The sequence below is a fragment of the Tinamus guttatus genome, unplaced genomic scaffold, assembly GCF_059628265.1.
Source record: "Tinamus guttatus ecotype Peru unplaced genomic scaffold, ASM5962826v1 Tinamus_guttatus_pri_ptg000659l, whole genome shotgun sequence".
Lineage (NCBI taxonomy): Eukaryota > Metazoa > Chordata > Aves > Tinamiformes > Tinamidae > Tinamus > Tinamus guttatus.
This window is the reverse complement of record NW_028289193.1, coordinates 3,088,305-3,160,393: the sequence shown is the minus strand read 5'-3', so window position 1 is coordinate 3,160,393 and position 72,089 is coordinate 3,088,305.

Below are 72,089 nucleotides of genomic sequence, written 5' to 3'. Positions count from 1 at the left end.
CTGCATTCTCAAAGAACAATCTAAGCTTCAAGTTAGATTTGTTATGAATGTCACCACTGATGTATATTGACAGGTCTGTTCTAGCCTATGCTACATGATAGGAATTGGATTGGATTGGCTGATGTTTACTCCTGATATTAAGAAAGATCCTATTTTTCATCTCCCTTCATTTTCTGAAACAAAAGGAAAATAGTAAAATCTTACAAAATATATACAATATTGCCTTCTGTTAGAACCGAGGTATTCCACATAATATTTTGAAGAAAACTCTACACATGAATAAATCCATACCAGCAGTTTTTAAACTTCTCCTTTTCCTAATGCTATCAAAATACTGAAGACAGAGAACATAAGGAAAAAGGAAAAGTTTACCTGAAATATTGCTCTTACTGCTCCCCAGTTCATATAGAGATGAACTAAACAAAAGAATTCCCTGAGGTGAAATAGGAAGAGGCTGGAAGGATGTCCACTTATAGGCATTCCTGGAGGCAGAATATTAGACTGTATGGAGCACTAGTATGGCCATTCTTGTGTTCTTAGGGTGTAGTATTTTTAAGGTCTAGTGAAATGAAAATGCAATTCCACCTCCAGCAGCCTATCTATCTAGAACACTACTTTTTTTCCAAATATAGAGCTTCTTTACTGCTTTATATGATATTAGTAATGGGATACTTGGTCTTCAAGCACAAGAAATATATTTACTTAAGGAAAAAAAATGGATTTGGGATGAAGAGACAGTGGTCAAAAACTACAAAGAAAATCTCACACTTGCATTTATGAATAATAAATCATCTAACAGTTTTTATCACATTATGTTATGTAACTTATATTTTTTGACTTATAACACTGCCTTTATGTGAGTTTCCATAGTCATTTCATGTACAGGTCTACAAAACCTGCTATAGGATTTTCTACCTTTTTTTTTATGATCATAGCTCTATGTTTTTAATTAGGGAAGTCATATGCTTTGCATTACTTGGTTTGTAAGAATAATAGTTGCTTCCATATTCCCATTAAGCTCTAAAAGATTATCTAATTTATTTACAGGGTAATTTCATTCTATGTCCCTATAAAGAAGTAGAACTCTTTATCTATTTCTCTTTTAAAGGAGATCTTTTTTACCATAAAAGGAAAACAAAAAGACATTTCAAGCTGGATATTTAAGATAGTTCTAATTATCTCTGCTTGTCACAGTGAAAAGCATTACTGTTAAAATTTAGCAATGTCCTAAGCTATAAATGATCCCTACCAAATACCAAGAAGTAATGTTTTTCTCTTTAAAATGACAGTTTTCAAATTATTCTGCCTACTCTGGCTGTAATGGAAAATGGTTTACCATAGGAAATGGTTGACAGTGATCAAGAAAACAGACTTTTTGATGAACTATACAGCAGTCAACACATCACTGGCTGGCAAAACTTCTGTCTAGAGCTGTTCAGATCCTCCCACGCCATCCTTGAGCATTCAAAGTATTGAATTGTCACAACACATTGATGAAATCTGCTGGGATGGATGACAAGGGAGCATAGCTGGTTGGGTTGGCGTACAGACAAATGCATCTAGGATGCTGAACATCTTGTTGGCTGGAGTCCTGTGACGTGAGGTAAGTGGAGTCCCCAAATTTGTTCTGAGTGGAGGTGTCTTGCATGTTCAATAGATGCTTTAATGTGCCAGCACTTTTCACTGTAGACACCAGTGGTTAATAAAATGTTTATGAAGCATTGCATATTGCTAAAGAAAATAAACTAAAAGACCTCTGACCCTGAGGCCAGCAATAAAGGCACATCTTATATACACACAGCTCGCATCTCTTACCCTGCAGAACAGGATGGTCCCACACACATTGCTCACTAGAATGATTCCTGACCTGTGCTATCTCCAGCAATGTCAGCCTTTCTTTGGGAGGCTGTTTCTTGGTCAAGGGAATAGTTATAACAAGGGAAAGTTATAACAGCCGATAATTACCAACAGTGAAACAGCAGGAACAATCATACAGGCCTATGCATAGGCCTGCACATTGGCTGTCTTTATTTTACTAACAGATAGAATACAAGTGCAGTCAGCATAGGAAGAAAATTTATTTTAAAGGGAAATGTAGAGTTTTTATGCTAGTTCTGTATTAACATAACCTTGGCTGCTAGGATAAGAAGGACTGCCACCACAGAGAGGATGCCATGATCTTGCCTTGCTTGTTCTAAGGGTTGCAAAGTTACAGCTTATATCAGTTAGGACTCAATGTTATGTGGCTCGACAATCAAGGGAACTATCCATTTTATCTACAAAATTATTCCAGGGCCTATATCCACATGCAATATTGTCAGTAATAATGTCCCCTTGGCAACCTATCACATATTACCTTATGCATTCCTGCAAAACTGAAAACCTTGGGAAATGATCTGCTAACAGATGAAGGTTAATGAGGAATATTGTTTTATAGTAATTTAGATATAAAAAGGACATAGACTTTAGAGTCTATAAAAATGCATACAGCATACAAAAATCTGATATTTCTTTGTAAACGGAACATTTCACAAGTATTTTGGCTAAAGGGTTTTGCAAAGGCTGATTTAGATTTAATCGTGGCATAAGAACGAAACATAACCTCTGATCTTGAGTTTTCTTGCTGAACAAACTCTTTTTAAATATTCCATTTTGTTTCATGCAAAAGGGAGGAAAAAGCAGCAGTTACCTCTTCACAATAGTAGCAGAATAATATTCAGGAAGATCTTTTAAAAAATGAAAATATACCAAAGAGTATTTCAATAAAATTATTAGCTTCTCTTTAATTAACCCCTTTGTAGTGTAAGTGGTAAAACAAGCATTTCTCTTTAATGCAGAGTCAGAGCTTTAGAACAGAGATTGGCCCATAAAAATTTTAATGAAAATATAAGCTTGCTCAATGTCCTCAGGAATCTTAAAATTCTCAGAACAAATTAGCATTTAGGAATCTTAGCAGTGGGTATTTCATGCTGTTCTTGTCAATTTGTATGCAATTTCCAAGACCACTAGGGCCATAATAATCATCTCTGCTAGGACAGTGATTTTCACCCTCCTTGAGCATTCTTCCTTTCACTGAAGGCCTCTTCAGATGTAGCACTTATACCATATGGACAGGCAATAAACGATAAAAAAAATGCTTTTAGAAATACTGGAACATGGATGTCTCTTAGCAGATCTAGTATCAGAATGAAATTCTAGTGAAAGAGTAAAGAAATAAAAAATAAAAAATGATTTAGTAGCATCAATGACCTTTAGCCAATGTGACCTTTAGCCAATGTCAGTTAATGGCAGTAAAGCCCAAATGTGACTCCAACTGATGAAGACAAGTACGGCCATCCAGTACAAAAATCTTTGATGCTCTGACCTGACTAATGTTTTGCCTATTAATTCCATGCAATACAGATACAGTCAGTCTAAAATGAGTAGGAGCCACCCCGATGCTGGAAGATTTGGCTGATGTGATTAGGAGACTGTTATGCAACATCTATGAAATTCATGATGCTTGGAAAAATCCCTAATAATTAGAAAAAAGTTAATGCTACTAATCCTTTTTTTAAGAAAGGCCAGAAAGAGGTTTGTAGAATTATAGGTCAATCAGCATCATGGCAGTTCCTGGAAGACCGTGGAACAGGTTTTCATAAAGTTATGAGGAACAGTCAACATGCATTCACTAAGGAAAAATACTGTTCTATTGCATTCTGTAATGCCATGACTATAGAAGCACACAGAGGGAAAAAAGTGGATGCAATATATTTTGACATTAAAAAAATGTTTTTAACACCACCTCCAGACCATAGTACTACCAAGTACTCCTGAGATGGAGTAACTACATTTACCAATACAGGGGTGCAAATAGTACACTGTCACTTGGATATCAAAAGTGCTTTAGCTGCCTACATGCTAAATCCAAGTAGGTTTCTCCACTATCATTTTATTTGTCGCAAGACTTTATGTAACTATCTTCCTGATTTTATATATCAAATCTGAGCAATTTGCCTTGAGCATGAAACTCAGCTCATCAATTTAGAAAGACTTCCCCAAGAGCCGAAAAAACTAAAAAACTACTACAGAAAATCAAATCATATTCATCCTAATTGCCTTGTCTGTTTGTGTTTACCCACTCCCACACTCCTTTGTGCATTTCTTTCATCAGCATTTTGTTGTAATTCAGTCCTCATGGATAGGATTTTTCTTCTGAGGTCAGGCAACCCTTCACACTGTTTTCTGATTATTTCCCCAAACCTACCACTATTTGTAAGACAGGACATACTGGCTTACCTTTTTAAATCTGAATGTATTACCCAATATATTAATGATGTCTCTCTGACATTGCTCACTGGATCTGAAATTCAAAACTCTCTTAAGCTATATTTATATTTATATTTAAAAATATATAGAAAACTACTGGAACTACTGGTGATGGTCAGTGAAATGAAGTCGTCTTCTATCTCAACGTGGTTGTGCACCATAGACAAGTTGTGCACACACATAGAAAAGGTGATGAAGATCCTGGGTGCCACTGTGAAAAAAAGAGATTTTTTTTTTTTTGGACACACTGTGGAATGCATCAGTGAAGGAGGACGTATCACAGCACAGCACGCTGGGCTGCAGAAACAGTCCTGGCACCAGCTACTTGTCTGCAGAGCACTGGCACAGCAATGTGATCAGAGATTAGGTTCAGTACATGAAGTGCAGGAGAGTCAGCATGGACATGGTGCTGACTGCAGGTCAGCATCGCAGCTGCCAGGTTAGGCCAAGTCAGAGTCATTAGTAAGTGGGCAAGAAGAGACTATTCTTCTTTTATTCGTTTACTCTGAAGGCATTTGCCTACCTGCTAGAGATGAAAGACTCACGCTTTCTACCATGTATTAATATTACAGGTATTAGAAGTTTCTTTCATGATTTATGAGCAGCAGATGTTATTAAATGGAAACACTACAAGAAATGCTACAGATTTCTTAAAATAACCTATTTGCTCATTTCACTTTCATGTCAGTCACTGGTTCTTAAAAACTAACTGCAGTATATGCAGAGGGTGTGCTCTTTGGAGACCTGATAAGAATGAAGTGATGTTGAAAGGAAAAATTAAAACATTCTGAAAGTCATTTACTTCCAAAAGAATACAGGAAGAATTTCATTTTTGGCAAATGATGCAAAGAAGATCTGCTACTTTTTACATATTTTATCTCTGGGTTAACTATACCACAATTTTCACACGCTTCTAAGAGGTCACTGCATAGCAATAAAGAGGGAGGAAAAGCAGGCCTGCCTTGTATTGTGAAGCAAATACTTCACAGCATTTGGAGGAGTGATTGGTGGAGTGAGGACTTTTTAAACTTTAATCTTTGCATATTAAAGCCTGCAGACTAGCCAGATCCTTAATAGCCAGGTGCTACTCATCTGTACTCTTCATCCTACTGTTATCAAGGCTAAAAAGCAGGAGATACTTGCAGCCTGCAAACTTAAAATAGCTCAGAAGTGTTGGTCAAGATATACTTGCTCTGAAGGTACATAAAGTGCTCTTTGTCAACTTTACTCCAGTGTTAACTGACATACTGCATGCAGGGCTTGACAGTCCTGTTAAAACTTAGTGTAAAAGTAAGTAAAAGACTGAGAAATTGGCTGCTAACTGTATGGGCCGCTTCAGCCTTTATAACAAAAAAACAAGGTTTCCAAAGGTGCCAGATCACACCTCTTCATGACAGAGGCAAAACTGATAAATTCATAGTTCCCATTCATATTCATTATTCATTTACTCTTTGCTGGTGACAGATCTGGAATGATGAGAACAGGGATAACAAATACAATTGGATTGCAGTTGTGGAAATAAAGATGTTCCCTGGATAATCTCTGAACTTCTGAAAAAAATGTCATTGTGCACAGACTGAGAAATTGTTTTCTCTACAGTTCTTGAGCAAAGTATTAGAAAGTATTTCTTAAAAATCAGTCTGAGTTTTGCCATTGTTTTTAATATAAATAACGTTAGGTCCTATCAAGCAGAACCTTTCACAGCAGTGACTAAATAGAGGTTTCATATTGAAAAAGTCTGGGTGTTCCAACCTCTCACATAATGACACCCAAGAGTGTGAATGTCCAAAAACACGCAGGAAGAATGACAGCCTGTTGGGCTACATGAGTCTGGATTGTTCACTAGAAGATATTATAGTTTTTACCAGTCTACATTTGCCCTTAGATATACTGCAGAATGTCATGTACGTTGGGAACAAATCAATTGGGACATACATCACAGGGATATGATTTACTAGTAAAGCAACAGCAGTATCCTGTTCTGAGCAGCAGGCCTAGTCAAAACCACGTGTTTCTTCTAAATCATTTTATTCTATAATCATCTGAGCTATCTTACACTGAGGATGAAAATCAGCCCAAATTTCAGATTTTTTTTTAATTAGTATTTGTATTGCTTTGAGCTGTATTATTTCAGGTAACTCATGTCAGATACTGCACAACGTAACATGACATGATAAAAAGTAGCATTCCTGAACATGAGGAAAGCTGAATGTTATTTTAGACATCAGGAATTTACTTGGGTAGTAAATTTTATACTTGATCCTTATTCAGGAACAAATAGACTACAGAAAAAAAGCGACTGAGACTACAAAATCTTATAATCAAATTAAGGATGGAGTTACCACGCATATTTCTATTGTAAAGGCATTTTGAATGTACCTGCAATATCTATAGTTGCCAAAAATACAATGAATTCAAAATAAAATATCTTCACGCCCAAAAGAAAATACAAGCAACAGTACTAAACAATATAAAAGGATTCCTGAATGTATAGTTTGGTAAGTAATGACAGGAGGTGGGAGGAAAGAGATAAAATCATCTGCAAGAATTGGAAGGGGGTAAGAGTCAAAGACGATGCAATTGTTTTGTGTGGTCAAAGAGGTTACCCTGAAACTGAGTCCAGGGAGTATCCGGTGGCTTTCTGGATGTGTTTCCTAAAGCAAGCCCTGTTCAACTACTATATACTCCTGAGGAAAGTGGGGGAAGCCCCTTAATACTCAAGTCATTTAACCCGAGATTGTTAACTGCAGGGAACAGTTCAAGACTGGCAGGGGAGGGTAACGCGTGACCTAATCCCGGGTTTTCCATCTCCAGTTACTTTAACTCTGTGACTGGACGTTTCAGGGGATTCGAAACAAGATCTCCATCTCTCACATCTAAGGCACTGGAGATTTATGTGGGGTTTGTTTACCATTGCTCTGACACTAAGGTGTTATTTCAGAAGAGGTGTAACCAGAGGTGAGCTCAGGTCAGAATACCACAAAAGTCCTGTTAGGAGGCAGCAAAGGGAATGGGCACATATGCACATAGCCCAGGATCAGCTTTAAAATATTAGCTAAGCTTTGGCGCATGGGGCAGGCCTGGGGACTTCTGAAATTGATTACAAGTTATGGCCTGCTTCCTGTTTCCATTGAAGTCAAAAGCATAACTCCCATCGATCTCATGGGAACACATCTTATACTTTCCCACTCCACAACGCTAACATTTTAGTGGATTCAAACCTTTTTGTTAAAAAAAAATCACACTCATACTGACAGTTTAGACACTCCATTTCTTGCAGCTTGATATAACTTGAAATATCCCAGATGTGAAACACTCTGCAAATGAGATTTATAAAGGAAACAAAATCTTAACCTTAATGTTGACAACTTTTGCAGCACCACTAATATCAATAAAGAGGAAGAAAAGTTATTTTTTGCAGCTCCGTGGGGACAGAACCATTCAGCTACTCCCATCTGAAAAAATAACTCCCACTAGGACTTCAAAAGACACTGGTCACAACCTCACATATATGAGGATTCATTAGAGCTTCTCAGTAGTTCACTCTGAGCTATTTTTATGCAAAGCTGGGAGTTCAGAGGTCACAGTGTACATCACACAACAGTGTTGGGACACTTTCATAAGCGTAGGTATCGTCAAAGAGTTATGTCATGTCATGTTCCATGAATCTGCAAGCATATGTAGAGACAGCTATGTGACCTTCTCATTAAAGAGCTTTATAAAAGCCTTGTTCTGGGGCCTTTTTATTTTCCAGGCGTCTCCCACCTCAACCCCAGTGTTTCTTTCAGATTTCATTTCATTAAATTCCCGGGACAAATTAAAACTTTCTCAGGACAAAAAGAACTTACTATGCTTTTTCTTGCACTGAAGAAAGACACTGAACTAACAAAAAGCCAAAGTCCGTCTTCAGCTGGCATTCATTTGACAACAGTTGTGTCCTGAGCCAACTATCTTATGTGCCAAGCTAAAGTCTTTATAACTGGCTTTCGTATTTTATTCTTGACTCTCTTGCCACCATTTGGAATTCCCATTTGGAAAAGTGCATTTATTTTCATGCATTTGATGTTTTTTGACAGTGATATCCCAACCATATTCCAAAGTGACACATCCCTCTGCCCTTACATCTAATCAAACAGAGGGGCCTACCCTGACAGAAGTCACTCTCTCGCATTATGGCTTTGTGTTGTTGTACAGTAAAAATTCTCTTTGGACCCTAATAGAAGAGACTGCTGAGAAGACACATAAACCCATATGTAATAAAGCCTCTAAGCCCGTAGGGAGGGCAGGAGGGGTCCCTTATCCTTCTCCCACCTTTCTGAAGTGGCCCCTCTTTCCACATGCCTTGTGGCATTCAGAATGTCACAAGTTATGCTCAGTTGACAGTTCTTCCATTTGCCAAACCTCTTTTCTTCCTGTAAGAGTCCTATTGTCTCCAAAAAATCAGCTTTCTCCAATCTTTGTGGTAAAGAAAATCTTACTTTGCAGTATTACCCCACATTTAGTTAATGGTTCTGGAAATAATCATCATGCCTAAACAAGAAAGAAACCTACCCTCTTGGATGTGGTCCTGTGCCACGTGCTCTAGGTGACCCCATGTGCGCAGGGGGGTTGGACTAGATGATCTCTAAGAGGTCCCTTCCAACCTTAATGATTCTATGATTCTATGATTCTATGATAATCATCAGAAGCCAGTGAAAATTGAAGGCACATTACAAAAATAGGCCTTTGCTGATATGTACACAGCTTTGCCTGTAGGAATCAGGCTTTATCAGGCAAATGGCAGGGAATAATCAGCTGGAGGCCAGTCTGAAAAATTCTATCCACAAAGGAAAAATAAAAAAAAGAGCCTTTTTTTTCCCCCAAAAAACTCTTCAGGAGTTATATAACCAGTTCTTCCATTACATTGTGGAACAGACATCGCATTGGGTTGTCCTGACATTTGGACAACTCCTTTATATTGGTTAGTTAATTATAGACATCCACACTAGAAGAGGAGGAAAACAGTGATTAAAGATGGTTAAATATTTTGGAAAAAAAACAATTTTTGAAACAGATTATTTTCAGAAATATATCGATTTCAACAACATTTTCTCATATCCAAAGCTTTCTGTCTGTTCCAACTAAGAAACAGGAGAACAATCAGGAAGAACAGGAGAAAGGATTAATCCTCCCAAACATTTATTTGGTTGAGGTTCTGGTTGTGCATACATTGTGGATTCAAACACTCAAAGATAAAATCAGTCTAATTTTGATCCAAAACATAATATTTCTTCATCATTTTAGTTTGCAAAAGTGTTTTGGATTTGTTCCAAAATAGAATCAAACAAAAATTTCAAACTCATTGTGTTATCCTCTAGACAGCGTTGTATGTAATAGGCATCCACTATTTTTATGATTATGATGTTACTCATATCACGTCTTCTTTACTCTGTATAAAAATCTGTTGTTTTGACTTTACTAGATAAGTGTACTTCCAGGCTAGAAGACGAGGAGAAATGTGAAACAGCCATCATTGCCATAGTCAACTAATTCTCATAGGGACTTTGTAGGCAGGACTCCAAATATTTGAAGGTACACATGGAGCTACAAGCCCTAAAAAGACACTGCTTCCCATCATTATCTTCTCTCATGAAAGCATGTTGTTTTTACACTGCCTCTCTCTGAAGTGCTAACCTGATCTGAGTGAGCTGCGTTGACGTGATTTGCTTATAGGGGTTCATTCATTGTCCCTGCAGTCAGTAAGATATAGTTTGCTGTGGCAGCTCTAAGTGGTAGCAACTGGGTAACTGTCTCAATCAGTTCCTACTCCACACTTGATTTTGACAAATGTGTTAAGGCAGCAATATTTCCACTACTTCCCATTGCTCTTTTCCCTCCTATCCTTCACTATTTTGTATTAAAGTATTAATTGGCAGCTCCAACCCCCTGGCATGACACTCCCAGGTCATCCTACACCTTTCAACTGTTCCTTTCCTCACCTTCTTGTCTTCAGGTCTTCTACCCCTTTGGAAACACCAGTAGTGAAAAACATCAAATTCGGGGCATGCAGACACCAGGGGATGAATCTTTCTATAGAGAAACCGAAAATAATAGAGGCAATGGTTGTTTTGGAAACACAAGCCGTACAGATGCCTCAGCCTGTCACTATAGGAGATGCCAGAGATCATTAACTTGGACTCAAGTGAATGTGACGCTGATCTCCAGCCAGAAAGGAAGGCAAATTTAAATGGAGTAAAACAACGTGACAAATACTTAGAGGAAAAATGCGTATGAGAGAATGGCTACAAATGGTTAGAGTTAAGGGGAAAAAAAAAAAAAAAAACAACAACTTGATAAGCTTGATTCTCAGCTATTTAAAGACCAGCAAATGATATGAAGGTAGTATGTTAGAATTAAATTTCAGTAAAGTATTTGTTTTTGTAGGTCACAAAATCTAGCTTTGTCTAAGCCGATCTGAATTATTAAAGATATAAATGTAGATTTAGAATTGGCTTAAAGATCAAATAAAAGATGATAATAAAGAACAAATATCACACTGGTAGAGACATCTAGTGAGACTGGCAGCTGGCCTCTCTGAACTTCTCCATCTGGAAGCTGCAGGATAGAGGAAAGGGCTTATATTTTGAGACAGCATTGAATTGGAAGAGACATTAACACTAGTTGGAAAATGAAGAACTAGTGGAAGTAAATATTTATTTGCATAACTATAATATTGTAAATCTCAGAGGGAAAAAAAAAAGACTGTAATTATATGAGCTAAAGGTGAAGGAAGAAACCTAGGAAAGTTATTGTGAGATGTAAGCATTTACTGGCAGCAAAAGAGATATAATCCTACACTGCACTGTGCAGTATTACTAAAACTGAATGAATGGACAAATGAATGGACAAATGAATGAATGAATGAATGAATGAACGAACTTTGTCTGACACCTGTAAAAAGGTACCAAAGTCAACATAGGCCTTCTGTAGGCAGTTGAGGTTTCCTGAAATGTTACGGCATGCTACAAATTAGAGGTTGTTGAAAGGAGAAATGTAGACACGATCGACATAAAATATTAGGCCTTAATGTTTTTATCTTGGAAAAGCAGAAACAAGGGATGAGCCATGATAACAGTTTACAAATGATGATATTTGTAAGATAACACACATTGAAAAAGGAAATGTTTAGGGAGTCAAAAGATGAACCTACCAGTGAAGGATTTAGGATGGCCATATGAAAGCCCTCTCGCAGGGAGCTATATTGCTCCACAAAGGAACCAAAGATTTTTTGAATAGGAGTCTTGAACATGACTGAATAAAACACTGAGAGTAGAAAATGGAGGCTGTAAGAGGTTATGCACCTCTGCGTGCATAACTAGGTGATAAGCTATATTTACACATTCTTGAGCATGTCAAAGGCTGCTTTGGTTTCAGTCCAAACCAGAGAACCTCACTTGGTGTTCTTGCTTATGGCTGCTTCTTCCATCTCCTCTCCCCTGATCTCTATCCATGACAAAAATAAAAGTAAAAATAAAAAGCGTTAGTATTTCTAGTCCAGAAAGTACTGTGATTGCTACAAGGTCTAAGCCCTTGCATAATATCTGCTATGTGAATTTCTGTTCAACCTTAGGCGTTTGCACAGCAGAAAATGGGTCTGCACAAAGTCCTTGCTACAGACCGGGCTCTATATTGGCCGGGGCACCTTGACTTGAACAAGCAGACGGCTGCATCTTTTGGGGTTCACATAATTCTGGGATTATTTTAAATGTGAGTCTTTCACCCTTTTCATGTCAGGAAGAAAAATGTGGAGATATCTGTAGATCATTTTATTCATCTGAATGTTTTTCATATGACAGTCAACTGAATAGCTCTGTGAACTTTATGCAAGTTCACATTTTTCACAAAGTATGCTTTATGGGATTGACAGCAAAAGGAGAATTTAGAAGCTGAATCATAAGTTGTGCTTGTTTTCTCCATCAATTGACTTTAGTGTGACATGTGCCATGTCATTTGATATACTTAATATCATTGCTGATATCTGCTCTGACTAAATGTAGGAAGAGAAGCTAGCGTCCTGTTATAAAAAGTTCATGCTTACAAAGAGTTCCTGCATAGCATTTTAATCTTTTGAACAAAAGCGACTTCATTTTAAAATACTTTAATTCTAAATTTTGTTAAACTTATTTTTAAATGATTATATCTCAAATACTTGGTACATAAAAAAAATGATTTCTAACTTACTATAGGCGAGTATAATCAATCACCCAAGCCATGTACATTCAGAAATGACTGTGGTTTTGCAGTGAGATGTTGGAAACCTTTACATTTTCTAAAACAATATTTATTTTTAATATCCTCAACAACATTTAGTTCAAGTGGTAGAAATAAAGTGCCTGGGATATATATAGTAGGAAGAATTGAATTTCAGGCATAGGTGGCTGGAGAAGGCAAATGAAAATAGCAGAGTGGAATTAAGTGCTGAGAGCTGCAGTAATGTGAGGTTTTAGACATTTCCTTCTGTAGATGCATCTTGTATAGTTTACAGAACCCCTGCACTGGGGTACATGGCCTTGTTTTCAGGCCCATGCTCTCAGGCCCGTGTCCTAATCCCGAGTAAAGGTGATGTCAGGCATATATCAGCCTGCTCCTTTTTTTCTGGCATGCTGGTTTCCACAAGCACCCCCTCCGCACAATGAAGACATGAATCCCAGCACAGTCAGGCTTAGGATGAGATCAAAAAACAATTAAAATGACTGATGGACCAGCGGGGAAGGAATTAAAACATATTCAGTTTAATTTGTCTCACCATTGACAAAGAGCCACATCCAAACATTCATGACTCTGGCTCATATCATGGACATCTTTGAAGGACCTGAAAGATAAAAATGAATAAACATAAAAACAGTTGTTTCAACCTGCAAAAGAGTAATCTTCCACTCTTTCATATTTAGAGGACTGTCCATCTGGGAGGAAGAGGTAAGGAAGGACATTTACATCCAGGCTTCATCTGCTGCTTTTTACATTGCCCATTCTGCTGAGCCTGAACAGGCACAGCCTGATTGATAGAGGGATTGTCCATCCATTTGAGTAGCCTCTGCCTTTTTAATGCACCTTCTGGAGATTCTTTGTATTGCTCAACAGAAATGATCTAATCCATCTTGAATATGGCTTGAGTCTGGAAAGTGGCTTCTGTTATTTCTGCTGACTTCTTATTCTGAAACAAGACCTCAGTTGCTTCTTGACATCGGCTCTAAATGAAGGGCAGCTATTTTGCCACCACCTCCTTCAGATTCCTGTGTAGTGGCAATAGAGAATAGTCATCCTACACATGTCTTCCCAAAATTCTGGTAAAACATACGCAGCAGCAGAGAGAAACTTAAATACTTTTCACACCTGATGTTAATAAAAATACTACATGTTGAAAATCCCTTCAATTTCAAGGCATTTCAAAACAAGGGTTCAAATTCTCCCCTGTGCAGATAAATCAGTCTGAAATGCCTTGTGTCTCAATGCACCCGACCTTACAATGGGAGGAGTGTTTACTTCACTACTGAATAAATCCAGAAGTATTTGACAAGTGTGAGTATAACATGAACCATGGAATATCCTGGCATAGAAGATTTATGATTTTTATTAAATACCACCCAGCCTACTGTCAGCAAAACGTCCTCTCACATAGTTAAACCATGCTAGGATTGAATACCTCTGGTAGTGGCATAATATTAAATGGAAATGTCAATATACCCCCATTTGTGGGGGACAGAATATAACCAAAGATTTTATGTCATAACATATCATGTGTATTGCAAGCTACACAAAACTTTGAAAGCACTGAATACATTTGATATCATCACTGAGCAGGGTGCACGTTAGGCCTATGAAAAGTTGACATTTACCTGGAACTCAGTGTAAATGAACATTGTTTTCCATTTGGCAGGTGCCTCTGTGCTGTTGTAGCTCATGTCACTCCCTGCATCTCCCACCAAGCGGTGGAACCAGAAAGGGGAGAGTTGAGCTGAGCCCACCTAGTACTGAACTCTGTAAGGCTCAAGGCTTTGTATATCAAGAGCCAAAAATATGATAGACCTGGGGTCTCTGAGCCACCTCTTAGTAAATTCAGTGCAAGTTTGGCTACTCATCAGCAACGTTAATTTAAAGCCAGAGAGGAGGGCAGAAATGTAAGTAAAACAAATCACTAACCCTTTGGATACAAAGAACCTACTCCTGCAAATATTCACCGTCAGCCTTAGCTAGAAGTTCGCACCTCAGTTCACCCTCATAAAGGAATCTTACCCAGTCTCTGAACCACAGATCTCAGCGAACGTCTTTCACAGTTGTATCTTTAGGGAAAAAAAAAAAAAAAAGACACTTGAGACAAGTACAGTAATAAAAGGAGCAAAAAAGGATCAACTAAAGTGCCCAAAATCCCACTAGTGGAACACAGCACCTTAGCCTTCTGGAAATAAATGTTGATTTTTATATATGATTGGTTTGCTGAAAACTGTGTCTTGGAACAGTAAAAGGCAGCAGCAAATCCAACACCATTTTTTCTGCAATATAATCTATTCTATTATAACCTGCGTTATAATAGAATTAGTGCTCAGTTTAGCATTTTTCATAATAAAACGCATATTTTCACATGCTCTTTCCCAGTGCCTGTGGCTTTTATGTAGCTCCACTGGCTCATATTTCCACCAAGGTGATAAAAATACATACTGTTTTTCTTTCGTATAGAAATAAGATTTAAAGTTGTTAGTCTCACGTTATGCTCACATGGCCCTGCCTTAAAAAAGCTGAGTTTCTGCTCAATGATCAAAAAAACATACATTTCTTTCTAAACCTTGTTTTTTTAGATGTAACAAGCTTGCTATGATGGCAAGTGATAGCCTAAGGTTAATAATCCATTTTCTCACCCTTTGTGTCTCTATAGTAAATTGGAGACAAGTCTTCCCGGTTGTTTCTTAAAAGCACAAGTGAACAAACATATACAAAGGAGCAATTCCTAAGGGCAAACATGTTGTACATGGATTAATGTGGTGTGAAATCACATTATGTGCAGAAATGTTCACTGCCTACTGGGCCAGAGGGACTGCTTTGTGGAGCTGGTGTACGGAGGAAAAGTGTGATTTGCAAGCCCCTTAGCACATAGGCTTGGAAAAGCTAGGAAATAGCAGCTTTTTGCCTACCTGCTCTTCACCTGAATTCAACTAACACTTAAATTATAGTTACTTTTTACATTCATGCAGGGACTGGCAGGATTCAGGACTGAAATGCTGAAGCCCATTTTCATACAGGGTATGAATTGCAGCCTGAGATTCATGTTGAAAGAGATTTTTTTTTCCCCCATAGACAAAAGCAGATTAAGGCACTTTTTCTACCTCGTAGATGGGTTTTGATTTTTTGCAGGTAGCAGAGCATTTATAAGACATGGCAAGCTTGTTCTAAAGACCCTTCTGTACATTGTTTGTCCCTATACATATTTTAGGTTGCTTTTATTCTGATCCATGATCACACACTCCACATTGAACCTGTGCAGTTATTTGCCTGAAATAATTGAGGATTAAAAACGGGCACAACCTCAAACCCAAGCCTCAAAGCATGGAGTTCCCTAGGACATCCTTATGAAGACCTTCTGCAGGTAGGAAAGAAGGAAATGGTTTTCTGCAAAAGTCTGGGGTTTCAAAAGGACTTTGCAAACACACTGGGGAGAAAACCAAGGAGAGGCGGGTGGCAGCGTTCCTGGCATCTCTGCATGCGTGATGGGACATCTGTGACAGCTGGGGCAGCCTCACAAGGGAAACTCCAGCCTGTGCTCGAGCACTGATGCTCCTCTCTGCCAGCGTTGATGGGCTTCTTCCTTCTGGGATCTGTGAATCCACGACCTGGGGAAAGAAGGAGCTGATTTAAAACTCAGCTGCACTCCTGTACCCTTTTTGGAAAATCATCCATACCGAGTTCTGTAAGCACAGGGCTGTTCAGAGCACCCGTCCAGGGTCAGCAGGACAGTGCAGATACACCCCAGACCTCCACAGGGCTTGCTGCATGCATGAGAAAGAGGGAGCATGTGAATCTGTGTATATCTTTGGGCTTTTCAAAGCCAAAATAAAGCCCAGCTGCATATTCTGGCTTCTATCCATGGCTGCCAGCATTTCCAAAATGTTTTGCAAGGTTTTTTTTCCAGCTTTTCCAAACAGAGAAAAGCAGAGATTTTTCCATCTTGATGACTTACTTTATTAAAAGGGGCAACAAACAAACAGCCAAATAAAGTACATGTGTGTGTACAAGACTGCATGAATACGTGCACAGGAGAAATAAAATGGGCACTCAGCCCTTTGGGTCTAAATTAACAGGTGAAGCAGCTGCTTCCCTGCAGCTTGGCAGCAGGTATAGCTGTCTACATTTAGGACAAATGCACAGAGATGGGAATATGTAAATTGGTTTTTTTTTCTCCCTATAAGCACAACAATTTATATAAATGTAAACCAAAGATGTAGATTTTTCTAGATGGTAGGAGATATTTTTGGAAATGAGGCACTTATATGCTTTCATTGCAGTTTTAACAGTTGTGTGAACGTTATCATTATGTTGCTTTTGTGACATAGGGATGAACACTCTTAATGTGAATACTTTCTGGGGAAACAGCAGTTATTGGTGTTTTTTTGAAGTTTTTAATGCACTTTCAATTTAATGCAATATAGTTACTTACCCTTCTATTGTCTTTAGTGACTGAAGAACATGGATCAGTCTTGGTCACCAAATAAGAGTTTAAGTTCTGCATTTTTTTTTCAATATTCTTACTCTTTTGCCTTAGGTAGAAGCTTAAAGAAGTTATTACAGTGTCTCAAACGCCCCAGCACAGAAAATGTGAGTATAATACTAAGCTCTAGTCATCTATTTAAGGTATTTTTGTTCCTCTAATGCAGATTAAATTAACATACTTTTTTTGAATTTCATTTAGGAATAATATACACTAAATAGGATTAGGCAAAGAAATAGTTCTTTCTTTTTTCCCCCTTGCTACAGAAATTTTCTGCTATGTCCCTTAGTCTTCATAACTTTGCTTTTGCTGCACATATTAACAAACAGATACTTTAAAAATAAGATAATATGACAATGACATTCCTAGAAATGTTTTCATGCTTTGTAAACTTCTGACTTTTAATAGGGTAAACTGTTGTTTGAATCATTCCTTTAAAACCAACATAACAAAAGAGGACCACGAACAAAACCTGGAAGTGCCCTCTTGAAATAGAAAGATTCTAGAGACCTAAAATAGTGTCGTTCATAAAATGTCATTAGCATAATAGCAACGACCACTCTTACAGAGAATGGACTCAAGTAAGACAAGCAACTAAAGGCTTAATTATCCATCTTTGATATAAACAATTGGAAACACTTTTGACTTCAAACCTTGGAGAAACTTTCTTGAGGTTAGACTTTGACTTGTGTCTAGCACTTCCAAATCTGATTCTATCTGAAAATTCCTCACACAAACAAAATTTCCAAATGTGTTTTAAGCACAAAACAGGGAGAAAAAAAAGAAAACTAGATATGATTTGGAAGTTGAGATGTGCTTTGCCTGTGCAATGAACAGGTTAGTTTTAACCAAACTGTTGTGCACTGTTTTGGAGTTAGATTTGACTACAGCTTTGAGCAAGCCCTATCCTAATACACTTAGGTCCTGGCTGTTGGAAGGGTGTTAGATCTTTGGGTGTGTAGATCTTCAGCTTTAGCATGTTTATGAACCTAGAGAGAGAATACTTACTGTTGCTGCTGGGCTTTCTGATGCTTTTTTTTTATTTTCTTTTCTGGAAAGCTCTGTATCCTCTTCTTAATTGTACTTATATGGAATAAATCATGTCGTTTTCTGATGTAAGCAGGATACTGGATTTCTGATAGGTAACCAGGATCCTTGCTTGTGACACTAGTGCCACTGCAGTCAAAGCAATTGTCTCTCTGACCAAGAGCTTGGACCACAATGAAGAAAGCTCCAATTTGAATATTTTGTGCTGATTATGCACAAAGTAGCCTGAAAACTAATGTGAAAGAATCTCTAGTATTTGAGAATAGCATTATTCAACCAAATGGAGAACTACTGGTGCATGATAGATCTCATCTGACCACATCTGACCTGATACAGGTGGACTCTGTTCAGTGTTGACCTGGGCTGATCCACCTCACTTAGGCTTGAATCTAAAGGAAAATATTTGCTTTCAGTTGACCTAATGAAGCCTTTTCAGTTTCAGCCAAAACCAAGAGGATGTTTTTTCGCATTTTTGCAGTCTAAAGCCAACGGTTCTGTAGATATATATCAATTTCATTAACTGTTAGTAAACAAAACTAAATATTTTCCAAAAAGTCCAAGCCCATACATTTACGATGCATGAACTAGGTAATATTTTTGGGATGGGACTTTTTTTTGTTTCTACTTAATCAACAGTCGCATACTTTTTTCTAGCACTTGCCAGCTGTTCTTAATTAACAAAAGCAAACAGTGATAGATAGATACTGTGCCTGGTAATAGTCACAAGCTGTCAGCTTACAGGTGTGGTGAAAACTAAGAAAGAAGAAAACAGATTCCCCAACTGGGAGAAAGTTCTTTATAACCAAGTTTATGTGACTTTAGACCTCCCCTGGACTTGTAGGTTTCTTTTCATTTTTAAAGCTGAAAACAGGATTCCATTTCTCCTCTTACAAAAGTAAACAAACCACTTGGGGAAAAAAAAAAAAAGCCCCAAACTAAGATTAGCAGTATTAAAAAAAAGAATAATGATTGAAGACGGAGAGCTATAGAAAAAATGCGGGTGAAACACAAAGCACAATGGAACAAATTAAGGAATTTTACTGAAAAAGTCACAGCTCCAAAATCTGAACAATTTCTTAGGGTTCTGAATAGTCATTACCTGGAAATATAGAAGAGTAAATGTAGCCTGAAAAATCAAGCTACTTCAATTTATGAAAAAAAAAGAAAGAATTTCAATTTATGAAAAAAAAGAAACCTAACTGGCTAGCCAGTATAAAAAAAAATGAAGGTATATAAATAAATAAATTACATGTTATTCAAAAGAAAGGCACTTATCCTGGAAGTGAATGTAGCACTATAACTAACAATAATTACTCTAAAACTTCTATTGGCCTTATAACCTTCTAGAAGAGAAAAAGAGAAAAATAAATAAAAACACTCTTCAGCAATACAGCAGAAGCAGCAGATTGTGACTAGGCACTTGCTTTCATGTCACTTGTCCCCCTCAAATAAATTATTATCCACAGGTAGGTGCCACACCGCAACTTTTGTACTGGTAATAAAACCTTTCCTGAAGATGTAAAAAATTCCAGCATTTTCAGAAGAGAGTTTAGAGTCAGAGATTAGGCAGTTAGCAGAGGATCCTCTTTGTTTACCATTAGGTAAACTTCCCTTTACACACAGACAAAAGATTAAATCTGTTTCATGATAAATATCAAGGCTGTGAAGTAGGTTTTTGTTTTACACTTGTATGAAAACAGAATCCTTTGACACTCTTGCAAACATTGACTTAGTATGCAAACAATCCTTTTAAATCTTTTATCCTTCTCCAGAAAATTCTGTTTGGACTTAAAGAACTAACCCTGTTGAAACTTTTCTGAACTGATACATTCTTCAGTGTGTTTTGGATTCAGTAAGAGAGCATTTTTTAATGAAAAGGCTTTTCATAAAGAGTTTCTAATCATCTTATCCTTCCCAAGACCTTCCCATCAACACTTAAGCTAAAATAAAGAGTCCCAGTCTCATCTCCGAATACTTTGCCTTTTTGCTCATTGGAACTAGACAAGTTATTTTACCGTAAAACAATAGTGCTTTGCTGAACACCGTTTGCTGTGAGATACTGGCAAAAGGAAAAGAGAACTTCCATGTACATGTGGACCTTCAGAGACTGAGAGACAGTGAGTCTTTTTCCAGGCGGCAACACCCCTCTGCAAATTTTTATTTGTTTGTATATTTAGATCATGATTGCAACAAAATGACACCTGCTGTACCATAGGCCCGTGAAAAACGGCACTGAAGTCAGTGAGAATACTGGTATGTCAATAAAATCCAGGATGTGCATAGTCTATAAAGCATCAGGGTCCTATGAATATTGTAGAAAACTGAAACAGATTTTTTTTTTAACATTTACAATAGATGCAGATGGTCAAGTACAGTTCTCCTGAATTATGCTAACCTGCCTGGAAAGCTCTGGGGAGTAGTTGCAGAAATTAAAGGTATTTCTTACCTCTGTTCACCCTCCATTACTGACACTTCTTTGAGGCCTCTATTCTAATCCATATCCCTTTTCTACTGTCAGGACACAACCTTTTCCTTGTCATCGATGCAAATATCGTCAGGATTGTCCTGGGAACAGCAATTCCCTTTGTGGCAACTCTGCCATTCATTTTGTATAGGAAGCAAGTTGAAAAAGATGCCAGCCCCCATGGGCAATCAAACATGTAGCTGAAGCTGGATAAAGCCCGAACTCGTTTTTGATACACTTTAATTATGGTGGCCCCCAACCTGGCATAACTTTGGAGAATGCTTTCCTCATCCAAATAGATGGAGGCCTGTGAGGGTTTAAGACTCAATTGATGACTGAGGCTACATAGGCAGTAATTTTATCCAGATACTGCTCTGCACAACTGGCTTTTTTCCATCTCTGCCAAAAGCATCAGGAATTGGGCATTGATGGCAGCAGAATTACAGTGTTTGAGAGAAATCATCTCAAGCATCATGACAATTCCCGTTATAAATCCCACAGATGTTTACATGCTTTACTTTCTCCCACCCCCAGTATCAAACTCTACGTAAAAATCCTGAGGATGAACATATATACTCTGTCTAACCCAATTATTCTGTTTATCACACTTTTCTAATTAATGGCAGTAGCAGCAAGACCAGCAAAACAGTCACTATACGCATTATCTGTCTATGTATCCCTTAATGTAACGAGACCAGTCAAAATGCCAAAGCAAACATTCAAACAGGTTAAAATAATCTGTTCTTTAGTAAGTCATGAGTTGACACAACAACCTGTTAAATGCAGTGCAGTGCACAGAAACCTCTTCCATGAGCATAAATATTGATGTATTTCGGCAGTTAAATATTCCTTAAATTTGTCAATTACTGCGGAGAGCAAAGCACTTTCCTTAAAATCATGGGACACTTTAATGCGTTTCATATGATGCCTGTGAAGCATCATTGCAACTTGCCAGCTCAGAGCAAATCCCTCTCTTTGAACACCTTGTTGTGATGAGAGCTGCCTGCCAAGAAAGCTCTCAACAGATGGATTGAAGCTCTGAAAAATGTCTTTCTTGAGTCAGGTCTTAGAGCTGTCTTTGACACCACTTTCCCAGTAAGACTTGTAAATCCTTCTGTAATTTTGGGGAGGGATAAGAGATGTGTCTGCAAATGCACCTGATCAAAATATAAGCCATTCCAGAGGTATTTCCTAATCTCCTCTCCTCTTTTCTCAACAGATAAAGAAAGTGTATTTCACTAATGTCTGCTTTCTGCCATGAAGGATCAGCTGCATTGCCTTAAGCATGCGACATAAAAACAAGCCATCTGCACATATAAGAGGTTGTATCAGGCACTGCACAGATATATGCAAAAGGGAATTAACAGCCAGAGTTTTATAATGACTGATTTTGTTTATCTGTTGTATAGCAGCCAAGTTTTATGCCTGGTAGACTGACAGGGTTTTTAAGTTGGTTGGTAGGTTGGGTTTTTCCTTTGTTTGCTTTTTGTTAACAAATAAAAAAGCATAGAACTATGGTACAAATTGTATCATCAAATTTTTTCTGAAGACTGAGAACTTAAAAAAAAAATCTATGTGCAGAAGATAAGATTGCCAGAGTACAGCAATAATATAACAGATTTTTTTTCCTTGAATTCTTAAGTAAGCCAAGACTAGTTCTGGACAAACCTTAAATGGTTTATCTAAACAATAAAATCCCCCTTGGGCCTGCAAAATTGAGCTGGCAATCTTGAGAATCGTCTGTCTCACAATACTTCTAGTACTTGCTGCTCTGAGACTAATATACACAACAAGGGCCTTTTTTGTAACATAAGCTATTTATTTCTACATCTGATTCTAGCTGTGAAGGAAGGATAGTTTGCATAAAAGAAAAATTTTGGAAGGAGATGATATTTCAAGGCCGTATTCTTAGCTGGTGTTTTTCACTAGCAGAGCTGGTGGGATAACAGACAAATTGCATTTTTCTTGAAATATGCTTTTTCTTCAAGCCTGATTTTTTTTTTAAATGCATCTATTTAGTAGAAAGCTTTCTGAAATCCATAGTACCCTGCACTTCTTTTTTTTCCAAACAGAAATAGAGAGAAAATTAAAAATGTATTTTAGGGAGATAAATAACTAAGTGAATCTAAAACTAACGCACCTCACTGTAATCATTGCTGATAATTTAATACAAAAGGATGTAAAAAGATAAAAATTTCAGAGTTTTAGCTCATCATTATTTGCCATTAAAAACATAATCATTCCTTGGCAACTTGGGACTGGCTGAGGAAGTTTATACAATGTTAAACATTACAGATGTGAACAGAGATAAAGTTTGCTTCCACATACTGGGCATAAGTTACCCAAACTTTATCGTATTAAGTGCTTTTATTTAACATTCCAGAATGTCTTTATTAAAGACACCAGATAAACAGTCATTTCTTTAAATAACTTGCACAGATGATAGATTCTAAGAAAACTGTGAGCAGATTTTGAGTTAGGCAAAAGAATGGCTATGGCCTATAACCACCATACAAGTGTATAATTATCACTTGTGCACATTTGAGTTTATGAGGAAAACTCTGAACATTATATTATATTTGGTCAGTGTGAATCACATTTTATGTTACTTGGTAGTAAACAAGAAATAGTTTAGACAGAAAAATACACTTATGGAACTTTTGAGTAAATTTTTGCTTTTAGTGCTTGTTTTGTTTTGCATAATTGAAATATGCTAATACATTAGGGCCACAATGCTGCAAAGACCTAGGCCAAGATATAATTTGGCAGGCAACAAGTTTTCCCATTGATTCAATGTGACTATGTAAAAGTGCATAACTGTAGTCATGTATTTAAACCTTTCCAGATTGGTGTCTGAGAGAGGGCTTTAATACAATAGAAGGAATCTTCCTGTACAGAGGCATATATAAACATCCATTTAATGTAAATTTCATACATCTGGCACAAATGCAACAGAAGATTGCCAAGAGATTCTATTTCCTTGTCCAAAATGTAAAGCCCGTATGGATATGACAGCCACAAAAATCAACTCTTCATGCACTTGGGTTCTGTCATCTGCACAAAACCATGATGTTCCAGGAGGTCTTGTACTATTTATTCACAAGTGAAATGCAAAAGGGTTCTAAATGTTGATACAGGTAAAAAACAATCCATCTTTGTAAGGCTCATACAAATGTCCCTGATGAGAAACGGGCTTCAAACTGTGATGGCAGCAAGATTGTTTTTCTGACAAGTTTTCTAATACATGTTCAGTTTTTAGATAAACTCACAAGATGTCACCCTGCCATATGAGTCTTATAGAAAAGGATGTAGCCAAATTTAGAGCCACACAAATTTTCTTGAAGATTTTACTATTGATTCTTGAGCTGAAAATCTTTAACTTTAAGCAAGTTTTCAAATCTACAAGCTGGTTCATCCACTCCTAAGCAGATGAAAAATTACAGTATTTCTCCCACAAATGTTAAAACTGACAGAATAAGAGAAATTATATTCACTAAAGAACCATCACTATATTTTTTGTGTGTGGAATTAGAGTATTTCACTAAACATTACTTTGCTTTTTACTTACCTAGTTTATATCTGTCATTCTTAATTATGAGAGCCTATTTTTGTTGTCGGTGAATATAAATTACACATCCACATTAATTTTTTAAATCTTAAAATATGTATTTGATGACATACATTAAGCCTCAGCTTAAAGTTACTACTGGTATCAAATATTCATCTCTTCTTGAGTGAATATGCAAGTGAATTAAAAATGCTAAATAAATATCACACGAAATAGTGTCATAAAAATAAAATATTTTCAGAGTGCTGAACTAACACTATTGCTGCATGTAGCAGCCATAAACCTGCAGCACTCTACTAAATTAATTTACCTTAGCTCAGGATTCAGCTCATTAAGACTAAAGGACTCTTAACATTCCCACTGCCAAAAGTGTCTCTCCTGCAATATACTCACTCGAGACCTTGATATTTGAGAGCTTAATGCTTTATAAAAGCAATGTACAAAGTGTGAAATAAACAAGGGAAAAAGACCAGGCTCTTTTTAAAGAAGTAGCATTTTCAATAACATCAAATCTGTAAAGATAGCCCATTTTCCCAACAGAAAGAGATTCTCTTTCTACTATAGGAAATCAGAGCACCTATGATGAATTCCCACTAAATACAGTGTAAATAAATAGATATAAGTCAAATTAGTTTGACCTGCCATGAAAATTATTTTATTACTGCATATCAAGAAGCAATACCATCAAAAGATAATCTAGATGGTTGTTGCCTTTCAAAGAGCCTTAATATATCAAAGGCAGACAGTGCTTTGAAGCTAGTACTACATTTTCATCCAAAGGACAAGATAGGTTGGAAAAACAGAGCATCTCCCACTTCTTGTCACCAAATCTGTGTTTACTAGCTAATGTAGGTCATTCAGAGTCCCAACGACTGATTTTTTAAAGCTGTTTTCATTAGTGCCTCTTTAAAGGATATCAGGAACTACTAAAGAGAAAATCTCAATACTTTTGGAAACTTTTGCTTACCTATCTTTTTCTGCAATCTGGCAGCATTAGTACAAATAAAAACATGTCTGTATAATATGTCTTTACATGTAGGTCATTCAGATAGCATGCAGAGAAAATTTACCTCCACATAAATGGCAGCTGAGTAGTTAAGCTACCAGAAACTCTGTTTGAACATGCTTTTAAACTGCCCATTGTTCAAATCCTCTAAGCAAATTAATGCTATTAAGATGCTGAGTCCACTGATTTCAACAATATCTCATATGCAGAACAGAGATCTTAATTTATAGATCACAAAATTTACACCTTAAACTATGCCTTTAATTATAGTTATCAACATCTGTGATTTCAATTATTCTTCTGTTTTTTTTGTTGTTGTTGTTGTTGGTTGGTTGGTTTTTTTGTAGAGCTGATCATAATTTCCTGAAGCATTTCAGAGCATTTGAATTTCTTAAATCATAGTATCTAAAGATACTATGGCACCAAAGATAAGTAAAAATGAGTACATCCTATCATGAGATGTAAATGTTATAAGACATAAAATCGTGAAAAAACTAGGACATGCAAAAGAGAAAAAGGAAAAAAAAATCACTATGTTCCTCTGCTTGATGCTGTAGAAATGTATGTCCTTGGTTGGCATGCAGGTCTAAGCACAGTCTTCATCCTGAAAGGTTCAATGTGATTTCTGTGGTTCTGAAAATTGAGTTTAGATGTTCTCCTAGATAACGGCTCTTTTCTTTACGTTATAGGATTGAAGTTCTAAGAAGGAAAATCAAAACCCACAGGACGTTGGAAAATCCAAATAAGAAAAACAGAACATTTAAGATGATACTGAATACGTTCATATTGTATTTAAATATTACAGAATTTTGGGTACAACACCTTTTGTTAAAGCACGACGTCAACATTTTCTTTCCTTATTGTGCCAAACATAAAGGAGAAGAAGGCAGAGTGTTTAAATTGTTTGAAAGCTCACTTCCATCTGACTACTGCAAATGAGCTCTAGCTACATTCTTCAAATTTTAGAATATATTCATATGTTTTATGAATTTATGGGAATATTTAAACAAAAAGATTGGAAGAAACTACTTTTTCTGGGTCACTGCCTCCTACTGTCTGCAATCACAGGCAATCACAGTTCATAATCTCCTAATATATTTACTCTAGCTGCATTTTGAAAGCAGTTAGATTTCCTGCCTTCAGTATTCCTATGGGAGAGTCATTCCAAAACCTCATCCCTCTGATGGTTAAGAACATTTTTTTTAATTTCCATCCTGAATTTATTCAGCTGCTAATCTTTATTTGTGCCAGCATTGTCCTTTAGTTTAAATAGTAGAGTGGATTTATGGATAAAAATTATATTCCTTCTCAACATGTCACTTCAGACCATGTGGACACATTTTCTCCCTGCATGGTACTTCATTCTTGTTCAAACCAATAATGCCACCCAGTTGTATGTCATGAGCAAGTTACTCTAAGAAAATTTACCCCTCTCTGTTCAGATCAAACATTTACACGATTAATCTTTGGCAAGTGCTTGATAAGCTCAACTCAAGTCCTCTTTCAAGGATATAATTTCTAGTCCTCTTTGGCAAGCCTGTACCCACAGTTCCAATTTTATACTATTTCTCATTTTACTTAATCCTGCTTAATTATTTACTAAAGTCTATTTACAGCAGTTTTACCTGAGAAATTACTGATTAAGTTTGAAAAGATGAATGCTACTGAAAATGTAGTCCATCCAGATTAAATTTTCAGTTGCAAATAGGAGCAATATACCAAGAAACAAAGACTTTTTATGGGTTATGTATCTATATATGACCAGGAGCAGAAGTGCTATAAGCCTTAAAAGTTATCATCCTCTTGCAAGACTTCCAACCTAACAATATGACCTCTAGAGAATCAGATAAACATCTGAGTATTTAGACATTTGTCTGTACTTCACCCAAATTCTAAGCCTTTGGGGGGTCACCCTTCACTATGAATTTCCTTGTTATTGCATTTGTTAGACCTTTTTAACCCCAAATTTTCAGAGGTTCATAGAATTTCATTGCTCAACTCCCCAAAAATCCACAGAGGTTGGGTGATTGAACTCCATTTAACTCTGAAAAGTTAGAGTTCACTATTACTTAATGTATAACCCTGTCTAAAAAAATGTCATTAGCATGCACAATTCATACCACTCTGGAAAATCTAGTATCCCCTTAAGGTAAAGCCGCTCTAATATTGCTATGTATGTGCATCTATGTCCTTTATTGCTTTGTTTATGAGTATATATTTTTAAAATCTTTAGTGTGTTAAAACTTACGACAATTAGAAACTACAAGTTTCATCAAATTTAAAAAATTGTCAAAATGTGTCAGCTTTCTTAACATACTGTATTCTGTAAGGGCACAATGTTCAAAGGATTTGTGTATACTTATGTACTTTGTACATGTTGCATTCTTTTATTAGCCTTATGGATAAATCTGTGCTTTTTTAAAGCTAAGTCATACTAATGAGTATTTGTCCCTGTTTTAAGCAATTGTTCACTTTTCAAATTTAAAATAATCTATGTCTATACATATTCAAGGAATCAATAAAGGATGCATTCATAGCAAATTATTTTGTACCCAATTGTCTAAAATTAGGAACATAAAATCCTAATTAAGTATCTAAAAAAACGGTTTCAATATGCATCCTTTTTCTGTTTTCTTCTTTAGCGTTAAAGAACGAATAACATTCGTTCTGATGTGGTACATCACAGCACAGGCTCACGTATTATATTTAAACATTACATGGGTTTTTCAAACCAAGATATGAGGTGGTTTGCTCTGCTGGAGCCTTTGACAGACTTCTCAAAAATTAGTAAGAGCTGTTCCTCTTCACACATGTTTTGAATTCATATTTGTATCACTATCAGTATGTCCACACAACTCCGACACATGGGCATATAGGGTATGACATAATTATAACACTTTAAGTTGTCTCAATAACTGACATTGGTATAAGTTTCTCATTAATAGTACAATCTCATGAATACTTCCGTTAGCAGGCATTATTTTTTCAACTTTAAGGAGAGTTAGCATGAGTGATTCAACATGTATTTATTAAAATGTCAATATAAAATCAGTACAGAAGACCACTGTGTACCCAATCCTGAAAAGATTTGCGCTATTACTTTGCTTTAGGTGCTAGAAATAATCCCTTAAAAATAGGCATGTTTAAAAAAATGGGATGTCTCCAAATCATATGTTTGAGCTGACTTATGTGCAGGCCATTTCCTTAACATTTTAGATGCTTCCATCTCTGATACATGTATATTGTGGCTAATACTTTATCCCTCACAAAAAGAGATTTACCATTATTCAGTCGCACACCTCTATAGAAAACTATGTCAAAATGACTGATCAAACTGCTTTTCAATCCACAGAATGCAACACCAAAACTACATACACGTCACATGTTGGGTGTTCTTTCCTCTTCGTGTGCAGGTGGCCACTTTGTAAATTAGTTATTGCTATATGTGAACTCCAAATCTCTTGCCGTCAGTGATGTGCTAGGGGCAGGAAAGACCCCATTTGCCTGGGATTTAGGTTTGCTGGTGGTTACTCGATATATGCCGCATTTTGGCTTCTATGCAGTGTGTAACTTCAGGACCTAGGATGTATTTCTGTGGTTGAGTCTCTCTGTCACAACAAATAAAATGACAAATTCAGTTTGTTAATAATCTGCCTCATTAACGCAGATGCTTTTTAAAAAAAAGATCTACTTTGCTTTTCCTGTATATTAGGAATCCAGGTTTTTATCTCTACGTTTCTTGAAAGGATATCTTGAAAAGAAAGTCTGCAATGTTATATGCAGATCAAAATAGACGCATAAACAGTTTTAAAAAAATAACTCTAGTGTTTTCCATGAAGAATTGATTCTGAAAAGAAAATAGTAACTTTCTGAAAAATAGAAATAGAAATATTTGTCTCAACAAAAGGGAAATCTTAGAAAGATTTCAGGTTTCTGTAGGGGTTACTTCAGAAATCATAAATGACTAAATACTGATGAAAAAAATACAAATGAAGCAGCTTTACAGTAATTTTCTGGACTGGGGGTTAGTTAAAAAATACAAATGCTCTTTAAGAGGAAAAAATAATTGCAGAAAGTTCTATATAGGTAGGTTTTGGTACCTTTGGTACCTTTGGTACTTTTTTCTCGTTCTTCTGAGGTCAGATGCCAAGGTTCTTATAGGACTCCTAAAAATGTCTTCAGTCTTGTTGCAAGTAGCTTTCCTGCTCATGTGCTTCAGCATGTAAAATGGGAAGAATTCCAGTCTATATGTAAAAAAATCCTACCCCCGCCCAAAAAAAGCACAAATTGCTACAAAAGCCCCTTGTGTACTTGTTGTCTTCAGAGTAGTTATATTAATCTCAGTGCGACATTGACCATGTTTTACTTTTCCCTGATGAGACGGATGTGTTAAAGAGTTGTCAAAGAGTTTAGCTGCCTTTTTTGTTTATGGCTGATGACAAGTATTAGTTTGACACTGAAATGCAGCATTTATCTTAATCTGATGGGAAAGCAATATTGTTCTGACATTGCAATGCAGTATTCAGCCTAATATGACTATTTTTCATTTTACACCGCATCTGTTTGCCAAAGTATTATTCTTACTGGCAAATTAAAAACACAAAATAGCCCTTAGCCTTTCATTTTGTATGAATTCCCCAAAATCCATTAAAAGGCAGTATTGACATCCTTGACACATTACAACAAATCTTTGTGCCATGGCAACAAAAATCACTACATTTATTTTGTGTTTGAAATCTGTCATGGTCATTTCTACAATAAGAAGTCTTTCAGGTTAAATTCTGGGCTCTCTGCTCTTGAATACCCTTTCTAGGGCTCAGGCATCTTGTTGAAGTTAACCACGGGCTCTTCATTGCAGTTACCAACGCATAAAAAATAGGTTGGTTCAAAATAGATGTTTAAATTGGACAACATGCAAAACCTCTGTCCACAAGAGACAGCAGGATGATAAATGAGTTTGCTTTTGAGTGGGAAGCCCTCCAGACCATGCACCTCCTAAAAGCTCCCTGAAGACTGAGAGCACATCATAGACATCTGTGTAGTTGTAGGTATGAAGAGTTATCAATTTTTGATCAAGGATTGAATATGTTAACACAAGAAACATTCAGAATGAGAGATACAGCATCAAATAGTGCTGACATAATTCAAGCATTAAATAGTTTGTTCAGAATTTAATTTGAAAGGGAGGAAGATAATTTTCTAAGACGCTGGTCAAGAGTGGTTTGAAATGATATGGTTGATTTACCAAATTTAAGAAAACATCATACAAATTTGACAAAAGTGCAACATATGTGACTGTGAAAGCAACTAAGATTTTGATTCTCCAGGGCTTTATCTATTTCTGTTGAAGTGATGGAAAATTTTCCATAGAAATAACTGGGATTGAACCCCTTGGCTCCAGGGGGTCAAGACCTCTACTTGAACAAAACAGATCGTTGCTATGAAAAAGATGATTATGTTACTGTACTTGTTGTACTCATATACTCATACTGCCGTTGCGGTTGTACTGAGATCACTATCACTTCCAAAAAAGCAAACAAAAGAATCTATAAAGATAGTGTTTAGCTTTCATGTAGAAAGCATGGGGCCAGATCCCAGTGCCCTCCCTCAGGTTAAGTCATGCTTAACTACTCCAAGAGGAACCCTGCTGACTCCAGGGGGATTGAGTCCACTCAGGAACTGCTGGTGCTGAAACACAGCAGAACCTCTTCATAACGTGTGAATGGTCCTCATCACAGAGCTTCCATCAAGCCTGTATAAACACCCTGTAAATAGTTTGCACACGGAGAGGTGAAATGGCCATAATGCAATCTACAGGTCCAACTTGCAGTCCTTGCTGTCTCGGTGAAGAGTGGTAAAATTGTCCTGCAGCAAACTTGGGGAGTTGAAAGAAAGGTCAACAACAGTTATAAAGTAAAAATCTACCATATGGTACTTTATCATTCTCATATGTTGTGAAGTATGGACCAGCAATAGGAGTTCCAGAGCAAACCTGAACCTTCTAAAAATAAGCTGAGCCCAACTCATGTGGCTCATTAAAAGTTGAGCCAACTGTTATAAATTCCATTCTACTCTCTTTTCAGGTATCTAGCTCATGCTTTTCAGTCAGGAATTGTTACAAACTGTGCAGAGAGGAGGTTCTTATCACATTATTGGCTCAAATAAAATTTTATGAGGTATCTAGTCCTATACACAAACCACAAAATTATACTTCTACTAAATTATACTTCTACTCTAAATCAAATTTAAATTTTGCATAATGACCAGTGTAAAACTTCGCACAATGCCATTCCAAGTCATGCTTCTCAGATATAGCTTCTGGAATCTTATTTTTCTTTCCCTTTGAGCAATCCAGATATGCAGATAAGATTGTTAACTCTCATATAAATAATAACAGTCTTTTAGGGAAATATTGAAAAATCTGAAAGCAACACACATCTGAGGCTCCAGTTTTACACCAACGCAAGATGGAAGTTGTATGGGCACATAAAAACCATTGTAAGAAAACACCTAAAGAACCACTTGCTCAATTATACAACACTGCAAAAGTTAATTTGTACCTTTGAAGCATATCTTAAGGAGTTATCTTGTTAAGCCACCTTAGAAGTACTAATGGTGGGCAGAAGGATAATGTACATATTTGATGTGGAAAATGAATATATCTTTTCAAGATATCTGCAAAGAATGTGAAGGCCAGCTGTGAGGGGCAGCCTGATTTAGCTAGGGATGATTCAACCGTGTGGAAGTGAAAGCAGCAAGGGCAAAGCATCTAGTCAGACCTAGGGGAAATAGCCTGGAATTAAAGAATATGGAAAATCTTATTACTCACAAGAGCTCCTTTGTGCAGTTTTCTCTTAGTCTACTTTGGAAAGGAGATCATTTAGGCTTGTCCACATAGAGAGTTTGCATTATTTTGCAACAGCTTTCCTTGGCAATGGTTCAGATCAATTCAAATGGCCTGGATTGATATAACAGACAATGCAAGTGCTGTCAAAAGCAAGAAAAAGGGACCGTTGCCGGGACCTGTCAGAAGTAGCCACAGTCCATTGCCTTCTAAAGAGGTTTCTTTTCCTCACTTCAGTGGCCATAACCTTACCACAAAAGGGATTTCTTCTTGTTTTTCACAACAGTCAGAACAGACAAGCAGATTGCTGAAGATAGATACAAAACAGATTCAACTCAAGCGTCTTCATCCAGCCGAACTGAAAAAGACTTATCTTGTTTTTCAAACTATCTATCTCCTCTCTCTGTTTCTAGCTGGGATTGGAAGATGAAGAGCCAGAAAAACAAATACACACTGTTTCTGGTCTAATCAAAAAACCCAGGGGAGCAACTAGAGTTGCAAGATTAGCAGCATAATTTCTTAAAATGGAGGAGGCCAAGTACGCCTTCAAAAAACATTCAAAAATTTGGAAGCATTTAAATCATTTCCTGTAACTGTTTGAAGCTTCCTTGTCTCCACTCCATGAAAAATTTTAAATACTTGAAAGAGAGCAGAAAAATTATGAAAAATATATTATTTCTTTTCCCTGTGTTGATCAATACAGAGATCATAGCTAGCTAATTGCAAATTATCACTCTCTACTAATACTTATTGTTCTCTGTTTTCAAAAAAAATCTCCAATTTAGTGTCTAGGTTTCCTTCTAAAACCCTGATTTTAATCCTGAAATTAGCTCAGAGAAGTTGTGTTTTCTTGAAAATTACTGAGTGAAGACCAACAGAAAATAAAGTAGAAAATAAAGACAAAATAGTAAAAATCATGATTGTTTTCATAGTCGTAAATGAAAACACAGAACGTGTTTTCAATACTTTTTACAGAACATCTTTGTTATTCTGCCTTCCTTGGTGTAAGACAACAGGGAATGTGTAGATACAAAACAAGAATTTCCACACAAGGGAGACAGATCTTCACTGGCTTTAAATGCCATATGGAATATCATCAATTCTAGCAGCTGAGATTCAGCCTGGTATTTTTATCATTTTTTTTCCTTTCTTTGTCATTGATAGTTGTAACAAGGTTTTCAGAACATAAAGTCAGTCTTTTTAGGCTCTTGCTGAATCCGTCTGCTTTCCTTTGGGAGCTCATTACACAATCCTGCTCCTTTCTTTATCCAAGCAAACTGCAGCTTTCACACACAATGTCTTGCAGTTTGAAGCTGAATTGTATGACCGGAATACAAATGTCTCGCTGAGTTGCACATGAATTTGCAATCCCTGCTTTAATAGTGTCTTAGTCTTCTGCTAGTTTTGAAAAAGTAAGGCCACCAAAACTGACTGCAGTGCTGGATCCGGAGTCAGAGGAAGAAATGGGATGAGGAGAGGTCACTTTTGTTAGAAAATAGAGATAATCCAGTTTTACACAACCAAGTCGCTGCACAGCTTCCATACTCACCATTTCCAGGCAGTGATTTATGGCAATTTGTTGCTTTTCTTATTCCCACCCCTGGCACAGGAGGAGCTTTCAGCTGAAAAGCTCAGTTTGCTTTGACTATTCGGTATTACTCCTCTGACAGTAAAACATCTCCTACAGTAGAGATATATTATCATTTCCCAAATGCAAAAATATCCTAAGGCCAGTTATCAGCTACACTGAGATAAATACATCCATTATTTCAAAGCATGAAAATTGAGTTTTATCAAAATATAGTAAGCTTATCCATGATGCAGGATAGAAATGATCTTTCATTAATAACTTTCAAAGAGCCCCAAAAGAAAATCTGTATGCATTCAGAATTCCATCATAAATAAAGCGTAATCCCACTAAATTACACATATGCAATCATTCCCAAAAACCGTCATTGTAAGTAATATAACAAAATCATACTGTTTACTTGAAAATACTTAAACTGATTTTTAAAATTATTTCTTAAAAGAAAACACTCTAATACTGAAATTCAGATACAAAATATCATACACCTAGACTGAGATTTTTCAGAGGCAATAGGAATTATTGCAATTCCCAAGATTTTCTGAGCCTTTCTGTGTGAAGACAGCAAGTGTCCATTTGCAGTTGAACAGTAAATCTGCCTTGAACTTCCACTCAGCAAGGATAACTAATAAAAAGACTTCAGAAAAGGCAACAACATTAACATAGAATACGCCATCAGCTTCACTCAACTGGAGCAGACATTTAGAGTATGTCTGGTGGCACAATAGTCGCCATGAACTATATATATATATATATAAATACTTAAAAAATATTATCAGCAAGTAAACTCAGCAAGCATGAGGACAGCAACATTTGAACTGACTGATGACTTCATTTTACATGAAGCTGAAATCTTTGGAATTAAATGAACAATCAAACAACCCCTTTTTCTTGCCCCTGCTATATGGCTGAACTGTTAGAAAAAGACTCAAACAAACTTGTGACTTTCATTCGTGTTCAAATGTTGAAAACTAGAAACGCTTCCAAAAACACAAATTAAGAAACAATGAAAAAAATGTGCATAGAAATAGCATATTATTTAAAATATCAGTTGAAAGAAAAAATATTTTCATGAATATATGGACAAGGCAAACAGATAATTTTTTTACTTAATCTTTTAAACAAGATAGAAGAGAAAGAAAACTAATTCTCCTGCAAAGTGGGTAGGTTTGAATTCTTTATGAAATAGAAATAGATTAGAAATAGAAATAGATTGATCACTTATTGAAAGAGAGCAACAAAAATCTCTTGAAAATACGGTCTAAACAAACAATGATGGATGGATCTTAGTTAAATATGTTTAGTCATGAAATACACATAGATTCATATCTATTAGGGTGAGAAGCAGCCATGAGGAGGTACAGGAGGTGCAAAAAGTGAGGGAGAGTAAACTGCAAAGTCTGTCTGGTAAATAGACACCTCCTTACTACACCTCCTTATTTATGGTTAGTTATATATTTATTTATGGATAGCTACACATACACCATGAAATTCGTGTTGTACTTTGGATTTCATGAGTTTATTTACAGTAGTTAATGACAATAATACAGTATTATTTTGACAGGAATGTATCTGGTAAGTGCATTTATTAATGAATACCCTGAAAGATTTTTAAAATTTGCATTTCCTGCTTTTCAGAGTGTTTTTCTATGAGAGAATATCAAGAATTCTTCTTATTTCAGAGTCATATTGTGAATTATTGGTAATATGAAGAGATATCAATGATTAGCTTTTTTCACATCTTGACTCAGACAAGTGGCAGATGCCTATGTCAGTCCCATGAACCATGAACTGATCTTCAAATCACCAGTATGAGACTCCAGTGTTTCATTTGAATACTGAAATACTGAAAACATTTTCCTAATACTTACTCTAAATATTCTTTGCTAGAGGTGAGGACTGATATCTGCTTTTTTTGACCAAGGAGAACAAGTTGAGTATTGCTCTTTTTACAATCTATGGTGTACTGTGAGGGTCTCATGTCTCCTTCCCTCAGTATTCTCTTTTCTAGGCTAAACAAATCCAATTCCTTCAACCCTTACAAAGCAGTTCAGATTTCCAAAACTTCTTGTTATTTTTGTTTCTCTCCTCACAACTCACTTCATCCATGTATTCCTCAAACTATGTTGTGCAGCAGGACACAGCCATTTAGGTGAAATTTTAAATCCTGAAAAAAAATCCCTTAATAATTCCTGGGTGTAATGTCTGATATGACATTTGTTCAGTACTTTTTGCAGAATCATATACTTATTTAATCCTTAGCCAGACATCAATTTTAATAAAAAGGGCATATTCTGCCAAACAACTAGGAACTACCTTGGTAGTTTTCATACTTGTTTTTTCACAAACATTTCATAATTTTTTCCTGCATTTTACTTATTTGATTTCAGACTGTCTCTTCAACTCTTCAAAATCACTTTGAATGGTCATAAGGAAAGACATTATGTTTAAGTCGTGCCTTTAATTTGACTTTAGTGTTATCCTTCCATAAAAAAGAAAGATTAATTTGCCCATGAAAAGCCATTAGTGTCACCTGCAATAAATAATGTCTTTTATTTCTGCCCACGGGAATAAAAAAAGCTACTCTCTCTCTCTTCTTCAAAGCAATAACTGATGACATCATTCAGGCAATAAACTCACCAAAACACTAGTACCTTAGTTACTTTGTAAGTTCCAATGACTTCAAAAACCCTAACAGTCTGAACAATTTGAATGGAATTTGGCCCTGATGACACCCTGGTCATTTTTATAATCATTAGGTAGAAATATGTTTTTTTCTGTGTGCATATTGAACTTCAGTTGATAATTCACTTATGACCAAAATATTGAATCTTAAGAAATTCTGCCCTGCATGCCACCACCATCTCTCTCCTAATAAAAAGTTGAAGATGCTGAGATCAAGCATATAGGCGTACAAGATTTTGTATTTCAATAGTTAGAACTAAATCTCTTCTTTCAGTAATGTGATTTTTGAACAATTTTTTACGCTTTAGCAGAAAATTATGCCTCTCATGTTTCTTCAAATGGCTATTTTGTGATTTTTTTGTTGTTGGTGGTGGTGGTGGGTGTTTTTTTGTTTGGTTGGTTGGTTGTTTCATTATTCTAATGCAAACGCTGAAAGGTCTCCAGAAGAGTTTTACTTTCATGATCAAGCAGGGCCTGAAACTTCTCAAGTTTGCATTCCTGGGATAGCTATCCCAGGGTGCCCGCTTATTTAGCTGGCTCCTTTAAAAGAGGGGAGGGAGGGAGATTTTACATGACTTAAAAGTGAGGAACACATTGTCAAGTCACTAATGCTGAATAGTTTGTTTGTCCAGTCTCTTGATCAAATTTCCTTAATTGCATTACCCAGTCCCATTGTGACTTAAATGTTTCACATCTGGAATGTAGCATAAAGGGTTTAGTGGATTGATATCCCCTACTTCCTTAATACAAAGTGCATTAGGAAATCCCATTTTTCATTTGAACTGGTTTGCAAAGAACTCAGAGTGGGCAAGGATGAGAGGATTTGTTGTTACAAAAATGTTATGTGTAGTAATTAAAATACCGCATTTGATTCACTGAGGGTGAGTGACAGGAGTATAGGCATCACTTTGATTATTTACAGACCAGCTTTTCAGAACAATTTACTTAAATAAAAAGATTTGGCAGCCTTTTATCCCCTGGAAACCTACAAGAGTAGATCTGGCTCGCAATTTTATTGAACAGTGAGAAATAATTTAGAGATATTTTTCTTCTTGCTCTCTCAATGGGATATGCAGATATGGCTAAGGGACTTGGGAAATTCCTTATCTGATTACGGTATTAGCAATAGATAAAGTTCAGTTTCACTTTTAGCATACAATAATATGAGACAAAGTCAATATTGTTATTCAGATATACTTCAGTCTTCCTTCTGCTTCTAAAGTTATTCATTATACTTGTTTTTACTTTGGCTATCAGGACCGATTATTGTGCTAGGTGATGTATGAAGACATCCCAATGTGTTCACACTGTCGTTTTGAGCAAGGTAAAACTGGTGTATAAAACACAAAGTCAGTGAAATTAGGAATGTAACACCAACATTTCCAAATAACATACTGTGTTTATTTTGACCACTCTCTTGGCTATTCTACCTGTCCAGTGATAGACCAGGATCTAGTAGATAGATTTGCAGAGTCATTTGATCCAACTTAAGTGTCAAAAGCAAGTTATTTCTGTTAGTACTGTTTGCCGTCTGTAATATTAATTCTTTACTGAATCGTAATCAGTGATACACAACATAGGCATTTCCACAGCATCAGATATACCTCCAGCAGTGGCAGTGATGGGTCCTTCACAACGATATTCAAGAAACCCATATAAGTAAACAGAAGTGAATTTAGTAGTAGAAACAGGCATAATCACTAAGCGTGAAACTTTTTTAAAATACATGGTGACAATTTTGGATATACCTCTCAATACAAATGTCCAATTTGTATTTTAGAGTTGTAAAACTGGGGAGGAGAGGACAGGGAGAGAGACAGAGGAGAAGTGACAGAAGTTGGCAGCCCAAAATCTGCCCAAAAGCTTTATTATCAATTATGTAAAAAGGCATTATCTTTCATGCATTTTAAATTTGTCACTCAGAACTTTCATTGAATGTTTCCTCATGTTTTTAAGACATCAAGAAAAGAGAAGCTACAAATATAACAGATTACCTCCTATAATAAGCAAAATTATCTTTGCATTCTCTGTTTATATAAGCATTTTTATAGTCATAGCTTTAGTGATTTCATCATGCATTTCTGGTCCACTCTATGTTCTGCTTTTTTTCCATTTTTTATATGATATTCCACCAAAACATATCAATGCACTATGCAATGATAACAGCATTTTTAATTAAATTTCACATACCAATTCCTGAAAATCCTAACGCCTTGGATTCTCCTTCATCTGATTTCTCACCAGTGCTGTTAAACATAGCTCTTCACTAATGTATTGGCCTGAGCTGATGTTACTTTTAGACTCTTCTAAGGCACTAGAAAAGAAGAAATGACTTTTTAGAAAGTCATTTCCTAAGGACACAGAGCCTTGGTACTCACTTCAGATCTTCAGAAGATCCTGTAGCACTCGGTTCCTTGGTAAAATAAATTATTCACAGCTTTAAAGTGCTTCTCTCTGGTAATCGGTGGGTGATTGTGGAATTTCTCAAGCAAAATTCTTCCCTGCTTGGTAATTAGACTATCAAGATCAGAATGAAGGCCCCTTCAACTGGAAAACTGTTCCCCGTGATAGACTTTTGCACAAACTTCTTTTGCTTACAGTGACCAGAACCAGAAAGAAGGTTATAAAGGTACTTTTTTCCCATCGCTTGGAACCTGCTCATGCCAGTCACATGGCATATGTGTTTCTATAGACATACCTATAGTCCTTCACATTGGAGTTAGGAAAAACAGCAGGCTACAGCAGTCAAATCCACATCAAAGAGAAGGGAATGAATTTTCCCAGCCAACTGGACAGAAAGGCCCTTCTGGAAACTGGTGCTACCTGATCATCCAGTGTTGGCAAGGAGTCAACAGAGCCCTGAGGCTTTCACTGTTTTGATGAAAGACAGCTCAGATTTCTTCAGTGGAAGGTAGAAGTTTTTTTTTTTTTTTGCCAGATATTTCAAGGATTTCCCTTTTCCAGCCAACATTGCTTTACTTTTCCCAGGGTTGCTCTGTGCTGAAGAATTAACTGCCTTTTGGCAATCTGACATCAGCTGACATCATTACCTTGTAATTTACTCCTCTTCACAGATTGCTGGCAAAAATCTTCAGCAATATCAATGTGTCTCTCACTTCTGTGCAATAAACTCAACTGGATAACTGATGCCCAGTCTTCTTCAGGAAGCTTTTTACACATGACAATATCAGAAGCAAAAAGTTACACGCCGAGAAAGGGGGACGTGGAGATCTGAGCCTTTGGCACTAGTTGCTGGCACAAGAAGATGAGATGGGTAGAATTCAGTTTGCTCTCTAAGGGCAGGCTATATATAAGAGGAAACCTCTTTTATGTGAAACACAAAGATAAAAAAAGCAGAAACTCACAACACTGTGTTTACAATGACAAACTTAAAAGCAGAAATTTATGTTAAGACATCGCACCAGGGAGGGAAACCTCCACCTGATAGAATGTTTTAACTGGCAGTCTTTCTCCATTCAGGAAGACATGCCAAAACATCTCCAAATGTATTAAATATAATTCTGTTCCACTCTTAGGAAGAGGCCACCTGCATTATGTATCTCTCGTGTGAGATGATAGTTTTATCAAGTTTCAATTCTAAATACATCTGCAGCTATTCCAGACTAAGTCTGAATAAATTTAATGAAAAATAACCTACTTATCATCATAGTCCTCATCAGAATAATTCCCTACAATGCCTAACATCAGCATAAAGCTGCTTTCTGATGAAGTGGAAGAGATTATCTTGTAAAATATTCTGACAGTAGAAAGTCTGAGGTGTGTACAGACCGACTGAGGGAAAAAAGTTGTGAAGAACAAACAGAGAATGACCTATCAGGCAATCTACGTCTTGTTACAGAAAAAAATTCAATGATGACGTCATCTCTGCTGACCATAATATCTCGTAAAAGAACAGGAGGTCTTTTTGGCTGTGCTTTTGTAGCTTAATACCGCAGGTCTGGGAATTCTGTTTCTGCCCTCGGAGCCAAGCAGCACAAACTACTCACAACCACATCACACAGAATTTGGCCCTGTATCTCCCCTCAACTCCATGCTGTGCCCAGTAATGATGATGTTATATTTTATGTTTTGTTTCAACTCAATGTGTCTGCAAATAAGTCCCTGTGTCTCCTCGCAGCCCCATGCTGTGCCCCATGCTGTGTGATGTTATGTTTTATTTGCTGCTTTTGATTCAAAGTGTCTGCAAGTAAAGCTGAAGTCTACTGGAGTGGTATTTTCATAGCATGCAATTGCCAGTGTGTGTTCCATGCCAAGGGGGTAAGCCATGAAAGCACAGGAGGCTGCAAAGGATGCTGCAATGCACAGGGACATATGGACAAGCATCTGCTTTATTGACCATGTTGCTTGTTGGGAATGGTCATGCTACCTGTATCTTGAAGTGTGGTAATGATTAAGAATATCAGTGACAGCAATTCATTTATCAGTCTTACTCCCTGGCCTTACTTCATTAAGCAGCATAAATAAAGGATTAGGAAGGCTAGATTCAGTCCTTCATTTATAGCCCAGGGCTATCACCTTAATATGAGTCTTGAAAAGAAGAGAAGTTAACAAAGATCTCAGAATAAAGGTTTAGTCCACTTATAGAAAAATCACAAATTATCAAGAAAGTTAGTTGCAGTTTGTGGAGTATAAACTGGAGGTATAGCACAAGGAAGTACTTCAATATTGGCATAAAAAGATGACTGCTACCAGATCTGTGTCTGAAGTAAACAAGCAGTGTCTGCTACCTCCTGAAAGGAGGCAGATCTTCAGATGCAGGAGATTCCAACATTAGATGGGCCTTGGATATTTTAATATCTTTTCCCATTGCTCGCAAGGGAGTTAAGAACTCAGTTGCAATCAACTTCACAGTATTACTGTAATAAGATTATAAATAATACATACGGCATTTTCTCTACTTTATGTTTATAAGGCATTTTAAAGAGCATCTTTATTTATAAGGATGTAACCTGACTCATCCACTAAGTTTTATCCAAATCATATTGCTTTCTTCTAGTCATAGCTCAATGGCTAGACATATCTATGGCTGCCTGGAGAATTGGCTCAATGCTAGAAGGAAGCACATTGTACATTTCCCTGAAGTGTCTTAACAGCACTTAAGACTGTAATGATATTTTGTGATTGCACTGCTCTCTCAACCTCTCATTAAAAATAATTTAGGAGCAAAACTTTTTTTATATGAAAGAATTTTCTGCAATTACATTACCCTATGCACCCTCTCCCACTCCCAAGTTTTTAGCGACCATCATGCATTTTCTCCTAAGAAATGCTTTGTTTTGGGAGACTATCATCCAAGTCACATGTTGGGGAATTGCCTTGCTTTGAAGAGTCAGTACACCAATAAATCAGGAATCTGAGGAGTTTGATCCAATTATCTATTATTTTCTTTGCCACACTGATAATCAGTAGCCTACTATTTGGCAGCGTGTTGATAAAACCAGCAGTGCATGTTGCCTACAATTACTAAACTGCTGTCTATTGGTCAATAATATCTAGTACTAAAATATCAAGTTTTCTAAGGGCTTGAAGCCAACACCACTACATTTAGGCATGGTTAACACTGAATTCTAAAAAAAATTGAATAGGCACCGTTTTTGTGTTTGTGGCAACTATGTGACAATTGCCATGTTTGGTTGGATCACCAAGGGATCTCAAAATGTGATTTATAGTTGAACTATGAAAGTTAAATCTGTAACTGTATGGATTAGATTTGGATCTGAAAGTGGCAGAGCAAAACTCCCTGCAATTTATGAGATTTTGAGAATTTTGCATTGAAGTCTACCATTACATTTCAGTTACAAAGTAGATATTTTACACTGCATATCTGAACCATTGTTCAGTGAGCATAACAGACCTACTATGAATTGAGCAAGCTAAAAAATTAAGCTTTACAGCAGTCCTTCCCATTTATTATGGAGGGGTGACACTATAGCTTCACTCTGGGGAAAATGGAAGCCAGACTTAAACAAATAAGAATCCCCCCCTTTTTTTTTTTATTAATCAGTCTTGTTGGGGCATAGCCATTGGTGCCGATTTCAATCTTAGCAATTATGCGTCGTAATGAAGTGTAAACTGAACTGTAAATCTCACTAAATCACAGCATGAACATATAGAAGTTGAGAGCGTTCTTTACATTGAAATGAATGAAGAAGCAGGTTTTTTGTGCATCACGGGACAGATTAGACAGCTCCCTCCCTAGCAGAGCTGCCCATGGAATAGAATGTTTTCACACAAAAAAATACAGAATCATTTAAAGAGTGACATGTAGAGTAGGAATGCATCGATTTCACTGTCTTCCCATTGGAAAGCAGAGGAGTCCTTTTTTCTGACAGGTTTGCTCCTGTAGTTGCCTAAGCTCCTGAACCGGATGGGCTTCCAGGCAAGCAGGAGTCAAGAGCCACCTCCTTGGGCAATGATGCCGCAGAAATCCCAGCTCCGCAGCACAGCTGGGCCTTGGCAGTTCATAGCTCCTGATGTGCTTCAAACTGCTTCAGGAATGAGTTCCTCTGGGTTTCAGCAGTTTCGAAATCATAGCGCCCACACATTTTATTTTTTTAATTTTTAGATGTATTGCAGACAAGTCTAAAAAAAGAGACTTTGTTAGAGATTTTAATCCTTTTGATTTTTTTCTTCAAAGCATGCCCTCTGCTACATATATGTTGTTACAAAGCAATATGACACCTTAAATCAGTTTAGAACAGGTCCTTTAGGACATCAAAAAAGGGAAGAAATGCTTGGAGCAAGAACGAAATGCACCTCACTCAACACAGCTTAGACTAGCAACTGCTCTATTGCTATAGCAAAATCAAGCTGGCATGCACATGCTAGAAGTAAGTGCTGTTCTAAAATGTGCTGAGAACACAATATTTTCTCGTTCAAAGCTTCAGACCCTTGCACAAATACTCTAAACCAGACACACTCTAAAGAGAAAAAAAAAATAGCTCTGTGCCATAAGCCATTCTTCATAGGAAGAGCTATATTTAATCTATTCAATATGTTTGTGGTTTTCTTTTAAAGAATATATAAATAAAAATAAAATTTTAAAAAATATAGCATAAGTATGATGTAGTGATATACTACTAGGATGAGAACAAAACCAAAATAAAATAATTTTAGCATTGAATCTTTCAGAAGTTTCAAAATGATAAAAATCTACATTCTCAAAGCAATGATAGGTTTAATTTAGAAATGCTTAAACAAGGTTTATATTAGCTTGAGTTTGAATTCATTGTACTTTTTTTTTCCTGAAAACTTTTTCAGCTTTCATTTCAAATTTGAACGGAAGCAAATGTCAAAACCCTTTAAAAATTCATTTTCCAATTTTCTCTCATTGGATTTTCAAGCGCAATGAGGATATTTTAGGTTGAACTATGAGAATGTAGCATTTTCATGGACAATCTATGAACCAAAATCCGAGAGATATTGTCATTGCAGATATCAATTTAGATATCCACTATTTTGGACTACGGTATATGTCTGCCTGCTGAAGAGTTGCTAGTTCAATATATATCATTCTTTTGGGATTTATTGTAATATTTGAAAAGTGCCTTTACAAGAAGTACATGAGATGATTGAATGAGGCTGAAATGCTGGAAAACTGGACACGTTTACTGAAACATGGAGAACTAACAGTTTAATACATTAGTAAGCTAAAAGCCTTTGCAGGAACATTGTGCATATCAAATGCATCATTTAGAAATTTCTCATATAGTTAATTGTGAAGGATTTTATTTTGTTTTTTTGAGGGGAGAAGGGAGAGCATAGAGAATGAGAGAAATGTATTAGGATTAAGCATCTATCCAAGCAAGTACCCACTGCTTTTGCCTCTCAGAAGTGCCATATGCCAGGGCCAGACGTAGTGCCTGTCCTCAGCAGTTCCATAAGGAAAATACAAGTCCCAGTCCTCAGCCTAAGTGAGGAATTGGTGTTGACACCTTAAAATGTAGGTAGATGTGGTTGGTTTGAACTGCCTAACAGGTACTTCAATCTGTTTTTCTTATTTGATCGATTAATTATATTATTAAACTTGCTTGTTAACAAAAAAGTTTAAAAGCAAAATCTTACATTATTGGAAGAGTGAATTTATGGAAAGTTGGATTTTGATAATACCTGTATAATTATTCAATATTTCAATAAAAATGGAAAAAAAAAATGCAAAAGCTTCAACAAGTGTGACGGGTGTGCTCCTTCCCCAGCTCAACCTGACTTTTCACATGTAGCCCTATTCAGGGCTAATCAAAGCTCTAAGTTCAGGGCTAATCAAAGCTCTAATTTAAGACGAGAAAATGAGTTACACCAGTTTCCAGCCTTCTTTATTTTTCTATGAACATATTTGAGTGCTGTTACGTCGCTCCATATCTTCCTAAATATGACCACATTTCATTTTTCTTACCTAATGTCAAGCCTAAGAAGAAGCATTTAAATCTGCTGTCCTGCACTAACTCCTTAGGATGAAGCCCTCCATCTGCCTCACTGTCTCTAGTAACTGCTGCAAAACATTCCAATTCTGAGAGTGAAGTAATGATGGAGTCCCGAAACAACATCCTGTTTTCTAGAGCCCCTTTGGAAGTCTTGGGAAAAGTGATGATTCCTGTTGCAAAGCAGTGATGCTCTTTTTCCCTGTAGTATTCACCCATCTTTATTTCTACCTCGGAGGACATTTTTCATTCTCTCAACTACGTCTTGACATGATTTCCTGGAAGGCATCCACGTCTAACAGATTAAAACCTTTAGAGATTGTCCAGTTGTCAGGACTTTCTAAGGAGCAGGAATACCTCTAGTATTACGCAGGTCCAAATGCGAAGTTTAAAACACCAGAGACATCTAAATATAGTGTTTAAGAGGAGTGGAGAACTGTTCTTGCATCTCCCTAATCTCCAGATTCACCGTGGGATAGCAGCTGTCTATGTGGATACCAGATAATGATGACTTGTGTTCTTGCAACAATCGAATAGATACAGCAGATCTTTTCTGCGGGAGAAAAATAAAGATTGTGCAATACTTTGAATGAATCAGTAAATGCAAAGCTATGGACTGACACAAATCCTGCTCTAAAACAATCTAGAATTATGAAAATATTATTACTAATTTTTTTTATGTATTTGTAGAAGATTTTCATGCCAGCACTAGGCTATTTGCAGCAATACAGAGACTGTGCTGCTGTGATAGGAACAAATCTTGTATAGATGGTGTCCTGTTACATGGAGAGTAGTACACTATCTTCTATGCCTATGCCTTATTTACTACTAAATGAAGGGCTCATCATTGGCAACTGGTATTGATTCTCCCCCTTTTCCTACTGTATTTACTGTATCTACAAATTTTGCTCATTATCTTGAGTTTCTGTCCAGTAGCTTGCTCTACACTGTGTCTATATTACAGCATTCTTCGATGTTTTTTAATCAGTTTTTCTCACATACTTTCCAAACCCCAAAATGTGGTAATACAAATCTCTCTATTTATCTCCAGTGCAGACTAAAGAGGTTCCACTGCATCAATCAGAGCGCCAGAGAAAGAAGCAAGCTCCTATCCTCAGTACAGTGACTGTGTGGGCCACCAAGTCAAAATGCTTGGCCACCTCAGCATTAAATTTATCTATCTAAACTACAATCTAATTAGAAGAACCTCCTAAGGCCTCCCAAGACCTAATTTTCATTAGTTGTTGCTTATAACCTGATTTGAATGAAAGTAATGAGCCAGATTTTCATTAAACCATCTGTTATATAGTAAGGATGAGATATCATGACATATGGCCATTTAGCGAATATATTTCCAATATTTACAGCTATATAACAAGACAGAATCCCTCGACATAAAAAAGCCTTCTTTGAAGGAGGTCCTGGGAAAGACTCCAGACACAGACAGATTCACAGATGGAATGTCACAGTGTATCACATATTTATTTCAATACGACAGTTATACTTCAAGAAATAAAACACAACAACCATATGAAGTAACATTTGCTAAATTCCAGCATTCCCATTGCTCTCTATCTGGAAACAGGTTAAGCATGTCCATGCATTTCATCCAAGCATTACCTATTATAGAAGAGGAGCAGTGGACAGAAACAATAAACAGACTAATTGCAAGTTTAGCTTGTACAATATATCTTCCTTTCTTCATGCTGACTTTTCAGTCCTCATTCATTGATATGTCTAAGAGTTTACATACAAACACATGCTGAAAATAAACAACATACATCTGCAAAGAAGAAAACCCGGATTCTTAGTCTTGCTCAAGTATCTCTACACAGTAGCACTAAAATACATAGACCACTGTGCCATATTAGGTAAGAAACACCTCAGCACTTAGCACTTCATAGCCTATTCTTCCAGCTTTAATCATTTCAAAAGAAAAAGAAAAAATTATTTATTCACCTCAGATCCTTGTCGGATACATCTAAATATCTGTAGGGGATTTCCACTAAATCTTTCAGAAAATGCAGTGATGCTTAATTCATCATTGTTTGCTAAACAAAATAAAATAAATCAGCCTCTCATTTCAGAGGATACTCCCCTATGTATTTTCACATGATTTTAATAGCAACTAAACCCTCCCTCTTATCCTACTAAGCTTTGCTGAGGCAGCTACAGAGAGACAGTTAAAGGCTGTTTGTAAAAATAGCAGATTATTTTTCTTTTGCTGAGTAAGATAACATTTTATTTCTTTTAACCTTCAAAGTTGTTTTTGGCAGAACCAATAGAAGCAGCTATTGTGACAAAGCCTGATCCCAGAGCCCTCGATTATTCTAAAGTGAAGCCCCACTTTTCACGTTATATCAAAAAAAAATTAAAAAAAAAAATTCTCCTAAAAATCTCATGTCTATCACTCACCACATACAGAGGTTTTTTTTATCTACATACCTCAAAGCCATTTTTTCAGATATTCAAAACCCAACCTCATGAGATCCTGTGCAACGTGCTTTAGGTGACCTTGCTTGAGCAGAGGGGTGGACTAGATCATCTCCCGAGATTCTTTCCAGCCACAATCACTCTGTAACTCGGTGACTATAAGCTAAAATAATAACTTAAAAATCAACAAGCAAACAAGCACTAAAAAGTGAACTAGTGAATAAACTAGTGAACCACCTAATTTTACAGGACTGTGATCTAGAAAGGATTTTATTTAGCAACAAAGGGGAACCCAAAGGGTTGAAATCTTCACACCAGGGAAAGTGAAGTCTTAAGTGACAGAAACAAGGATGTTTTAAATACTCATACTTAAATACAATATAGTAACATTCAAATGCAAAGCAAGAATGTATTAATTGTACCTACCCTCTGTTTTGCACTTCTGAAAAGTTGTTAAGCTAAAATACTCTTAAAATCATTGGGGTGGCATAAAACAGTCAAGAAAGGCCAAGAAAAATATTTATTGGATTAGTCTTCCTCAACACAGTATGAAAAAGAAAAAAAAAAGGAAAAAAGAAAAGGATTGGAGAACAGAAATCCTGCAGTTGGATCAAACTGGCCTTATCTAGTCCATAATCTGCTTTTGACAAAAGCCAGCATCAGATATTTTCAGAGATATAGATATGAACCACAACAATAAGCATGATCCGTCTTTAGATTAGTTGTCATTTGATATATACTAGCTCAGCTAAAAAGATTTAGCACTACACTGTAGAACTTCTCATTGATTCAAGTATCTGGGCAGAATCACACAAACATAGTAATAACCTTTTACAGTAATACAGTAATACCTTTATCCTTATATTGCTCATTTTCCCTCAAGACTTAGAAAATACTTTTAAAAAAATATAAGAGAAAAAAAATCCCCAGTGTAACTTGGGTAACAAAAGGTACAGGAAAAGCATGGAGAGATTTGGTGACTGGCCAAATACCCCAGGTCAATAAAGTGATATTGTCAAGAACACCAAGCTCCTCATTTCAAATCTTCTGTTTCAACATTTGACTACTTCATGGGAAGTCTTCCTTACAAATACTTCTAATTATATCACGTCTATGTTGGATATAAAGTGAATCTTTCTGATTTAAATAGTCTGTTTGTCTAGGTAATATGATTATATTCATGGTATTGAACCATAAACCATGAAAAGTGAAACTACCACAACTTACTGAATTTATATTGTTTGGATTCCTTTAAAATATACGTGAGAGTGTCAATTCTCAATTTTTATTCATAGGAGACCACATGTTCAGCTGGGTCACGCTGGTGGTTTGGCCATGGTTGGGTCACACGGCTGCCTGTTATTTCCCCTGAAGTATTTCCTGGAGAAGTACAAAAGTCTTGGAGGAAGAACTGTATTTATTGGGATTAACTGATTCTGATTCCCTTTGCAAAATCACGGTAGGTTCTTTGGCCAGTAGCTAGTCTTCTCAAACAGCAGCATGGCAGCAGAAGCCATTTCCTGCTTGATTTGCCCATGATTATTTGATTTGCCCTTTGATTATTTTCCCCATTCCCTTTGCCATGTATCTTTTTTTTTTTGGTCTTAAATGTGTCTGAGTAGACTTGTTCCACAAGCATCAGCCCTTTGGGTTTAGATAAAAGACACAGTTGCTTTCAGAGCCTGTCAGTAACATTCAGAGATCACTCGAAAGGAATCACCAAATAGCAACATAAATCACTTCATGGCATCTTAATAAATGACTTTATTTCTGCAGTTTATCAGTTCATTTTCAGCCCAAAAACAAATTACAGGAGAGTCGTCATTTTTCTCAACACTGAGTTGCCATAAAACAGTCAACTAGTCTGGTTTCTCTAGAGACCTGAGACATAAATTGTCTTAGATATGTTGGAGCATATCTGAACTAGTTTTAAACTTGTAACGTGAGAATTTATGATCTGGTTTCACAGAATTATTGGTTGGGTGAGTTTTTTTTTCTTTTTCCTTTTTCTTTTTTGGCAAATTAATCATGTAATCCCTTGGTACTATGTTCCTTTAGGAAACTGCCATCTGGATTCATGAAAAAGTTTACTGCTTTGAAGAAAGTAACAGGTATTTTATGTGTTAGTGCTGTCTCCTAATGTTTTGAGAGTAGTTTATATTCTGCTACCAGTCAAGATGCAATGAGGAGTCAAGTTTCCAATTCAGCATGACAGCGACTTCTAAGACTAATCATGAAGGTTTTGTAGCATAAAAAAAAAGGAAGATATCAATTTTTTTTAATACCTAGAACAAAATCTTAATCTATTATTATGAGTCACCTTTTTTTCATAAGTACAGGCCAGGTACCATTTATTAATATTAATTATTCCGAAGCTATACTACTCCCCAAAATTTAGAGGAACTACACCCAATTAGCTTTCAGTGCCAAAGCCAATTGAGGGTCTGGAAGAGCTTCTGACCTTGTAAAACCAGGATGTCAGGGAAGCTGTTTCAAATCTAGCTCACCCCAACAACGTGTTTTTAAAATTAACACAAGGACTGCTTACTGAAATCAACAGATTTGTCCCCCAGCTGTATTTCTAAATGGAGGAGTGTCGTGTTCCAGCTCTCTCTCTGTCCGTAAAAACTATTCCCAAACTCAGAGAAACAGTTCATATTCTGAACACCTAGAAATAGTCTAGAAATATGCTGCTTAGAAAGAAAAAGTGTGAATTTGAAATCTGCTCTCCCGCTGAGCTCTCAGCAGCACTGCAGAGGTCACCTGGAAAGTGACTTTACGGAACCTGTATTATTTCTCAGTAACAAGAAAATTGAACATTTCAGATGCAACACCTTGCATAGTGCAAAATTAATTTTAAAACATATGTAAAAGAAACAGAGAAACCGGAGCTGGACTAATTCTCTCTCTCTCTCTGGGAAAGAATTTCTACCCAGGAGCATTACTTTATATGTAATTATTTGATAGGTAATGACAAAGGACTCGGTGATTAGAGAACTTGTCAACACCACAGATTTGCCAGCAACAGAAAGCATCTGGAGCTTTACGTGGAAATCCGTGTCGCAAACCAGATTTTAAAATGAAATGTGCCAACAATGCTTACCTCATTGTATAAATTCTTGTTGCACTTCTGAAATAATCTCATATTTATGTTTTGAAAGATATGGAAGTGATATAACTCAAGAGCTACCATCCTAAAAAAATGACCGTACAACAAAGTGTGAGAACTTTTACAAGCTACGATAAGTCACTTATAGAAGGTTCTCTAAATAATATCACCCAGAAGTGTATAGAAAAACGTGGTAATAGTACATGAAAGACAGGAATGTACTTTGTAATTTCAGAACAACTTTATATGTCAGGCTGACAGATAAATATTTACAGCACACTCCAAGTTAGCTGAACTTATATGACTTCAATCAGGGGAAACTGCTTCCAGACACGAAGGTCATGAAACATGTTATCAACTTTCCAGAGCCTGCCTTCAAAATCACATTGAAAGTGGAGAGCCACACGGCTGTCTAGTGTTATGCAGACTTAGAAACACTGATAGGAGCTTTATGAAAGCCTCCGAAGGGAAAGAAAAAAAAAAGGATTATGCTGCTATGATTTAATAAAAAAGCTATAGGAGGTTGTTCTGTATATACAGTTCTAGTAACCATGCCTGGGAACATCGACCCGTGGCTTAGGAGACCATGTAGATTGCTGAGATATTGAATGTGGATGGTGAGAATCATGCTGACAAGAGAGAACAAATGCATAGAAAGCCTGTGCAGCAGGCTGCTAGCCAGACTCGCAGTGTCAAGTTGTCTTCTTTTAAAATAAATTTTACCAGTGATACACAGGAGTGGAAAGGGAAGGCATCCCAATTAGAAAGCACTGTGAATGAAACCCAGAGACCAGCCAAAGTTGTCACTTATAGCCACAGTCACAAATGGCAAAGAAGAGTTATTTGAGAGAGGATGAAAATTTTTTCAGGCATTGAAGAAGAAAGCATGAAGAATGATCTGAGTTTCTAAGTCAAGAAGTGTCATGTTCCACTTAGTATCCTTATTGCTCTCTCACACTTGGAATAAATTAATTCATTATATGGAACTGTGCAAAAGACCTCTGTTCTGTTAAACTGAACACAGAGAGAAGAAAACTATTTCAGGTATGAGAAAACATCGCATTTTCAGGCATTGGGACATGTAGACTAACTTTTTCATATTGCAGTTAAAAGGGTTGTTTTGCTGCCTGTTACTATTTTAAAGATCACATCAGCTTCACTGATAATTCCTAGCATTCCAAAAATTCTCATTCAGACCTTCCTCTAATGGAAATGTTTGGTTTCTTTTTATTTGCTTTCTGTTTTCCGAAAGCTAGGAACTTTATAACAACAGAGCCGAGTTTTCCCTTATGATGAGAAGGACTAGAAATACACTTGCTTCATACGTTTTTTGCTAAAAATAATAAAGTTAAAATAGAACACACAGTACTAATTTTCTAACCTTTCATCCTCATGAGTTTATGCTCATCTGGAGAAAGAAGGAGAAAAGATTAGTATCTATATCGTCTCAGCTATTTTGTTTGCAACACTTGTGATTTTTATTACTTCCTGCATAGGCAGTGTTAGCTATTACTGCTCCTATTGGGCTCTACCAGACACTGTTGTGTGCTTCTGCAACTACTGAATATCCATATTGCTACCAAAGAAGACTACAAAATGTTGAAAAATAAGCAGCAAATCACACCTTTTTTTGGTGTGATTTAACACATAAAACCAACAATGCTATTACACTATTCTGTGTATAAGTATGCCAATGAGTTTAGAAATATTACCAAGATAATCTGAAATTTGCTCATTGTGTCATGCAACAGCAATATTACTCGTGAGGCAGTGAATATGTTAGCTCTCAGCAAATGCCATAATGCACAATAATAATGGAAAATATTAAGGAAAGGTTAAGTAGCAGACCCCTATATTGATTATCCTTTCAGCTTAGTGTACTTTCGATACCTAAATGTTTTTAGTTATGAGATCTGAGAAGACCACAGCTTAGAACTACTACTAAGACTCATGAGTGCTGGAAAATTGGTGCCTAGCAAGAGATGCCAGATAGCAATGCTGAGGGCTGCATGGATGCTTTTTAGGAGGTCATGCAGGAAGGCTTTTTTCCAGGTGATTTAGGGGATCTTTAAAAGCATCATTGGGCTAATAAAAGGGTAGGCAAGTTGTGCTAATTAGTCCAGCTTTTTAAGACAACAGAAAGCTGTTTTCTGGGCATTCTTCCCTGGCTCTCGAGTAAATTAAATTGATTAATTTAAAGTTAGTGTACTTGTAATTCATGGGTAAAGAGTAGAAGCATTTTCCATATCTTCAAAAAGCAGTTATGTGAAAGCAAAGCGAAATCCAACTGCCCCAGACAGCAGCTCAGTGATTTTGCCTGATACTTTAGTAGAGCTCGTCACTAAAACTAAACAAATTCACCGTGCCATTACTATTCAATTGGTTGAACCTGAGTTTACTGCTGTCTCATTTACAATGTTTTACAAGCATGAAAGCCAAGGAGATTTGAGTATTCTTCACTATTTGATTTTTTTTTTGTCCCAAACATGCTTTATTTTAGCACTTACTGTCAGAAGAAAGAGATACTGCGAGACCCCTTTGCTGTCTCTTTCTGCTGAGATAATTGATGTTCCAGGCCTGCTGCTCTTATCTTCAGGGAGTGTTTAACAGCATAATGTGAGTTCCATTTTGATTTGTGACTCTTTCATCTGGGTGGCCTAAACAACCCATGGAAGGTGCGAACAAACACAGCTGCTGCTTTTATAAAGAGATTGTCCTGGATCTTAGGTTTTATTTTATAATAAGAAAAAAATTCTGGGATGATAGTAAGCAGGATCTTTGGATCAAGCTGGTGCCTAAGCATCTAAAACTATTTGTTTTAAAGGGATTCGTTTGCCTAGAAACAAGTCTGTCTGGGACTAGTTCATCCAAGGAATGTTACCAAAGAGGATGCACTAGAAGATGTACTTCCTCTAGCAGCTTAAGTGGTGGAATATTTCCAGGGATAGCAGGGATGTTCTGATGCCACATCACAAGTTAAAAAGTTGCATTTTCAGTCACTTGACCTCTCTCAAACTTCTTTTTAAAAACAGGTTTGTCTTTCAAGCATGGCATCAGTCAATGTGACTTGCCCTGGCATGAGGTGAGCAATGTAATTAAAAAGAATAGCAGTTTTCACTAGAGGTTTTACGTTTTTGAGCTGTTTCAGACACAATGTTATATTTAAGTCAGATTAGACATTAAAACAAGGGGCAAGAATACTGTTATATAGCTCCTCTAGACCTTCTAGGTATCATGACTACCAATTCCTTAAAAAGTTTCTGCAACTCTGACACCATTCACTGTTTTCTAATAAAAAAGTGAAATATATAAACAGATTGTGCCTGGCTTTGGCTATTAGTTCCATTGCTCAGCCAACTGCATTTCAGCTGAAAGTTGCAATCTCCAAGATAGTTAGAAAAGTTGGCGACCTACAGGAATATGTAGAGTATGCATGGTGCTGAAAGGCAAGAGAGTGAAGTTTGACTCTATTAAGATGGATGTGGAGTGACTGATAACATGTGTGAGAATGTAGATAGGAGTTTTGAACACGGAAGCAGAGGAGACAGGGAGTATATTTTTACTCGTTTCTAAAACTTCTTTTCTAGAGCCAGAAGAGACAAAGTCCAGATTATTTGGACTCTCCTCCAGTTTCCTGTGATAAATATAATTTTTTTTTTAATCTAAGGATGTAAAACTAAGCATTTGAACAGTGGAAAGGGTATGACTTGAGGAAATGTTGACCGAAATCATCAAAATGTCCTTCCTCTTTGGTAAATGGATCATGTTCCTATTTCACACAACCACAGCTGTCAGCATCCAGTAGGATAATACTTTAAAACCTACAAAATCATCAGTGCTCTTCTGCCTTTTTACAAAACTACGCAGATTCAGAAAAAGTTTCCTGAGTGTTTCAGTGGATACCAATACCCAAAAGTAAGAGATGTTCCTGATCTAAAAACAAGGCTTTCCTCTTTATGTGTCATGATCCTCCACTCATTACTGTCTCTAAACATTTTTGTTATTTTTTTATTATTGTGAATATTTTCCTCCAAGTCAAAAACTGCCAGTAAAACAAATGGAAAGAGATTTCAGCAGCCCCTCAAACCATTTCATGCTATGAAGAAGAAATTCTGGAAAATGTTCTGCAACTTATCGTTGCTCTTCCTTTGTTCCAGGTTGTTCCTAAAGAAAACCTTAGGGTGTCATTCAGTATTTTCCAGTTTTTAGCTACTGTCAACTCTGAAAAAATATTTGCGTTTTTGGGGTATGTGATGAAAGCTCTATGACAGCAGGCTGGGGAACACAAATTACCTGCTCAGAGCAAGGGAGACCCTGTTCAGCTCCTCCCAGGATTGTCCCATGACAGCATCAGCCCCATGGTGCAGGTGTGAAACATGGCAATGTGTCAGTGGGAGCATCTCTCCAAAGCACCTTTGGAACCGTGTAAACAGGCTGGTCAATACCTTCTCTGGCCATGCCCAGGGCCTGATCGTGCAGGATGTTGTCTCAGCAGCACCAGCAATCAGAGCAGGTGAGGGTTTGTGAGCACGTGATCGTTGGCTGGACTAACCAGTGAGTAGGTGAAGCTGCTGGTGGAGTGGATCCACCAGCTCAGCTGCGGGGGGATCCACATTGCACATATGTATGTGTGTTTCCACCAACACACCTTCCTCCTGATCAACCAGAGAGGAGAACAGGATGAAGCCATCTGTGCTCTTTGTGTTGGTTCCAATGGATCCATATGGATCTGTGTGGCCACTCATGTGGATACAACTACATAGGTTGCACATATTCGTGCCTACTGGGAATACATTCCAGCCTTGGATCTGAGGGCATGGAGCTACATCAGACTCATACCGTTGGGTTGCATCAGTTCCTTACCTGGCAGCTTTAATCTGCTCAAAGCTTTTCTCATAAAGTTGATGAATATTACTTATGTTGATAGTTGGGTGACTGAAAGAAGAATCAGCAGTTTCATTTAAAATTAGCACCTGCGAATTTTGCACGTCCAAATTCACATATATAAGTAAAAAGAGCACTAGGTGATCAGCTCATCTGAAAAATCAAACAGTTTAGGTATGACGTTGAACAACTTGTGTTTAGGGGCTTCTTTGAGCATAAGCACAACATTTTCAGATGGTTTCCATAATATTTTTGAGGATTTTAAACAAAAGTCTAGCAGCAAGGAACTCCAGACTCTACCACTTGATTTATTGGCAGACTTGAGGAAATCACTTAAGTTCTTTAAACTCCAATTTCCTTAGTGACCATTTAAACTGATTATCTATCTTTGTCCCTATTTCAAGGAGAATGGTTTTGGTAAGAAAGAACAGGGTGGTTTGTTATGCTCATGCTTGGCACCTCACTGCTACTGTTCTTCATCTCTCTGCTTATTGTGGAGCCTTCACTAACCCTTCCCTTTCCAGCCTCCCTCGGCAGGCCAAAGCAAACAGTGTACATTCCATGATAGGGACCAGCATACAAATCACCACTTAAAGAGCATTATCCGATGGTTGTTTCTACTTCACTGCAGTTACATTCATCATTTCTAGGATACGTTTATTTTTATGGTATTGTTTACTTCTTCCCTCTAATATCATTATTTAACAATGAAGCCGTGCCATGTTTACATGTGCAAAATATTGTCTTGTTCCACTTGAACAGATTTTTAATTTGTTCCCTTTATCCTAAAACATGAAGTGGATTTATGAAAACCTTCATATTCCGTCCTCATGCCTTCTTCCTGAGCTGAACACTCTTTTTATACTTTTTTTATGTTTGGCTTCAGTCACATTTTATTATGTTAAAAATCTTTGGGCTACATCTCATAACATTGAAACAGAAAAACTCATAGCAAATTGATTTACAAACTGAAAAAAAAAGATCTTAGAAATGTATAAACCCTAGCCCTTACATCTGTGTGGGCAAATATATGAATTTATTCATGTATGTACTGGTGTGTGCACATATAACATATATATTTGTATGATATCACTACAGTGTACCAAATATCCAGGATCTGAATGTTTCCAGCTGTGATACTGCTTAGGTAATTAGCGAAAATAAATTGAGATTAGATTTTGATTTTTGATTTTGAGAGTCAAAATATGTATTGATAGCATAGTGATACACACTTTACAGTACACTTTACAGTAACTGCCTCTTACTTCTGCTAGTACAGGCAGTTCCTGGTAGTGTCTATGTGCAGGACTATTTTTTTTGAGAGAGAGAGAGGAAAATAAACAGAAAGCTTCACAATATTTCATCTAAGGATAATTACTACAGATATGTCTACTGTTTCCAGCCCATAGATTTCACTAATCTTTTGTAGAGGAGAAAACACTTGGCAAATTTTTGTCAGGGTGAAATAAACAGAGTGTTATTTTAAGCAAAGAGTATATATGTATTTTTAAAACCTCTTGGCATGATGAAGAGTGGGACACCAGGGAAATAGAAATGTCTGTTTTTTGTAAAATTCCTCTGGTTCCAGCACAGATCCTTCTCTGACCACAAAGGTTTACATGGGAAAAAGAAAGTATAATGAATTCTCTCATAACCGCTCGTGTAACACCGAGGTGATTTTTTCCTAAATATTTCCTCGTTCTCAGTATAAGCTACATTTTTTCTTCTTTCGCTAGCAGCAGCAGAATTTACTTTTTGAAATATAAAGCCCAAAACTGTTAAAAGCAGCAGCATTTCAGTCTCAGATATTCCGAAACTACTTTTTCCAGTAGATGCAGAATCTGTGTTTATTAATAGAATTTTTGAATGTTTATCTCTCTTTCATACTGTTCTGTTTAAAATTATTGAAAAAAAAGGGGATGATAACTTTGCTTTACACATCCGAGTGGGGATTTCATTGCATCTATCTAAGCACCCTTAGCCTTTATCTGTCTCTTTCTTTACCTCTTCAATACAGTTTTATCACTCCTCAAGACCTTTTAGTGGGTGACTGGCTGCATATTTAGGTCTCTACATGAGCATCCCATGAACTACAAGCTGGTGCTACAGTCATTGCCCATTTAAAAATGTTCTTACAACATGTTAAATGTCTTTCCCAAATTCTTTTTTTATTCATTTGAAGGAGAGGAGTCTGAAGTATACTCCAAGTAATAGCACAAACAAGTGATCAACAAGATAGTGATGGTTCTGGAAACAAAATTTAGTTATTTACTGTACTGCTATGCTCAGAACGTAAAGATAAATCATTCCCAGATTGGTCCAAATGCTAAAATGGTCTCAGAGCTCTGAAAGAGTTTTGGAATAAACTGTTCATTTAGAAGTGACATTGTGGCTTGGACTTAATGAAGAAACAGCATCCACCTGTTTATTAAATCTTTTCACTTTGTGAATTAGGCCTTTTCTTCTGCTTATTTTTTGACAGGTATGTTTCAAGAGTGTGTCAGTCTGGTTAATTACAGTGCCAGAACCCTGAGTAGATCTTCTGGATTTGATAGACCTCCAATGAAGCAGAGGAACTCTGAAATAATCCTGTTAATGTGGAGAGAACTAGACAGAACTTATTCTTTTTTTTTAGATGAATTTGCAAGTCTGTCAGTTGGCTTACAAAGAGTTCTTTGTTTTCTTACAGAAATGTGAGTGGCCATTAAAGTAGGAAAGAGTAAATACTGGGTGTTAAAGCACCTTTTTCCATACCCTGATAGGCAGGGTGTATTACTATCTATGACTAGTGGACAAGTGCATACCCAGTTGGTAAGAGGTAAATATCTAGATCCAGAGGCAAAAAAAAAAGAAATATTGCTGTATTTAAAATAATGTGGGTGTTTTGGGTTTTTTTCCCCATTATTCTGGCTTTTCACACCTCATACACAATGAGTGAGAATTTTCCAACAAATCTTTGTACATCAGTCTCAGTGAACTATGACCAAGCCCCATGATGGGAAGAGCTGAAATAAACCAGCCTAAAACACTAGTAAAATTGGGTATGTCAGAGATAGGCCTGCTGGGTATTAAATTTGGACAAACTATATTCTGGCAGCACATTTTTGCAAATGTTTTAATAACAGCTTTTGCAAAACCACACATTTCAGTCCTAATTTAACTTGTCAGACCCATCATGGAGTGAACTGTGTGCATTTTATTTTAATTTACTGTATATCCTACAGAAAAGTAGGATGAATTCCACATGAAAATCTAACAAAAGAGGTAAAGCAACAGACCAGCCACACCATCACTCAGGCTGATATTGCAGCAGCCCAGCATGTCCCCACCTGGTACCTGCAAGGACAGTCAGGAATATCCTACTTCAGGGGTCCAAAAAAATCACATTTCCTCAGAGCTAATGCTCAGATATCAAAAAGTGGGATGAAATCTATTACAATCTGGATGTTCTATTGGCTTCTGTGTGATTTGTGCAAGTTATGTGCACAGCCTCTACAGAGATCATTCCAATAGGCATATATACAACTAGGTTTTATTCACTTTGACAATAGCATCACAAAGACTCCATACTAATACCTAGGAATGATTTAGCTACATAAAAAGGAATTTATTTGTCCTAATCTGATAGTCCATGCAGAAAAATAGGTACCTCTAGGTAATTCATCTCATCTTAAAACTGGTGTGCCCAAAACATCTGTTTCCCCATCAGTCTGCTCTTTACAGTCTTTATGTCCTACAAGAAGCCCCACAAGATCAGCTGGAGGATTCCAAAGGCTGTTGTCTTATGAAGCATTTACACTGTTGGACTTAAATGATTTACAAGCTTAGAGAGATTGAGAAACTAGTGTGGGTTCAACAACTGTTTTGTGATACTATTCCTGATTCTAGATTGTCAAAAAAAGGCACTTACTTATTTCTAAAAGGATTGTCCATTTTGTAAATAAACATGCATAACAGCAGTTTGCTCTTTAGATCTGTATGGATACTTTCTCTTTCTTTACAAAAATAATTCTGGCTGTATCTATAATGCCAATATAAAGGTATACAGTATGTTATAACTAACAGCTGACAGATGGCTATTAGAAAAGCTTTGATAAATTTATTTAATTAAACAATTACACTTATATTGTTCTAATCAAGTGTTTAAAACCAGCATGATGCCTAATAATCATTGTTAATTTAAATAATCCTATTAAAGAAAATAGGTTTTTGGTTGAAGCCCCTGTATTCATTACTAAGCTCCTAAAAGGTGAATGACTACATGTCTTATTCCCAAAGAAATTAATGTGGTTTCCTTAGCAGATTTTTTCAATGAATGGAAGAGTTCCTACCTGGCAAGAGTTTTACTGGAAGTGTTACTGACATAGCTAATCCCTCAGATTTCTATCTTCCTTTAAGCTACTGCTTGTATGTTATGATGAAAGGATGAGCTGCTGGTGTTTATTTTACTTCTTTCTGAGCAGTTGCTACTCTTCTCCAAGGAAGTGATGACTTTTTTGATCTTAGCAGTTGACATATAGGTCCCTAAACCTAGCTCCTAAATCTAGAGAGCTGAAGCTTCAAAAGCAAGTATACTTAACCATGTACCACATCTTCAGTGGCCAACAGCATAATTGATTTTAGAAGTTGGTCTATGACAGAACAGGACCTGTGAAGAATTCAGTAAAACACAAAAGAGGTGAGTGCAAAGATACAGAATGAGTGAACATTCAGGAAACAGCTCAGAATCATTCCAGTTTCACAGCATTCATCTTTAGGTAGAAATGTACAATATGTGTGGTCTTGGCAGGCTTTGATGACAGGCTCTTCCCAGAGAGTTACAGTTTGGTGGAGAATACTACGGAGAGATTTTAAATGGACATTTACAAAACAGTATGTCAAGTGATGAAAATGAAAAAAAAAGTCATTAAAATTAGATAATACAGTAAAATATAGTGCATGGATGAACCAAAAGTTTATGTCAACCACTATGGAACTATCCTGTTCTATAATGTGAGTGTATTTTGCACTGCAACACAAAACACGAAGCAGGTGTCATGCAAGCGCTCTTGCTAACACCCCCATTCAGCTTTGCCAGCAAATGTCAGCACTGACCCTAAAACAGCCTAGGGCCTCCCTTGCAGAGAGAATGCCAATTGTACTGAACTGTGGGAGCACTTTACTGTGCAGAACAGATGCTAAAACAAGACCCACTGAACTCACATTCACTGGAGATCAAAGCCAGAATGCAAGTTCAACTCTGTAGACATCAAAGACCAGCAAAGAAGCCCATCGTGCCACTTCAACCCAAAGTTACATCCTCATTACGTACAGTGGAAGTTTACAGCTTTTATCTCAAAACTCAATGTGAGAAATTTCATTAGCTATATGTATCAAATTAAAGTAACAATAGTAGTAATCTGGACTCGATCAGTAAGAACACTGTTGTTTCTGCTCTGCCAAGATTTCAATTTAATAGACTATTAAAATATTTGAGTAAAAATATCTTAAGCACAGAAAAAGAAGTGCAATTTTCTGTTTAATAGAGGTAGGTAATGTTAGCTGGCTTAAACTTCTCAGGTTCACACTTCCTGAGCTTGCCTGGGAGGATGTTGTGGGAGACAGCGTCAAAAGCCTTGCTGAAGTCAAGCTGGACTCAACCACGGCTCTCCCCTCGTCCCCCAGCCAAACATCCCATCAGAGAAGGCTACCAAGTTGTTTAAACATGATTTCCCCTTCCCCCTTGGGGCCTCCCACGCTGCCACTGAGCCACATTGCGCAGCAATAAGTGATCACATTATCCCCACTCACATGGTATCTGGGCTCTAGGATGCACGGATTTAGGTATTAAGAACAATGAACTGATCATTTTACCATATAAGTGTAGAAATATGGGAGGAAATAGTACCTTTAATCACATTCTATATTATTAGAATTTCCAGAAAGAAATTCTTCAATCTGGTTTTTGGCATTAGTGTGTATCTAGTATTGCATTTTATTAAATTTTGTATTGTAATATTCTTGCAAAACTAAATATTTATAAAAAGGTACCAGTGAACTAAGATTCCACACAGTATTTCATTAAAAATCTTTCCCTGTCCTGTAAAAATAAATAACATTTACTGTAACTGGCTAAACCACTGCTACTCTGAATAAGAGTACATCATCGATCCAAGCTGCTCTTTAACAGTACCCTTTGTCTTTCACACATAAGGTTACTACTCATTGTTTTTTGAAAATTTCCACTCTTAAATTCCTGTGAAACTGAAAAATACTGTTTGTATTGTGTTGTATTGAAAACACTGTTTCTTCCAAAGCACATATTAATAATGAGAAATAATTTTAAAATAGCTATTTAATAATCATAGTGTTGAGAATATTAAGCCTAAATACATGAATTTTAGAAGTTAAGAGAATAATTGAAGAGAAAGAAAGAGCTGTGTGCTTTGAGCAAAGTAGCCCTAGGCTACAGCCTACACCACAAGCTAGTGGTGCAGCCACCTGCAATCCTGGTTGTTGGGGCTACAGCCGGATAATCCCAGCTAGCCGCAACAGGGAAAGGGACTGATACTGCTACATAGGATTTAGGAGTTAAGGAACCGAAACGGAACTTTAGAAAGAAAAGAAAGAAAGAGAGAAAGAGAGAGAGAAAGAGAGAAAGAGAAAAGAGAGAGAGAGAGAAAGAGAGAGAAAGAGAGAGAAAGAAAGAGAGAGAGAGAGAGAGAGAAAGAGAGAAAGAAAGAAAGAGAGAAGAAGAAAGAGAAGAGGAGAAAGAAAGAAAGAGAGAAGAAAGAAAGAGAGAAAGAAAGAAAGAGAGAAAGAAAGAAAGAGAGAAAGAAAGAAGAGAGAAAGAAGAAGAGAAAGAAAGATGAGAAGAAAGAGAAAGAAGAGAGAAGAGAGAAAGAAGAGAGAAGAAAGAAAGAAAGAAAGAAAGAAAAGAAAGAAAGAAAGAAAGAAAGAAAGAAAGAAGAAAGAAAGAAAGAAAGAAAGAAAGAAAGAAAGAAGAAAGAAAGAAAGAAAGAGAGAAAGAGAGAAAGAAAGGGAGAAAGAAAGGGAGAAAGAAAGGGAGAAAGAAAGAAAGAAAGAGAGAAAGAAAGAGAGAGAGAAAGAGAGAAACAGAGAAAGAGAGAAAGAGAGAAGGAAAGAGAGAAAGAAGGAAAGAAGGAAAGAAGGAAAGAAGGAAAGAAGGAAAGAAGGAAAGAAGGAAAGAAGGAAAGAAGGAAGGAAAGAAGGAAGGAAAGAAGGAAGGAAAGAAAGAAGGAAAGAAGGAAAGAAAGAAGGAAAGAAAGAAGGAAAGAAGGAAAGAAGGAAAGAAAGAAAGAGAGAGAGAAAGAGAGAAGCTCACGTGTAAAGCCAAATCTTTGTTTCTGCAGGTGACAGCAGGTAAGATAAACTATAGTTAGTCACTGCTGACTGAGCATACCAGGTAGTAAGTAGAAAATTGTTTGGTGATGACAAGGATTATGCGACCTAGGCGAGAGTGCCAGAACTTCAGCTAGAGTAAATACACACTGCAACAACAAGTCAGCTGCGGTCAGTCCAGCTCTTCTGGTTTACAGCAACAGAAAACCCACAACGTTTTGTAGCTTTATGCCAGAAACTCTAGAATAGCCTTTTAACACAATTTTAAAGGGGATGGAAAAATCTTAGTGATCATAATTGCAGCACTTTCAACAAAAGAAAGCTAAATGTTATATTAATCTCCTATGTTAATCCCTCACTCCATTTGCTTTCTGTCTAAGTAATATTGTTTTAACGCTTGTGCCAATGGACACCTTGCCAATATTTTCACAGAATGTTGATCGGCTTTGCCAATATTATATTAAGAAGGACATCTAAGAAATGTAAACATTTAGTGGACTTTTATGAAAAGTGATGTCCGTCCAGTATCTCATACCATGGGATAAAAAAAAGAAAACAAACTAAGAACTAAACCTTTGGAATATATTCATATTTCATATGACAAAGATATTCACTCTTTGTCCTGCAAAATAATGGATATATATTATCATTATTTGCTTTCAGGTCCCCAAATATTCTGATACGATCTCACACTGTCTCTGTCATGAAGAAACAGTCTAGTTCTTTCTGGACAATAAGAAAAATTCATAAACTTACAGAAAAGGAGACGAAAGTAAGGAAAAACATGACTGATGATAATGAGATCATAAGTCTAGCCAGGTCAGTAAATATTCCTAGTGAGTTCATTGCTTTTTTCCTTTCTCTTTCCTATCTTGTAGGTCTCATAGAAGTGTATCATTTACCATTAGAAATGGTTGAAAATTAGTATATTCCTAGCTGCCTTTGCAGACAAGGAGAGGAAACTTCACTTACACAGGTTCTTATTTGCCCTTGCCAGTCCAAATCTCATTTTTAAGAATCAATAAACAGTTTTAGCATTTTCAGACTTAGAGAAAGGCAATACTAGTCAGGAACAAACCAAAATGTAGCTAAATTCTGATGCAGAGCAAATTCCAGACTTTCAAATTATCCATAGAAGAGACTTGAGCTCTGCATGTTATGAAATCTCAGTGGCAACACTTGAGAGACAAAGACTCCTTTAAATCCAAAATTCTTATTGAAAGTGAAATCCTAATTCCAGTCCTGTTCAATTTATTCATCAATGACCTGGATGAAGGCACAGAGTGCTCCCTCAGCAAGTTTGCTGATGATACCAAACTGGGAGGAGTAGCTGATACCCCAGAGGGCTGCGCTGCCATCCACAGGGACCTGGAGAGACTGGACAACTGGGCGGTGAAAAACCTCATGAAATTCAACAAGGCCAAGTGCAAGGTCCTGCACCTGGGGAGGAATAACCCCAGACACCAGTACAGGCTGGGGACCGACCTTCTGGAGAGGAGCTCTGCGGAGAGGGACCTGGGTGTCGTGGTGGACGACAAGTTGACCATGAGGCAGCAGTGTGCTCTTGTGGCCAAGAAGGCCAATGGGATCCTGGGCTGCATTAAGAAGAGCGTCTCCAGCAGGTCGAGGGAGGGGATCCTGCCCCTCTACTCAGCCCTGGTGAGGCCACATCTGGAGTATTGTGTCCAGTTCTGGGCTCCACAGGACAAGAGGGATGTGGAGCTGCTGGAGAGAGTCCAGCGCAGGGCCACAAGGATGATCAGGGGCCTGGAACATCTGCCCTATGAGGAGAGGCTGAGGGAGCTGGGCCTGTTCAGCTGGAGAAGAGAAGGCTGAGAGGGGACCTGAGCAGTGTCTAGAAGTACCTCAAGGGAGGCAGTGAGGAGGATGGTGCTGGCCTCTTCTCACTGGTGGCCACCGACAGATCTAGAGGAAACAGCCAGAAACTGAAACACCAAAAGTTCCACAGGAACTTAAGGAAACATTTCTTAACAGTGAGGGTGCCAGAGCCCTGGAACAGGCTGCCCAGAGAGGTTGTGGAGTCTCCTTCTCTGGAGATCTTCAAACCCGCTTGGACGCAGTCCTGTGCCACGTGCTCTAGGTGACCCTGCGTGTGCAGGGGGTTGGACTAGTTGATCTCTAGAGGTCCCTTCCAACCTTAATGATTCTATGGTTCTATGGTTCTAAAAGCTGAAGTGGTCTATAAGGCAAGTCTGGGGACTTGCATGGCTTCATCCAACCTCTGCCCACATAGGATGATTGCCTTGGTGAAATATTATGACTTTTCATGAAGAAGTCAGTTCTGATGAAAACTTATTTTAGCATATTGCCCTTTCTTAAAATAAAAGAAAAAAAAATAGCTAAGGAAAGACTGACTTAAACTGTTAAGTATAGGGCTTAATACCATCTCTAAAATTGGCATTAGCATTAATTACAAGAAATGTTCTTAAATGAGCAGGTTACTTCTAATATTTATAGCAAATAGAACATAAATACTTGATTTAAAACTACCAGTGAAATGATGAAGATAGTCACTAAAATATATGAGTTTTAACAGCTTGAAATCACGGGGAAGATAGTAAGGCCTACCAGAAAGGAAGGACCTTACAATAAAAGACAAGCAGTTGTCACTGTGCTACAAGAAGAAGGGCAATGTGGTGGGAGATGTAAAATGAGTTAGCAAACAAATTCTGTGCAACAGCAGCATCTTAAACAGATGGAAATGGAATGTTTCAGGGCTGTGATAGTTAAGATTTATTTCCATGTGGATGAAAAGGAAAGATCCACCCCAGATATGAATGAAGGTCAAAGCTGCAGCTTGAACTGTGGACCTGAAGTTCTCAAAGGAAGGTTTATTTTAATACAATTCCCAAGCTACAGGCATCAGGCCCAGGAAGGATGCTGGTGGTATCTTACAAAGAAAACAAAGGAAACATAGAAGGAATTATTGGGAATTGTGTTTCAGGCATGCTGAGCTTGTACTGATATTGAGTAACTCTGAGGAGACTGGACAAGAACTTGAATTTAACTTGGACTGAAGAATAAAATCTGAGTCACTGGCACAAGGATGATACTTGTCTGTAAAGAAGATTCGCAGGAGGGGAAAATGAAAGGAGAATTAAGGGATGAGTCCTGTGAAACCTCAGAGAAGCTTAGGAGGAAGGCATGCTGACTCCTTGGAGAAACAGTAGCAGCAAATGTTTTTGCATGTATTGTGTAGCCTCTATTGGAAAATCCAAATTTCGTTCAAAGAAATGTAATGAAATGCATCTAAATGTAAATAAACTATGTTGTTCTGGGCCTGGGAGACTGTTTCTGAGGTCTAAAGTGTGATTTCTAACAAGTAAACTTGTTGCAATGTTTGGGTCAGGCTATGAGGAAGGAGGCAATCACTGCTGCCAAGCACTCATGGTATTTAGTATCATACAAGTTCTCTTCTCTCTGAATCTCATTTCATGTCTTTCGGTGTCCCACTTCCCCTCAAGTAGACTCTTGCTTCTGTCACTATATTTAATATAGAGTAATAACACTTTCAACTAAGCTTAGACAAAAACTTTACAGCTCCTTTAAAATCTTTATATTGATTTAAAAACTCCACAGTAAAAATAATGGAGAATCTTTGCTCAAACCCATAGAGGTAAACAGAGATTTATATATCATGATCAAGAAATGTTAAATGTGAAATAGATAAAAATCTACTACTGTCCTTTAAATTATATTACAGGGACATTTTAATTTCTAGGAATTTCCAGGGGGGTTTATTCTCTCTCTGGTGTCTTTACACCATTCATGCTTAAGGATTTCATCCACCACTTGCAGAGTTTACTTTGCAAGTGACCGAAATGCTGCAGATGTTGTGACACTCTCACTGAGGTCTCATGTCAGTTGACCTAGAATTAATATAACACATTGAAATGTGTTATTGAATACCGAAATTATTTGACATTCCCTGTCTAGCAAATCCGATATGGGATTTCTCTACCATAACTGTTAATAACTTTCAAACCACCAAAGTTACCCCGTCCCTTATCCTGCAGGGTAAGTGAGGAGCTTCTTGGCCGTTCTCTGGCTGCCCTCTGCTGTTCATATCTAAAAAGACAAGACGTTTTACAGGGCTGCAGGAAGTAAAGGTGGGATCTAAGACTAGAATATAAAAATAAAGGCTCACACAGAGAAATTGTACTTTTATAAAAATCCCTTTGCTTTTAAAATAATATTATAGAATCAGAAACTTACTGCAGAGGAGTTTGGGATGAGATACTGTGAAAAGTTCAGAAATATGGCTTAATTTCTAAGAAAATGAAAGTCTCTGATTCATCCCAGATGACTACTACCTATACAAATTCTGTAACTGCAGTGCAATTTTGCATTCTAGTAAGTGGTTATAAATATAGCCCCCAAATCCAAATCTTATACATCTGAATATTCAGCTGAAATTCTTGGCTTGAAGAATTTGACCTAGAAAAACAACAAGAAACAATGGCTTCTTCTTTTGTGTTTTGTATGTAGTATTATCTTCCGGTACCACCTATACCAACCTGAAAAATCCATAGTCTATGCTACCCAAATAACTGAATTAAACTTAATTAAGGTTCTTCCTAAGCCTCAACAACAGTCGGTCCTAAAGCTCTGGTGCAATGGCTCTGGAGAGACAAGCATTTCCAGAAGTTGAGAGAAAGAGCCGCTGTTGTAAGAAGCAAATAAAACCACCTCTTTCTTACAAAAATGACATTTGACACTTACACAGGGGGTTTCATTAGCCCATGTCAAAACAGTTGTACAGTAATGCTAGCTGTAGCATTATTGTACCTATGCAAACTCCAGTATGAAAATGCAAGAGGGTAATGACGGCCCTCAAGACCTTCACACAGATTTTCACTTGCCAGATAAGATGATCCTCAACTCTGTAAATAGTGGAATTGAATTAAATTGGGCCAGGATGAATGAGACTGTTTGGATGTGCTTGATATAACCAGAGGAGAAGGGTGGTGGGTTGCTTTGCTGGCAGTTGCTGCCAGATAAGCAGTAGGCCCAATAGTTGGCCCGACATAGTGACTTTGGACCTTCAGAGCATGCTACAGTGTCTTCTTCTGAGAAGGTGAGGGAGATTCCAGCTAAAAGAGGTTTGTTCAAGCAGTAGAACTTACTGGAAAATGCAGCAATGTTTGCTAGAGTACTTTATACAAAACATGCTAAATCTGCTGACTAATTTCTTTCATGAAAATATAAAAGTGACAATGGCATTTCTGAAAGAGAAATGAAAATACTGCTCTGGGGTGAGGTGCAAGAGAGCAAAAGAGAATCTAATGATAAGGGAGAACTAATGGGAAAAAGCTTGCTACTTGGATGTTCTGAGGGGTAGGAGTCTTGTAGATGACACTATTGAGGGAAACATATTTCTTTAAGAGTGTTTAATCATATCTGGGTTATAATGAAATAATAAAGTCTATTTATTGCCATGTGATATTACTATGCAGTTAGGAGGAGGAAGAAAGAAGAGATTGGATATCTCATCTTGTGCATTTCCTTCCTCAAACACATTAACACATTTAGTTTGCTTTTACAACTCTGTTTTCTTTGTTACTGGGTTTTTTTTTTTTTTTTTGTCCTGTATGCCCTTTGGATATCCCTTATCACTCCAAATTATAGCCATATCTCATGACCCAAACTTGATCTTAGCATAGTTTTGTCTAGGATTATATATTTTCAGGGTCACTATCAATTAACTTCAATATAACATTGAATTTCACACAATAAATTCGAGAGAACATAGCATGTGTACAGGCATTTCACTGCCTGTAGGGAGAAGATTTTCAGTCTCTTAACAAAACACTCAGAACTGATCCAGATGTACAAGAACAATACTTACCAAGTACGGAGAACAGGTTTTGGGGTCGTTTGGTGTTAGCCTCCCCATTTCTTTTCTAAACATCTTCAAAGGAACGGCCTTTGTAGAAAGAGAAGTTCACCCATCCTTATTTGCTGATGAACTGAGCAGGAAGGGCATGTGGAAGCTCTTTCTGTTTTATTGTTTGATTTATTTGAAAGACCAGTCTGAAAGGTCTGACATGTGTGACACTGGGATGCAGGACTCCTCAAACAGCTCAGTTCTGTATGACTGCAAGCTCAGAAAAGTAAATAACTATGTTCCACAGCTGTACGTAATGACTGTTTAAATGAGTTACAATGCAAAAAGAAAAAAAAAAAAAAAAAAGGAGGGTTTTGTATTTAAGCACAAGTTCAACATAATTTAATTCCAATATCATTAAATGCTGCTTTAAGTGTCTCGGTCACTTAGAAGAAGATGAAATACAGATGAATCGTGGAACATAGAGAAGTTCTGGTCTGTTGGAAAAGGCAGTATCTCGGACTATTCCTTTTTTTTTTTAATCTAAAGGAAAATGTGTAAATAAGGGACTTCTTTATTATTAAGTATGGTCTAATTGAATCATAGTTCTCAAGACATACTGTAAGTATTAATTAAGTATATCAAATAATTAAAGAAAATAATTCAGACAATTTTCCCCAAATTTAAATGAGTAGGAATCAGTAGCGAGTATGATGTGGGGCCTGACCCTTCACAAGCACTTACAATTTTTTTGTAACTGTTCAAAGTAGAGGTGGGCATATTTTTTGTAATGTAAAGCACTTCATAAAATGTTTCATGCACTCTTAAAAGTGTGTCTGTTTCTTCTGCATTGGAAATCCTCAAAATATTAGAGTAGTTATTCCAATATATTCAATTTACAAGCATTCATTTTAAAGATGTAAAGAGACGCACTTCTCCTCCCTCTTCCAAGAACAGCACAAAAGGAACGAGCTTCTAAATATCCCTCAGAATTTCGGAAACACTCTCTAGAAGAAACATCGAACACTTCCCATTATTGAAAATCTAGAAAGAGAAATCTTCCCTCAGCTTCTTAACGTAGGCACCACAGCTACCTACAAAGCTGCCAGAGTCTTGCCTTGTAAAGAGAGAAGAGCCATAAAGTTTTGTTCTGGTCCTAGTCTTCCAGTGTTATCACATGATATAATCTGAAGAACCTCTATTTATCTCTAAAACATGCATTTTCACTAGGTAAGTGAAAATCTATCTATCTTCTTCCAAATCAGATAAGCCACACCAGGTGGTATCATGGTAGCACAGGCAGGCTTATCTCTAGGAGGAGAATTTTCTTCTATGCTACTATTCTTATTCCTACAATAGTTGATTCCACTGCATTTTTTTTTTCTTCTTGGGTTTTATTCTCCACTGAGATTTTCCACCGCAGTTTCAGAATAAATACTCTTAATGCAGGAAAATGTGTCTTTAGACTGACCGATTCCTGGAGACTAATATGTCAAAAATATGTCAAAGGATGCCTAAGAATGCTGCATTTTACAGCATTCTAATAGCTAACATCTATTGTTAATCTCTGTGGCATTGTTGGCTGATCTATCATCATTCAGTCTGAGGAGAAGCAGAAAATGAGATATTAAAGAAACATATTAGAGTCAGCCCTGTTCTAGTTAGTCTCATTTACCAGACTACTCAATTTGTCAGAGATCTGTAAGGGCAAGACAGAGAGTGAACCTGCACTGATCCTCCCCTCGAATGTCACATCTGAGAGGGAGACCAACTAAGTCAACGTCATTGGAATTCTATCTTCTGACAACAGATACTAAAGTGAAAACTGAATAATCTTTACAGATCACGGAGTCTATTGACACTTTGCTTATAATAGAAGTGAAATACCTCAGACTTACCATGCCATGAGAGCTCAGTACTTACATTGGTAAGACCACGGATAGAAAACTGCTCAGGCTAAACTTCAGTTGGTCTTCTCTGATCTAACCATCATTACCAATCTTATTTCAGATGAAATCATCAGCCCAAGTATTGTACTATAACCTCTTCACTGCCTTTGACAGACCACCATCCCATTCAGGAAGTGGTCAGACAATTCCGTATATATGTAAATAAAGACTTAAGTGCATGTCTCCTTTTTCTTCAAACCTTGAGATCCCATCTGGAATATTGCGTCCGGTTTGGAGCTTCCCAGTATAACAAGAATATTTACATACTAGAGAAAGTCTAGCAGAGGCCACCATGATGGTCAAGGGGCTGGGGAACATGATGTATGAGGAGGATCTGAGAGAACCCGGTTTACTCTGCCTTTAAGAATTAAAGGCTATTTCTCTCTACAACTATCTGATACACATACCGTGAAGAGGGAGCTAAACTCTTCTTGGAGATGAACAGTGATAGAATGACGGGCAGCAGGCACAAGCTGGAAGACACAAAATTCTTATTGCATATTAGGAAATATTATTTTGTGTGAAGGTGGTTAAATTCTGGAACAGGTTGCCCAGAGAACTTCTGAAATCTTCATCCTTGGATCTGCTCAGAAATCAACTGGTCGTAGTCAAGATTCCTTGATCATTGTTTTGAAGTTCGGATATTATGGACCAGGGCACATGAGAACTGTCACGTGCCTGTTCCTACTCCTTATTAACTGGCAAGTTTCCTGGTATGTTTTTCATGCCACAATCCATTCTCTCAGACAACATTTAATAACAATTTGAGGATAGCATAAGATATAGGAGGAAGCAAATTTGGCAATAGGGGCATAATCTGTGCATTGACACATCCAATAACTGCCTAGTTTAGTACCATGCACAAATGCAAACAAGAATTTTAACTCTTAACCTCCTTAACGCCTTTATTGAACCTCTTTTATCCGGATTACTTAAAACACATAAAATTGAAATTAACACAACTAAATACATTTTTAAACACTTCTAAACACTATCTACTGTCTTGTTCCTCTCATTTCATTCTGGAAAACAGGAATGAAAAGGAACTAGTCAAGTCTCAGGGAATGCTAATATCAAAGCAAAATGTCATGACAGATTAGTATGAGCCAGTGCAACAGCCTCTGCAAACAACAAGAGAACTCCTTCCTACTGACTTTGCTGAACATTGGATTGAGTTTAAAGAAAATATGAGGAGAAATAAGCAAGATAAATACATACATGGAAGTCAGTAAATAAATTAAGACAACTGTAATAATGCAGCTAACTAGGAAGCTTGTCAAAGGCACAGGAGAAAAAATTCCTCAGCCAAACTTTAGTCCAGAGCCAAAGAATGTGAATTTATTTCACTAATGATGACAAGTTCAAGGCATCTACACAAAAATAAGATGAGTGCTGAAAGATGAACTGACACAGACTATGCACTTCATCTGAGGAGTGCAGATACTGTCCTTACGGGAGGATAGAACCATTCAGAACACAGTGTTATTACAGACAGAATAATGTCTGCTGTAATGAAATGATGTACAACAGGTCAGAGGCATGCAAAACTGTTTCTTTCAGGGGGATACTTAAGGACTTTCTCCTTCTTTTCAGAAATGAGAGTTGCTTATATCATGAAACAGTTGAGAATCCCAGAGAAAATTATTGCTATGGAATTTGTCCCTTCCTTCACTATGGAAGGGGGGATTGCCAGAGAGAGTGAGATCCAAGAAGTTCCCTTTACACAGGTTTATTTTCAAAATGGTTTAACACTCAGTAACATCTCTCTCACTATATATATATGTAGATTGCGATCATCATTCTGTACTTACAAGCTCTATAAGTTAAATTCACTGAAGTGCTTC